This window comes from Cicer arietinum, chromosome 2 (genome assembly GCF_000331145.2).
Source record: "Cicer arietinum cultivar CDC Frontier isolate Library 1 chromosome 2, Cicar.CDCFrontier_v2.0, whole genome shotgun sequence".
NCBI classification, from domain to species: domain Eukaryota; kingdom Viridiplantae; phylum Streptophyta; class Magnoliopsida; order Fabales; family Fabaceae; genus Cicer; species Cicer arietinum.
In genome coordinates, this window is record NC_021161.2 from 12,060,104 (window position 1) to 12,112,932 (window position 52,829).

General features: G+C 30.6%; 4 protein-coding genes, 1 long non-coding RNA gene and 1 pseudogene across 7 annotated transcripts in view; 3 read left to right on the forward strand and 3 right to left on the reverse strand.

The window, feature by feature from the left end:
- The window catches only part of LOC101505498 (alpha/beta hydrolase domain-containing protein VTE7-like), a 4,435-nt gene extending 4,054 nt beyond the window's left edge, over positions 1-381 (reverse strand). Inside the window, exon 1 of one of the 2 annotated variants that reach the window (XM_073364906.1) lies at positions 20-381. In XM_073364906.1, the coding sequence (XP_073221007.1) occupies positions 20-277 (258 nt within the window). In that variant the 5' untranslated portion in view covers positions 278-381. The remainder of the gene's footprint in view (positions 1-19) is intronic. The other variant, XM_004490114.4, reaches the window with a different exon arrangement.
- A 4,168-nt stretch (positions 382-4,549) lies between these two features.
- On the reverse strand, positions 4,550-9,150 carry LOC140919349 (uncharacterized). The gene is made up of 5 exons (XM_073365354.1): positions 8,204-9,150; positions 7,524-7,980; positions 6,451-7,406; positions 5,636-5,972; positions 4,550-4,786 (listed from the first exon to the last, which is right to left on the reverse strand). The coding sequence occupies exons 1-5, from the start codon at positions 9,148-9,150 to the stop codon at positions 4,550-4,552; spliced, it is 2,934 nt and encodes a 977-aa protein (XP_073221455.1).
- Positions 9,151-21,446: 12,296 nt separating this feature from the next.
- Positions 21,447-23,056, reverse strand: LOC101505834 (anthranilate synthase alpha subunit 1, chloroplastic-like; annotated as a pseudogene).
- Positions 23,057-23,659: 603 nt separating this feature from the next.
- LOC140919245 (uncharacterized) lies at positions 23,660-24,712 on the forward strand. Of its 2 annotated transcripts, XM_073364902.1 has the most exons (3): positions 23,660-24,141; positions 24,339-24,401; positions 24,502-24,712. In XM_073364902.1, exons 1-2 carry the CDS (start codon positions 23,740-23,742, stop codon positions 24,378-24,380), a joined length of 444 nt encoding a protein of 147 aa, XP_073221003.1. In that variant the 5' UTR covers positions 23,660-23,739; the 3' UTR covers positions 24,381-24,401; positions 24,502-24,712. The 2 variants fall into 2 exon arrangements, with proteins under 2 accessions (XP_073221003.1, XP_073221004.1); XM_073364903.1 differs by lacking the exon at positions 24,339-24,401.
- A 3,896-nt stretch (positions 24,713-28,608) lies between these two features.
- Positions 28,609-30,009, forward strand: LOC101506689 (uncharacterized). Its single transcript, XM_004490117.4, has 2 exons — positions 28,609-29,462; positions 29,778-30,009. The coding sequence occupies exons 1-2, from the start codon at positions 28,671-28,673 to the stop codon at positions 29,817-29,819; spliced, it is 834 nt and encodes a 277-aa protein (XP_004490174.2). The 5' UTR covers positions 28,609-28,670; the 3' UTR covers positions 29,820-30,009.
- Positions 30,010-39,889: 9,880 nt separating this feature from the next.
- On the forward strand, positions 39,890-40,738 carry LOC140919260 (uncharacterized). The gene is made up of 2 exons (XR_012161855.1): positions 39,890-40,091; positions 40,439-40,738. It is a non-coding gene; the product is annotated as an uncharacterized lncRNA (long non-coding RNA).
- The last annotated feature ends 12,091 nt before the right edge of the window (positions 40,739-52,829 follow it).

Below are 52,829 nucleotides of genomic sequence, written 5' to 3' on the forward strand. Positions count from 1 at the left end.
GAGTGTAATAGTTTATTACAGGAACAGGTAATCTTTGAATCCGCATTGCGAATTTTCGAGCAAAGGGGTCTTTGACGGTGTGGATTTCGTTGGGAAGAAAAGGAGGGAAGCGATCAGAAGCAACAACGGTGAAAGGTTTGTTGAGTTTGAAGGTGGTGCATCTAAATCTAAGGGGGAATGTGGGAGAAGAACTAAAGGGTTGAGAAAAAAACATTGTTGTTGTTGTTAAGAATGAAGAAGTTAGAGGAAGGAAAAGTGGAAGGTGTTGTATTAGCATAGAACAGTGAGCAGAAGAAACACGTCATGTGTGTCAGTCATGCAAGGCACAGCCTACCACATACTCTTCTCCCCCTTCTTCCTTAAATTTATTTGGTTTTGTTGGGTAAATTTTTGGGATTCGGTTCATCAACAAGTCTCTTTAGAAAATTAGATCATAAATATTATAATTTTGATCATCAAATAAATGATATAAATGATTGATATTATGTATATATATTATTAATTATATATAATTATAATATTAATTATTTATTTATTTTATAAATTTTTATTTTAATTAATATTTGAAATTATATATACATATATTATTAATTATAAGTAATTATAATATTAATTATTAATTTATTTATTTTATAAATTTTTATTTTTGAGAAGATAATTTTTTTGAACTACATAGTTACTACTTACTATTTTCTCTAATCACTGTTATAAATAAAAAAATGACATCAAATAATTTTAATTCATTTCATATCAATATAAAAAAATATGTTAAAAATGTATCATAAGGAGTGTTTTTTAGGATTTCTCATACTAGGAATCGTACACAACGAACAAAATGCTAGTAATCACTAATCATATCCCTAACTATAATAAAACATGTAATATTGGTAGTTTAGTTTTTTTGACATTGAAATGGATAATTTATTAAACTTAAATTACTTTTTGCATAAAAGTTAGAAAAATGTTATTAATTGATTTTTTAATATCTGTAAAAGTAATTAATTTTTTATAATAGTGAATGACTGGAGTACATCCATATCTATAATTACTAGAATTTAACTTAATACATATACACCAAATATTAAAAGAATTTACACATTTAGACAATCATATTTATGGGAATGGTTCTCTCCAAATGAGAGAGATAGACTGAAAAAATATTAAGATGGAGAAACTAAGATAGAATGAGAAAGAATTGGTGAAAGAGATAGAAAATAGAGAGATGTGAGGGAAGTTTGGTGGACCCGTTCTTACGACGAAACTAATGTCTTTCACTAGTCAATTGTCAAGAATAATACGAGATTCACAATCTTTAACATCATACACCTTTAAAAAAAATAAGTATTTGACAACGTTCATTCATATCAACTATTAGTAGTCTTTAACATAATCAATTTCACCACGTGTTAATAAGTCATTTATAAGACTGAGAGTATTGAATTTAGTGACAGCCATAATAAATTATTTGTTCAAAATATAGTACAAACAAAACAATTCATTTCCCTCCATAAATACTGCACCAATATGAAGGGAAAAAAAACATCATATCATAACGAACAAACCAACGTCACATTTAGACGATGAAATCGTAAATAAAACACGAAAAAAAAATATGTGTACCAAATTACTTATTTAAATAAACAAAGATAATAAAATAATTTAAAATTGTAATTTCAAATTAAAAAAATGGCTCTAAATTATCTATTTATTAGCCGAAGAGGAAAAATAACCAGGCTTTATTTTTAGAAGGCGGTGGCCTATTCTTTTCTCCAACACCGATTTATGGGTGTATACTTTTAAGGAGAAGGACCACAATTTGTTTCACAACTTAGAAAACAATATAGGGAGAGACAGAGTTTTGTATGGAGAAGTCCCACGTCAAAATCTCCAATAATATTTTTATTTAAAATAATTTATAGATTAAAGAGTACCTACAATTCCTTAATTTATTTTAATTTTAAGTGATAATTTAATTTTTTATGTTTTAAAATATCAACAATGTTATCCTCCTTTTTTTTACAAAACTTCAAAAAATTCATCATAATTTTCAAACAAAATCCATAAAATTATCATCTTCACTATAATACAAATTTCATCAAATGCATAACTCAAATATTCAAATAAACTCATATTTTCATCCCCAACAACATCAAATTCATCAAATAAAGAATGAAAATAAGTTTATTTAAAGATTTTAGTTATGAATTTGATGAAATTTGTATTATATTGAAGATGATAATTAATTTTATGGGTTTTATTTGAAAATTTTGATGAATTTTTGTAAAAAAAAAAGGATAACATTCACTACTAGAAAAACAGGATTTGGCATCGGCTCAAAGTTGACTCTAATAGGCCAAAAGCCGACGCTAATGGTGATTTAAAGTCGGTGTCGGACCTAGACTAAAACGGTCGAAGCTAATGACTAGCGTCCATCCGACGCTATATTAGCGTCGGCCAGACCTATGCTACACCGACACTATCTATAAAATTGAAACATCCGACGCTAAAAAGTCAGTTGCCACGTCAACTGGGGAAAAAATAGTTGCGTCGGAGGGCCAACGCTAACGTCAACAAAATATTTAGCGTCGACTGACCGACGCTAAAGTTAGAATAAAAGTCAACTCTATTTATAATGTAGCGTCGGAGTGGCCGACGCTAATTTCAAATTTATTTAGTTTTTAATTTTTTAGCCCCTGCTTAATTTTTTTTTTATAATATAGTTGATAACTAAGAAACATTAAAAGTCATTGCATTGACAACATAACAAATGCACCAGAGTATTAAATAACTTAACAAAGTATCATGTGTTCTGAAACTACAAAATAACAAGATAGTATTGAATAACAACTTTAACAAAGTTACTTAATACATAATTGTCAACCAATTACTACAAAAAGTAAGCATAACTATGACATTAAGGTTTGTCCAGCGACAGGTCGTCCAAATTATGATCGTAATGAGGATGGGAAGGAGGATAACTCGCAGTAGATGATCCACCAACTGATTGACGGTGCAAAACGTCAATTTTATCTCCAAAAAAATGCTTTAATGCATCAAAATCATTCTCTAACTTCTTTGAACGCTCCCTAGCCTCTTCGGCGACATTGGTAGCCACTTGAGCTTGGGCCACTGCATCCTGAGCAATTTGTTCAGCTCTAATTCTAGTTGCCCTCTCCGCTTCTAAAGACATTCCAGTCATAGAATTAGATGGGTTCAAGGAATGTTGTGTAAGCGATACACACCCCTGTCGGACGTTAATAGACAAGTCTCCCGTACCATAAACTCGACCACGAGTGCGACCCCCTGCAGATTCAGTCGATATCTTAAGTATTGTCCCTCCATCTACCTCTTTAGAACTTTATTCACTTGTTTCGCCAAGTTGTGTTTGTACTTCTTCCATTTTTTTTAAATGTTCCCGGATAAATGGAATAAATTAATAACGTAACATATGATCAAATTTCTAAAATAAAATAAACAAACAAATCAAGATATAGATAACATACTAACTTAATCAATATGTGTATAATAAAGGGATTGCTCTTCTAGGACTCTTGGTATAAATGAGATCATATTATTTTTTGGTTGATTTGTAATATAAATAATTTGAATAAAGAATTTACATAAAGAAAGAACATACATAGGTAGATTTTGCGCGACTATCAACCCAAACACCATTTTTCCTCTTGTGGGTTGTCAAAAATAACTCATCTGGAAGTAAATCTATTTGAAGGTTATTGCTCTACAAATAAAATCAAGATTATTGGATCACAACTCAAAATTAGATATCATAACATTAAATTGTATTAATTTTAGGTAAATTTAAATTTAATACATACAAGCTCAATCGCAATATCAATATGAGCTTTGCGGCCTGAGGTGTGGACAACCCCGCCTCTTGCTGAAGCTCGATTGGTCTTATTTTGGTTGGAGATGTTCTTGAATGATGTACCTTCCCAATATGCTTGAACACCAGTCCAAGCGTCCTCACCTATCCAACTGGGTAGAGTCCCTTTTTTCCTCACCTTTGTAAGCATATCTGATAGTCTTTTTAGCGGCCTTTTGTTCAAACAGACGTTTCACAATATCATTATGACAAGGATCCCACAACACCTTCTCATGGGAATAACAAATAGTATATATGTACTAACTACTATCAACAAAACAGATAACACAATTCTTCCTATATATGCTAGAAAAATGAATTGAACATATAATTATATTCAAAGGCTTACCACAAACTTTTCAAATCAATCTTGTCTAATTATGCCAGTGGTTGCACTCCAACCATAGATAGGCTCACGAAATTGTTTTTGTATGGCATACCTAATGGCATCTGCAACTGCGTTGCTAGGAGTGAGTCTGCATTAATGTATTGAAGAAATAAAGTATTAAGTAAATAATATGTGTCTATACTTATGCTTCTAGTATTAAGAAAATAAACAATTGTTGTAACTTACCCTTTACCATAAGGTCGTATAATGACTTTTCCATTATCATCTCTCACAGGCACGATAGGAGGAACGTTCCCTTGACCCACCTCCATATCCTCTTAGTTGTGGTCCCCAATTTCCACCCTATCCTCATGATCATCGGAAGTTTGTTCCACATTCTTCTCTACCAAAGTCTCATGTGGGGAATGTTGTGAAGAGGCACCCATGGTATGAATACTTAAACATGGAGTCGGCATAGAGAGAAATACCTCAGGGGTTGAGGCATGGATGGGAGATGGTGTCGGGTGGGATGGTGGTGTTATAGTATCAGCAGGTGCTACAATCTTAGCTGGAGGCTAAGACGGGGCTGGAGACGAACCATGAAGTGGCCTAGTAGTAGACAAGTTGCGACGTATGACATCCCGCTGCTCATTAAGTCTACCCGGTCGCAACATCTTTGATTTACCCCTAGTAGGATAAGCATTTTCTTTATCACCGTCACCTTTGTTAGTCATTTGTTGTCATAAAGTAAAAAAGAGTAAATAAAAAATGTCACTTAAGTACCAAATAAACAGTGCAATACAAAATACATAATACAATTTATCAAAATACAAGTTGCTTAAGTAGACAATTTATCAAAGTACATAATACAAAATACATAATACAATTTATCAAAATACAAAATACACAAAGTAAACAATTTATCCGAATCATCAACTTGCTTAAGTACAAAATGAACAGTGCAATATAAAATACATAAAATAAACTCTAATATTGTGCAATACAAAATACTATTGTAATATGTTCGATCACTATCCTTTCTCCCTTCACTACAATCTTCAATCAAAAATCTCTTCGAACACATCTACTTGTGAGTTGTCACGTAAACAAGATATTAATTCTATTTCTGCAATTAGTAGAACATGTGACATCCCATCAGACTGATAAGGCATTTCATTCTCTATGTTGTCAATCTCCACGCGACCCCTTGGTTTTGTGCTAATTACCACACACCATCCACGCTTATCTCTACACATTTATGGATAGGGGACATAATACATTTGTCTTGTTTTTTGCACCAGGATGAAAGGATCATAAAGACGATAACGTTTATCCATCTTAATATCAACAATTTGATATTGTGGATGAATCTTTGTACCCCTATTTTTTGTTGGGTCAAACCATTCACAATAAAATAATGCAACCTTGTTCTTCAGACCAAAGTAATCTAGTTCTATGATATAGTTGATCGTTCCATAGTAATCATATTCTGCTCCTTCAGTAAGACCTCTTACATGCACCCCACTATTGATTGTCTTTTTATTAATGTTGTAGGCCTTAGTGTGAAATGTGTAACCATTAACAAAGTAAATGTTCCAAGATATTGCCATTGATGAAGGATCACGAGATAGTGCTATTATGTCTTTGTTGGTCACTTCATTTGCCTCGTTATTTACATATGTTTTCAACCATATGGGAAACTCTGCATGTATATGTCTAGATGCGTCTTCTTCATTGATTGAGTGATTCTCCAAGAATATGCTGTCAACAATCACATAGTTCATAAGTAAATACGTATTATGATTTGCATCAATATAATTTTCCACGCATTATGATGAACACTTACTCAAGATATGGTTTGATTTCATCACAATTAATCAAGACGTGTACTTGAGTCGATTTCCATTCGTTATCTGTTAGATAATGTGTTCCAGACTTTCCACTAGGTCAACCTCGTTTAAGCAAGATGGATAGTGAATGTTGGAGATCATCACATTCTAAATGACGATTATTACTTAAATTTGTGGTTGACAACAAATTGAATGACTTGAAATAATGAGAACAAAAATAAGTTGTATCGCGTTGTATATAGTCGGCGCATATGGAGCCTTCAACCCTAGCTTTGTTTGTCATTGCTCGCTTTGAGACTCTCATACATCTGCACATTTAATCACTAAATGTCTATTAAGTAAGTTATAATAAACATGTAATCTGTTAAAAAATCAACCACAAAAGTTACCTTTCAAATGGATACATCCACCGGTAATGTACTGGACCACCTAACATTGCTTCATTGGAAAGATGGATTAGAAGATGCTCCATTGAGTCGAAGAAACCTGGTGGAAAAATCCTTTCTAACTTGCATATGATAATTGAAATGTTATCATTCAACTTAACTAAGTCGCCCAACCTCAATGTATTGCAACAAAGATCCTTGAAGAATCGACTTAGCTCAGTTAATGGTTTCCAAACAAATTCTGGCAAGGAATGAAATGCAATTAAGAGTAAACATTCCATGAAAACATGACAGTCATGGCTCTTCATCCCATGTATCGTACCCTTCTCAACATCGGCATACCTAGCAAGGTTTGAAGCGTAGCCATAAGACATTCTCAATTCCTTAAGCCATTTACAAACCATCTTGGCATCTGATGATGTCAAAGTGTAATTTGCCTTTGGTTTACCCATCTTTCCGTTAGGTAAGGCTTGCATCTCCAAGTCCCCGCGAAAGCATAATAAAGACAAGTCTTTTCTCTCCTTTTCATTATCCTTTGTTTTACCTTTAATATTCATAACAGTGTTAAATATATTATCGAAGACATTTTTCTCTATGTGCATCACATCGAGGTTGTGCCTTAACAAGTTATCCTTCCAATATGGAAGATCCCAAAAAATACTTCGTTTTTTCCAATTATGACCTACTCCATACCCGTTCAATTTCTTTTTCCAACCAATTTCAGTCACTTTTGGAAAATTATTCACCACCTCCGATACCTCTTGCCCTGTGTAAATGTAAGGTTGACCGTCTTTCTCATCCCTATTTTTTGTAAAATTTCTTTTACTTCTTCTGAAAGAGTGATTAGCTGGCAAGAATCGACGATGACAATCAAAGCAAGAATTCTTACTGCCATATTTCAAAGTGAAAGCTTTTGTGTCTTCCATACAATGAGGACATGCCAACTTACCTTGTGTTCCCTATCCAGATAACATACCATATGCGGGAAAATCATTAATTGTCCATATCAAGCATGTTTTCATGATGAAGTTTTGTTTTGTGGATATATCATAGGTCAAAATGTCGTTGGACCATACTTGTTGCAAATAATCAATCAATGGTTGCAAGTAGACATCTATATTTTGTTTGGGATTAGAAGGTCCAGGTATGAGACAAGTCAAAAATAAGTATGGTTTGGTTATGCACCTTTCAGGGGGAAGATTGTATGGAGTGAGTATAATTGGCCAACAGGAGTATAGAGAAGCAGACACTTGAATATAAGGAATAAATCCATCTGAACATAGACCCAACCTTACATTTCTGGGGTCACTAGCAAAGTCAGGATATACATCGTCAAAATATTTCCATGCTTTTCCATCAGACGGATGGTGAAGGACGTTTGAACTCTTTTTATTCTCGTGATGCCATCTCATTTCAGCTGCAGACTCTGTTGATGCATATAGTCTTTGTAATCTAGGAATGATAGGGAAATAAAACATTCTTTTTGCTGGAACATCTTTGTATTTTCCCGTACCAATCCTACGTGGAATGAACCTAAGATAACATACCATATGCGGGAAAATCATTAATTGTCCATATCAAGCATGTTTTCATGATGAAGTTTTGTTTTGTGGATATATCATAGGTCAAAATGTCGTTGGACCATACTTGTTGCAAATAATCAATCAATGGTTGCAAGTAGACATCTATATTTTGTTTGGGATTAGAAGGTCCAGGTATGAGACAAGTCAAAAATAAGTATGGTTTGGTTATGCACCTTTCAGGGGGAAGATTGTATGGAGTGAGTATAATTGGCCAACAGGAGTATAGAGAAGCAGACACTTGAATATAAGGAATAAATCCATCTGAACATAGACCCAACCTTACATTTCTGGGGTCACTAGCAAAGTCAGGATATACATCGTCAAAATATTTCCATGCTTTTCCATCAGACGGATGGTGAAGGACGTTTGAACTCTTTTTATTCTCGTGATGCCATCTCATTTCAGCTGCAGACTCTATTGATGCAAACAATTTTTGTAATCTAGGAATGATAGGGAAATAAAACATTCTTTTTGCTGGAACATCTTTGTATTTTCCCATACCAGTCCTACGTGGAATGAACCTAGGAGAATGACAAATTTTGCACTCAGATAACTTGTTATCATCCTTGTAATATATCATACATCCTTTCTTACAACAGTCAATCTTCTCAACCTTCAACCCTAACTTTGAAACCAATTGTGTTGCTTGGTAATAGTTATCGGGCAAGCATGTTAGCACTGGACATACACTTTTAAGCATTTTTGTAACAAAATCTATACCTGTTTGTGGAACATGCCAATCAGACCTAATTGCCAGAAGTTGAACACATATTGATAACATTGATTGGGTAGCCTCCTCATAGATGGGCTTGTTGGTGGATATCAACTTGTCATAAAACCGTTTTGCATCTTCGTTAGGCAACTGATCCTCAGCAAATGTCTCATTTCCCATGTTAGTGTTCACATCAAGGACCTCTCGATAAGGCCTAAAAGCATTAACCACCATTTCATCTATTGCATTAAATTGGTCTTCATGATGTAGAATCCTACTACTAGTCGAACCACCCCTTGTTTCAACCATTGGCTTCACTTCTCCGTGTTTAGTCCAAATCCAATAATCTGATTGAAATCCATCCCGGTACAAGTGAAGTCTAACAGTAGTTGCTGCAGATATCTTCATACACTTGCAATTAATACACGAACACCTTATCCCTCCCTCAGATATACAAATCGGTTGTTTCAAAGCCCTCTTCACAAAATCTTTAACACCACTAACATACTACTCTTTCAATTCGCGTCTATTTTCATGTACCCTATTGTACATCCAAGTACGATCCATTTACTATAAGACCAAAACTTAACTTGTCAATCACTAAATACGTTTGAAAAGTTATAGAGATAAATAAACTCATGAACCTAACAATTTTATGCATATATATGAGTCATATAGAATAAATTCCAACAGAACAGAGATTAATATTCAAACAGTAACAAAATTTCCAATTTATATCATGGCACTGCATAAAAATGCAACTAACTAATTAGTTAGATAATTAGATTGAAAACAAAGTATAATCAAATTAAACCAGGAGCAATTTAAACAAAGTATAGGGAGGTTTTCCAAACTTGCATTGAACATCAGATTTTAGTATAGGAGCAATTTAAACAAAGTATAGGGAATCAGCCTTAGATTGCACTTGAATATCATATTTTAGTATAGGAGCAATTTAAACAAAGTATAGGGAGGTTTTCCAAACTTGCATTGAACATCAGATTTTAGTTTAGTTAGATTGCACTTTTACAGAGTTCGGCGAGATTTTCCAAATTCAGCATGTACACCAACAAACAAACTCAACAACATCCATATTAATAAGAAAGTATAATCAAATTAACAACATCCATACCTTTCAAGTGCTTATAATCCTTCCTCCTCCAAACTACGATTTGTTGTTTATCGAAATTCACTAGGATACAGGAGACCAGGTCCTGCATCAATGCATTTGTCATCAACCTCATTAATTGTCGCATCATCAAATTCAAAAATCAAGATTAGCGTTGGAGGGGACCAAAATTGTGAATAAAAAAATAAGGGGACCAAAATTGCGGATTGAGTAAAATAGGAGATCAAAACTGTATTTAAGCCTAAGTTTAATTATGGTTTTTGGGATTAATAATTAGCTAAGGTATCAATTAATAGCTTTTAACTATGAGTATAATCTTCATAACTCCTAGATACTTGACAACAATAAACTTTTTTATCATAATAAGTAAGGGTGATTATTTGAAAAAAAAATTCAGTTAGCAATTGTTTTCCACTTTATTTTTCGTTTTTATTTTTTGTTTTTGGACATTGTGTTAATCTACATTTTTATTGAGATTGGTTACAAACATGCATTGAATGTAGTATTCAATTATACTAGTTGTGTTGTGTGGAAAAAAAATGAAAAGGGGTATAAGTTGATAGGGTAGAGTTGAAGCACATGATGATAAACTATTGTAATTATATGATAATTTGTGTGTTTGAGTTTGATTGTCACAAATAACTTTTTGAAAGTTAAATTTTTAGTTTATATAACAGAAAATAACTATCTGACTTGTTACTTATATAAACACTCATAAATTATTTTATTTTCTGATAAAAAAAGATAAATTATTGTATAAACATACAACGAGTCTTTCAAAAAGGTCGAGTGAAAAAATTGACTTAACGATAAATAGGAATTTATCTACAACTTTTTGATAGAAACAAGTTTATATTTATTTTTACTTATATGACAATTCTTTTGTCATATTTTAATTTGATATGTTGTGGTTTTTCTTCTACTTAAATAATTTAGTATTTTTCAAAGTAATGTAAATACCGTAACAATGATGCAATTTTATTTTTGGATCTATAAGAATAATAAAATGAATTAAAAACATATTAAACATTATTTGATTATAGACATGTCATTATTTTATCCTTCAATTATAATACAAAATATAATACATTTTTTTATTAATTTTAAATTCCAATTAAAAATAATTTTTTAATATACTAAAAAATACGACTTAGTACTATCATATGCACGAGTTCATGATTGAGTAGAGCTGTCAATTTGATAAATCTACTAATTATTGGCCTCAACCCACATATTGGAGGGGGAAAATTCACCGATAAAAAGTTTTGATTTTTTTCTGAAATTTTTTTAATTTAAGAAAAAAATTAATCTTTTTTAGAATTTCTTACAAAATTTTTTGAGAAAAAATAATTTAAAAATTTTCTAACAAAAAATATTTTTAAATATTTTTTGATATTTTTTCGAGAAAAATAAATCTCAAAATTAACAAAATCACTACAAGAAATTTTACGTTTAGTGACAGTGAAAATCTGTAGGTAAACATATAAAAACTGTAGAGATAGCCAAAATTACCTATACCGACGGGTTTTTTTCGTGGTATATAATTACTCAATACCTACGGATGTTAGCCGTGGCTATAGGGTATAGTGATAGAATTTTTTCCGTTGCAGTAAACATTTGATTTTACCTACGGATATTTCACTGTAGGTATTTTAGCCATAATTTTTAAAAATTATACCTATGGTTTTGATTCTGTTGCTATACATTTAAGTGACAATTTTTTTTTCTGTTGGTATAGGTTTTAAGAGTAACTAATTTATTATAAATATTAATTTTTTGTTATCAACAAAAATTATATAATAATTTAAAATTTTATTTTATAAAATTAACCAAATATAAATATACAATGAATATATATATATATATATATATATATATTTAAAAGTCAAAATAAAATAAAAGGTGTTCATCGTATATATTAAAAATTAGCATAAAAATCTTACAACGATAAAACAATAGTTAAACAATGTTCACTATAATGCACTCTAGTGAATTTTTACTTAGTAGTGGAACAATGTTCACCATATTTTACCACAGTCTTTTATTTTGTTAGTATAAACTACTATAGGTATATGTCTATTTTCTTGTAGTAAATATTGAGGGTCTATAAACTTCTTCCTTTAAGCTCCATCAAATAATAAATCAAGACTTTAAAAAAATTATTTTAATAAAAATTCTAAGATTAAGGACTTAATAAAAAAATTTAAAATTTTGACTTTTTTTGACAGCTTTACATGAATAAATACTAACTTATTAAAAAAATGTTTAACTGAATTGTGTATTAAAATATGAATTGTATCATGAATGATTTTGCATGGACCTTTATTTAGACTTAGACTTCACCTAACTTTCAATTGTGTAGGCTCCATCAAATTAGTTTTCATGTCTAACTTTTGCAGGAATTCATTATGGTGTGACTCATTATACAAAAATAGTTACCAAGAATATTAAATGGTGTGATTCATTGTACAAAAATAGATACCAAGAATATTAAAATGTGAATTGAAACGTACCACGTATGTCTCTTGTTGGTTCCGTACTAAATGCATATATATATATATATATATAGATATATTATATCATATTATGTCTGAATGAAATATTTAATAAATTAATTAAATATGATAAATTAATTTAAAATTTTATTATAATCTCTTTTTTTAATTGAAATTTTTATTATAAATACGAGTTATTAAAAATTAGTAAAATATGATAAAAATAATAATTTATTCAATTAATATTATAAATAAAATATACAATTGAAATATAATAAAATATAAATATAAAAACAATTTATGAAATATAATCTAAAATATAAAAATATAAATTTAATCAAATATAAATATAAAAACAATTAATATAATTTGATATTAAATTTAAAAATGAAATATTAATAATTAATTTTAAAAAATGTTTATGATTTTATCACAATGATAGTTTTGTCTTTTATATAATTTAATAAACTAGTATTAAATATTAAAAAAATATAAAAATTAATTACAATTTTAAAACAAATATAATTATTTATAATAGTATTTTTTCCATTTACTTATATCATATCTTTATTTATATTCTAACAAATAAAATAGAATAATTTGATTATTAATGATTTAAAAAAAATTAAATTATTTATTTAATAGTGTCAAAAATATAATTTTAAATGTAAAACTATCTCATTATTTATTTAATATTTTAGTACCTTTTGTTAATTTATAATATTTAAAATATAATAAATTAACTTAAAAAATTAATATATAATTATTTACAATATTATCATATTAATTATAAAATATTAATATCATATTAATTATAATTAATATATCAAATACAATATATAATAATATTTATTATATCCCTATTTTGTTGTATCTTTATTAAATTTAATATTATATTATCTCTATTCAATAATCCAAATAAAACTAGTGTCTTTGACTATAATAGTAACACTCCTACCACAACCCCAACCGCCATATATGTTACACTAAATTACGATTTTAAGTACACTCTTGAGTTTTCAATTGGACTACACCAATGTGTGTAGGGACGTGAGTTCGATAACCATGAACACAGTTTAATTACTTTTTGAACCATCATATTCCGACTGTCCATAAAAAGAAAGGAGATAAATGCATTGCGTTTTCACTTTGGGGAGATCAATCAAGATCTGTCAGAAGAAAGGGTGGGATATTGACTTATCAAGTCATCGAAAGTAATGCAATCATCAATTCCAAAAAGAAGAACTTCATGGGTACTAAATATACACAAACAAACAAAAATGTATTGGTAGGTTAAATGTATGTCTGGATGAATAGGGAATGTGGTTGGTAGAAGTTTTAATTGAAAGTATATATTTATTAAATTATAAATAGATATATGAGAGAAAAATATATTAAAATATATTGAAATAAAAAAATATTAAATAATAATATAATTGTTTTAATACATCAAATAAAATATAAAATATTATAATTAATAAATAACAATTACTTAGTATAATTAACTATATTAATTAATTATTATATTAAATTTATATAATTAATTAATATGTCTAATATCTTTTTGTAAATTGAAATGTGTCTATTAGAGTTTTAGTTTAAAAATTACAAACAAACAAAAATATAAAAAATACATTGACAATAAAAAATATCGACTAATTTTTTTTTAACAATCCATATTTTTTTATGGATATATAAAATGTTAATTAAGTCTAAAAAGAAATGAATTTTGCTTAACCATTTTTTTTTTATGGCAATAGTTAGAATGTCAATTAGACGAATTATCATAAAAAGAGTAATTATATGACCAAATTTTGATTGTTCTTAAAAGCGGACAAATATTTGATCTTGATCAAACAACTCAATCAACAAACTTGTGTTTTTTTTTTTTTTTTGTTAACCAATTAGATGCAACTTTGATTAGGAGATTTTGTCAAAGAAGAATTTCTCGAATTGGAATTAATGTCTTTAGATTTTATTTTTATTTTTATATCAACTCCTTTCAATAGATCTTGACGAATTTTTTTAGGGTGAAGAGGAAAAGGAGGTTGTGGTGGGGGAAAATTGATTATGTCTACCGTTTGAAGAAAGATTGAAATAAGAGATTATGTTTTGGGAATAAAGGAAGTTTTGGAAGAAGGTTATGTCACAAAAAAGAAGAATTTGGGAAGAATGATTTCTTTTGATAAAATTTTTGTTGACCAACACGTTGCCCTTAATAGCAATTATCTTATGGATTTTTTCTATCATCATTATCATGATGTTGAAATAATTTTAACTTGAAATTTAAAAGGAAGTTTTGGAAGAAGGTTATGTCACAAAAAAGAAGAAGTTGGGAAGAATGATTTCTTTTGATCTTATTTTTGTTGGCCAACACGTTGCCCTTAATAGCGATTATCTTATGGATTTTTTCTATCATCATTATCACGATGTTGAAATAATTCTAACTTGAAATTTAAAAGAAAAAGAGAAGAAGATGAATAAATTGTTCAACCCATAGCCGATCTCAGCTATTTGTTGAAACCCCTTTACAACTATTCTAGCTTTCCTCCATTCAATGGAACCATCTGGCTTGTATTTTGTCTTGAAAAATCATTTTGAATCAACTATGTTTTCTTGATCTTGGTAGGGCGCTAGTATCCATGTTTTGTTGGACACGAGGGCTTGAAACTCATGTTGCATTGCTTCTTTCCATAAGGGTCTTGTGTGAGCTTCCTTGGCATTTATAGTTTCCATTGTGTCTTTGTAGGTCTCAATGAGTCCAATGTAAGGTAGCTTTGGTTTGTAAATGCTTGACTTGCTCCCTGTGTGTATTGCATTACCAGTATTTGTGTTCAGACTTGTTTCACCCACACTTTGTTGATGAGCTATGTCTGGTGTATCTTCCTGAGTGGTGTCATATTTCGATGAACCATTATCATTTTGTTCTGTGACATTGTTAACATCTTGAGTGTCTTCTACGTTTATCTCATCTGGATTTTCTTCTTCAGTGATTGGTATGCTTGCATCATTGATGGAGTTACCTGCATTATACAAAGGAAAATAAGTAGATGGATTGTTAATTGTTGTTTTTAGAGGACTTTTTGTATTGAGAAACCCATCATGGAATGGAAAATGGTCTTCATTGAAGATAACATGTCTTGATATGAAAATCCTTCCATGAGAGTTGAGACATTTGTATCCTTTGTGGGAGTTGCTATATCCCAAGAGAACACATTTGATTGTGTGAAATTGTAGCTTGTTTTTGTTATAATGTTTGAGACAAGGGTAGCACGCACAACCAAATGGTTTTAGAAGCTTATAGTCAAGTTCTTTATGAAGCAAAAGTGAATAGGGACTCTTATTTTGAGTAACTTGAGACGACAATCTGTTTATGAGATATACTGCAGTAGAGAAGACTTCTTACCAATAATGTAAGGGCATTTGAGCTTGTGCAAGTAAGGTTAATCCATACTCAACTATATGCATATGTTTCCTCTCAGCTCTTCCATTTTGTCGAGAAGTATATGAACATGACATTCTAAATTGTATGCTAGCTTCTATTGTAAGTTTTTGCACAGGTTTACATTCACCACCACCATCACACTAAATTAGTTGATTTTTTTGTTGAATTGATTTTCGATCAAGTTTTTGAATTGAGTGAAGGCTTGCACAGTCTCAGACTTTTGTTTCAAATGATAAATCTAGGTGAACCTACTAAAATTATCAACAAAGTGCACATAATATTTAAAACTAGAAGATGACATTATTGTTGCAGGGTCTCATACATCTGTGTGGATCAATTGAAGTGGTTCCTTAGCATGAGAAGAAAAAGACTTAAAGGGTAAAAAATGCATTTTGCCATACTGGAAGCCTCACAAAAATTAAAATTATCACTAGGTGGTACTTTGACATTACAACTCTCCTTGACAAACACATAAGCATTGGGGTTTCTTTTAGTTCCTGGTGCATGTACAATCCATCTTTAAGTAGCTCTTTTAGTATTACCTTCCCCATTAGCTTTTCCTTCACCAAAACAACAATTGTCATCAAACTCAACAAGTATGTTATTGTCAGCAACCAGTTTAGAAACACTTAAAATATTTTTCGTAATATTAGGTACATATAGGGTATCATGTAAATTGAGTGACTTAAGTTTTGAAGAACATGTGGCCACAATTTCCAATTTCTCACCATTATCAACCACTAGTGAATTCTTACAATGATGTTCATTCAAGTGTTGAAACTTGTCAGTTTGATGTGTCACATGATTGCTTGCACCGTTATCAAAATACCAATGAGTCATAGTCTTGGATTGAGTTCTAAGAAGCTAGGAAGGCATTGTGAGATCCTTGCTTGTCATTGTCTACTGAATAATTGGATCTTGAGTAGGTTTTGTTGAACCTGTGAACACAGTCTATTGCAGTGTGATTACTCTTGTCACAGACTCGACATCATGTCTTGTATGACCTAACCTCTTCCTCTACCTCATCTCCAACCTCTGAAGGTGGAACCTCTCCAATTATTATTTGAATTGAACATGTTGCCTCAGTGGTCAGACTTGTTTGCAACATTTGTTGTTGCTTTGAGAGTCAAGTTGGTGAGGTTATTCAGTTGCTCAATTCTACTTTCAAAGGTGAGCTTGTAAATCCACCTGTAGTTTGGTTAGTTTTACAACTACGGGATTATATTCCGAATCCAAACCATTTAGGGTTTGAATGATCAAATCGAAAGTTGAAATTGGACTGCCTGCAAGTTTGAGTTTGTCATAAAGTTCTTCTCTTTGATTAGATAGTCTTCCATTGTCATTTTTCCTTCCCTGATGTTGTGAAACTTAGACTTGAGATAGATGATTTGAGGCATTGAGTGCGCTCTAGAAACTTTGAGTCTCATCCCAAAGTTGTTTGGAGGTCTCACAATGCAACTATTGTGTTGCAGTTTCAATAGCCATCGAGTTGAGCATCCACCCAAGGAGGCGCTAATCATTGGTTTGCCATTCTTCAAAAACAGGATTGTTGTTCTTGCTTGAGCCTGGAGAGGTAATAAACTCTTTAGGACACTCTTTTGTTCCCAAACATATATCCATCGCGTTTGTAGCCTCTGAATACAGAGAGATTTCCATAGGAGATAATTGTTTATGTCCAAGCTTGATAGATATAGATGATGGTAGGTCATTCTTGTTGTTTGAGTTGGCATCGGATGCCATATTTTGAAGTATTGGATCGATACCTTTTCAGCTTAAAAAGCTATGATACCAAGATAAAAAAGCTTATATTTTTATTTCTTATTATTTTTCTTACTCAAGAACTACATACATATATTAGGACATGATCCTACAATCATGATAATAATAACTAATATACACTAATATTAGTAATGACACATGAATGCTATAATAATAATAATAGGTAAATATTAATAATACTAATAATAATAATAGGTAAATGTTAATAATGATATATAAATGCTATTTATATGTCTTTAACTGAACAATACATCTCAAATAAAATTCAAATACAATGTGGATAGATAATTCAACATTTTATACCCATTTTTTGATATATTTGAATTAAATAAATTAGAAAATAAAGGGATAAACATTATGAGGAGAGAGATGAATACAAGTAGGTAACTAAATCGACCACCAATTATGAGAATGTTAAACGAATATGTTAGAAAATTTATTTAATTATATTGGTATTATAATTCTCACTATACTATAATTTTTTATAAGAGACTAAGAAAACATACTTAAATTTATTATGCTAATTTTATCTTAATTGTTCTTGATCTCTTTTGAATTTTTCTCTACTATCTGCCTTTTGTTTTCTTGAACTCTTGATGGTAAGAGTAATAAATCTTTTTTTAGAGACTAAAAAATTGAAAATTTATTATTGGCCTAAAAATAAAATTTGAAAGTCTTTATAAAATTTTACTATTTTATTATTAGTCTCTATAAAATTTTACTATTTTATTTTTAGTTCTTATACAAAGAGTCGTCAAATTTTAGTCCCAATTTTTTTTTCATTTTTATTTTTGTTTTTGATTTTAAATCAACTCTTGAACTTTTGAAATTTTAAATTATTTTTTGCAGTCATGTTTAGAATATTATAAAACGTTTTTACAAAAATTATTAATTTTTTAACAAAAGAAAAATTAAATATGAATTTTTAAGTGCAAAAAAACATAAAAGTTCATATTTAATTCATCATTTGTTTACAAATTTTGCATTTTTGTAATGAAATTGTTAAACATGTCCTTAGTAATACTGCAAAAAAAAAATCATTCAAAAATCCAATATATATACAAGTTGATTTAAAATCATGGATAAAAAATGAAAACGAAAACTTTTAAAAACTAAAAATTAATGATTTTTTTTTTATAACAAAATAGTAAAATTTGATATTAAAAATTTATTTAACTCTTATTTTATTATAGACCTACCAACTTTCACTTATTTTATTTGACTGCATATCCATTTTAGTTTTATTAAAAAGAAAATCATGAAATCTTATTTAATTTTCAAATAAAACAAAATCAAGAAGAAAAATTGAACAACTTAGTATCAATCTAAACCACCACCAAAATAATCAAGTTATTGGATTTCAATAATTAACATTTTTAGTTAAGGACAAGTCATTTGGAAGAATTCCATTCAATTTTTAACTAGAACAATTCTTAATTAATCTTAACTTATTTTTTTAGTAGAATTTCAAGTTACTAGAACTAAATTCCTTTTAAACTTGGAGGATTAAAAAAACTACCATAAAAAAGCTTATTTTTAAAATGACAAATAACTCCTTGAATATATTAAAAAAAAATCCTTAAGTATTATTTCAACTAACAAATACTAATATTTTTAAGTTGAAAATCATGTCTGAAGTTTAAACTAAAAATCTTATAATTATGTAAATTAATTATAGTGATATAAAAACAGAAAGAAAATTTAATCTCTACAACATAAAAAAAATCCCATCAAAACTATAATATCTAAAGTCGATTCATTAATTTGTACAAGTTTAGAGAGTACTATTACTAAATATCAACCCATGTTATCCGTAGAATCCATTTTGTCCACGGATCATAGCGGCGTAAGATGGTGGTAAATCAAGAGTTTAAGACCCTAAAAAAAGTTGTTTATTAATTTATTTTATGTATATTTAACTTAAAAAATAAAAATATTGAAGTACAACGATTAAAAGGCTTTATAATTAAAGATAAACAAATACACCAACCAACTGACATTGTGAAAATATTTTACTCCTAAAAAAATAAATAGTTATTAGTATTGAAAAGACATTTTTCTTATTGAAGTTTTATTTTAAGATTTGTTTTAAACCTACGTAACTCTTGAATCAGTGGTTATAAATTAGGTCACTTTGAGTCGAATTTGATCAAAATTGAAACTCCATTGTTTAGTTTAACACTTGATTGAGTCTGATAATAAAATCGTTTATTATAGTATTAGGTTGACTGAAATCACTTATTTTTTAGTTGGATTGGGTTGGACACTGAGTTACTCATTTTTTTTAATGTAACTATTAATTATATACTATTATATTCTTTCTAAAAAAACAACACAATCTTAATTTTCTTTAAAAATATAGTATAATCTAGGCTAAATAGCATTTGCGATCCCTTAACTTAATTTTAGTTAATGTTTTATTTCTTTATCTTTTTTTTTTCTTCTCGGTTTGGTCATTTATTTTAATTTTAAGTGACATTTTGATCTTTTATGTTTTAAAATGTCAACAATGTTATCATTTTCTTACAAAAATTCAAAAAAATCATCAAAATTTTCAAACAAAATCCATAAAATAATTATCATCTTCAATATGATGCAAATTTCATCAAATTTATAACTTAAATCTTTAAATAAACTCATATTTTTATTCTTTATTTGATGAATTTGATGTTGTTGGAGATGAAAATATGAGTTTATTTGAATATTTGAGTTATGCATTTGATTAAATTTGCATTAAATTGAAGACGATAATTAATTTTATGGGTTTTGTTTAAAAATTTTGATGAATTTTTTGATTTTTTTTTATAAAAAATGATAAAATTATTGACATTTTAAAACATAAAAGATCAAATTATCACTTAAAATTAAAATAAATGACCAAATCGAAAAAAAGAAGATAAATAACTAAAACGTTAACTGGAATTAAGTTAATGGACTACATGTGCTATTTAGCATATAATCTATTTTTCACTATTTATTTAGCATCTAATATATGTAAATATACAATTAGTGAAATATTAAAATCATAAAATTTATCATAAAATACTTGCATTGCAAGTATCAATATAATGAAAGCTACAAAGTTTATAAAATAGCATAAAATATTTACAAACATCAAAATAATTAAAATGTAACATCTTAAAATAACCAAATATTTTTTAGAAACTTAATTACTTGGATAAAATGGGTTGAATCTAACTTTACTCAATACCCCATTTTTTTTTGTTTTGAATAGTTTACTATTTTATGAAATCAAAATTATCCATTTACGTCAAAACTATTTTTTGGGACCGAGTTAATTGGATTAACCCGACCATGCAAAAACTTAGTTGTACACACTACAAAAAAATTGACCTATCGTGACACACAAAATGTTTCACTAAAAGTTAAAAACCGTAGGTAAAAGTTACTAATACTTTGAGTGACACCCAAATCTAGTGTCAACTTTAAGGGGGCGTCCTGCTACACTTTGAAAACTGTCACTACAAGGATTGTCACTAAATGTTTCTGATTTCTACCTACAATATTGACTGTCACTAAAAACTAAATAAATATAAATAAATAATTAGTCTATTTCTACGGTATTGTCTGTCACTAAATCCTAGAAAAATATAAATAAAGATTTGATCTATTCCTACAGTGTTGTCTGTCACTAAAACGTATTATTTTTTTATTAAATTAAACTTATTTTATCTCCCTACTAATTGTAATTCTAAATTATTAATACCAGTAAATTAAATTTAAAATTTTAATTTTTTTTATTTATTAATTAATGCCATTGAAACATAAAATAAAATATAATTTAATTTTACTAATTCTATTAAATAGTTACTATTTAATAGAATCATCACAAATTTATAATAATTAATTGAGAAATACATGAAGAATATGTACTATTTATAGTTGAGAGACATGGAGGACCCAAACCATTGATACTAAATAGTTACTACTATCTAAGTTTGTTGTGATTGCATTTTATTTCCCATTCAGAATAATATAGGCATTCAACAATTTTCATGGCAGTGTTGAAACAAAATTTTGTTTTGACCTGATAATAGTTCTTATCCTATTTATCAACAAATGCTGACTCTGCCAAGTCGATGGATCGAGCAAGAGCAGCAGCTTTGTTTTGACACTCTTGGTGCTCATCCGCAGTGTCGTTGTCAACAACTATACCAGCACCAGCTTGAAGGTACGCAATCCACTCGCGCCGTTGGTTTAGGTCTTTGTATGAGTACATTGTATCGTACCTCGTTTCGGTTGGAAATACTATTGTCCTCATAGCTAGAGCAATGTCCATGTCGCTTGAGAAAGAAATGTATCCAAATCCTCTGCTATAAGGCCCTCACATTGCCACCTCCAATTCGTCAGATTAATTGCATGGCCCTCACCTGCATTTACCAGTTATTGCATAAGAATGAAGCTAAAGATTGAAATTGACAGTAAAATATATATATTTAAGGACAAAAAGGAGCAAAGAAAATTATGAACCTTTGGTGCTCCGCTGACAGTTCCAACAGGCAACGCAGCGCGAAGGGCGTCCCAACAGGTCAAATGGTCTTGTAGCTCTCCCGTAACCTTTAAATATTACATGGAATTAAATATTATCTAGTATGCTGAATTTATTTGATAAATATTTTCTTATCTAAAAAGAAAAGATTATCACCATTGAGCTTATGTGCATGACATGGGAATATCTTTCAACATTCCTAAGCTTCTCAACTTTAACAGAACCACTTTTTGAGACCTACAAACATAATTTTTGTTAAGAGTGCAATATTTCTTTAAATATACAAAATAGTAGTGTAAACTATTGCATAAGAACATAATGTAACTGGGTTAAAGTGAAAGTATATGACAAACCTTTCCAACGTCATTGTGTCCCAAATCAACCAACATTACATGCTCTGCACATTGCTTTTCATCTTTCAGGAGCTGCGCTCATAACTTTTCATATCTTCTTCTAGAGTCTTTCCCCTTTTACATGTCCCAGCCAATGGACGGTTCACAATCTTCTTCTGTTCACGATAACTATTCACTTCTAATATTTTTTCCATTAAGATTTGTGATAAACATTCAAGTGACCAAGTAAGAAGTATCAATTAATTTAAAAATCTAATCTAAATATGTACGAAAACATACATTCTTAATACGCGCAAGAATCTCTGGACTAGAAGCAACCAGAATACATCTCATAGCCTGTTTACAAAAAACATGATCATCATCAAAACATGAAAGAGATGAACATTGACTTTACCAAATGAAGTATTTTTATATGTTATATAGAAATAAACCTACAAATAAGTCATATGGACTTGGATTCACAACTCTCAATGCTCTATTGACTTCAAATGGATCAGCGAATGTTCTTCATTCAAATCTCTGACTTAATACAATCTGGAAAATATCTCCTGCTTTAATATGTTCTTTTGCCTGAAGGACTGCCTCCTTGTATGCATCAGATGTCGTTTTACGTTATTAGCTTGAATGTTGTAAATTTACTCATAGATTCATCCTTTTTGTTTTTAATAAATTTGAAGTTTGAATTTGTATTGCATCGATGTGTTCTACGAAGTGAATCAATAAATATTATTTCTAGTTAAAATAATATTTGTAAACCAAAATTAAAAAAAAAATTGTAAAAAAATTATTGGTTTTAGAATTTTTAGAAACAAATTTAAATTGTGCAATATTGCTTTACAAAACTTAATTGGATCACCATCATTTCTTGTATCTTTGAAATTAAGAAAACTTCTTTTCTCATCTTAAGTCTTATAAAAAAACCTTCAAATTTTCTTAATTCAGAGATATATTATAAATGTTCGAATTAACCGATACAAATATATATTTTGATGCGGTAGAAGAAGAAATACCATAAAAATAAACCCATTTCCTCTCCACGAGCCTTACTTATGTTATTTGGATTTTCTACTTTTGCTATGGGCTTGGCTTTCTCTGCTATTGCAACATTATTAAGCAGTTATTCAGGTATTAGAAACCGTTAGTCAGTTATATAGAAGTGCGTAACTAACTAACGAACAATAAATCCGTTAGTAATTTATGAAACTCCACTTACACTATCTTTCAATATAGCATCAGAATATTCTCCTCTAACTTTCCCTCCAACAAATTAACCATTATTAACCGCCATGGACCCACCGGAAGAACAACCTCCAGCACCAACCCTTCCTCCGCCGCAACTATCAACATTCCACTCTCCACCACCACTGCCACACTCTCCTCCGCCGCAACAACCATCATCATCAAAAGCATCTTCATCAATGCAAAGAGTTTCGGCACCGCCCAACCGTCCACCAGAGCCGCCACGACGAAGAGCACCTTATAACCTTCCTTTTAATCGACTTCAACCACCACCCGTTCCTCCTCCTCTTCCGCCTCTTCAGTTGCAGCAACCACCACAACCACCACCATCGCCGGAACCTTCAGCGCAAGGAGATGATGAAGAAGTTTTACATACAAATGATTGTTGTTGTTCCACCACATGTATACTCATATCCATAGCCTGCTTTGGTTTCTTCATTGCATTCCTAGTGCGTTCTTCTTCTTTTCTCTTTAATTTTTTCATCAATAGCACCTAATAATTTCATATATCTGTCGATGTATTATGTATATATCTCCAAGCTATATACTTTATTGGAATTCTATGGGTAAATTTAGAAATAACTTTTACTTGATTTATATAACACTCAAACATACAGTATGAAACGATTATGCATTGTTGTTTCAGGTGTACTTTTTGATTCGTTGTTTACATATAAAGCGTTATTAATTTTCTCTGGGGATGCTAAGTGTGTGTTTCAACTTTCCCCTCTTGTTTCACAGTTATTAATTTCAAAGTTTCTCTGTAACTCCTTACAGACTTTGGTGATTTTGTATGTTTCTTTTTACAGGTATCTTGAAATGTTTTTGGTTTTGGATGGATGGCTAGACGAGTCACTGTTGCAGCATTACCACCACGTGCATATGCAGGGAACAATTGCTTTCTAAACATTATTTTAGTTTTCTAGTTTGTTAGAATAGAAGGACTCTGTTGAACGACAATAGTTGATCCTTTTGACATAACGTGGAGGATAGTCATATATATATTATATTGTTCATAAATCACTCGTCGTTATATTTTACTTTTAATCTCTATTTTATAGGTATATATTATTAAAATATATTTGTATATGAATGTGGATTTTTTTGTTAATATCCTATATTTTAAAATTTATATATTAAAACCACATTTTTTAGACTTTCAGAAGCTTGGATTTTCGGAATATGACTGCATTAATTTCGTGTTTTAAAGTTTTTCGAAGGTCATATATCCATCTTGTGTGGGTTTAATTTTTTTTTAAATAATTGAAAATATAATAAAATAATATATTAAATATAATACAAATTAAATTATATTAATAAAATTCATCAAAACACCTTAAATAATTCATCTAACTCTTTGAACAATTTGAAATTGTTCTGATTTATCTTTATTTTGATCATGTTTCTCGTGGCCACTCCTAATTATTGGTATATGCAACTCAAACCATTGATATTCATATATTTGTGCAAGTGAAAATATCATACATTTATATAAGTGAAAATATCTCTACATTCGGTGATTAGGGTAGGTTGATGGAAATTGGCAGGTTACTCTATTAATAAAAAAAAACTAAATTATATTAATAAAATTCAATAAAGTATTAAATGTAAAAAAACTTAATGTCAATATTAAATTATATTATTAAAACACACTAAATGCCAACAATTAACAATTTGTTTTACTTTTAATCTGTTTTGATGTATTGTTTTAGAGTTAATTTATTTTAAAACCAGTCGCATTAGGAAGCAATCTTTCTAAGGATTCAAAAAATGAAACTAATTGATACTCGTATTTTGGGGATGACTTCTTGAAGGTAAAAAAGAAGAACATATTTTGGTGTATAAATTTTAAAATAGGATATTTTGATTTTTTTTAAAAAGAATATAATAAAGATCATATGAATGTATCTAATTTGTCTTTTAAAAAAAATAATAAAGTATAGTAGAATTAACCTTAAGTACTAATGACTCATTTTATACATATTGTATTATGAGTAAAAGTCTTGTAATTGCAATCACCAAATTCAATATTTTCTTAAATTTACAAATGACTTGTTATTTGTTAGTTGTATTGGTCATTTAAAGACTGCAATTAATATTCTTTTTTATAGATAGATAAATTTAAAGATCGTGGATCTTTCAGTATTCTTCATTATTGAACAAATATATAAAAAAATAGTTTGATTATTAGAATTAAGATTTTAGTTTGTTACGATCCTATTAGCTTTTGAATCTTCTACGTGTATTATTTGCTTGTATTTTACTGTCTTAGTTACTGGTGATGATCACAAAATATTGGGGGCCTGTAAGCCCTCTGCGCCTCCTCCCTTAAGTCCCATGAAATAATGGGCCGGAAATTTAAAAAAATTATTTTAATAGAGGGCCTAATATTAGGGGTTTAATAAGATTTTTTTTATAGGGAACCTTAGAATTTGAAGTTTTTTTACAATTCTAGCAATAATCCATAAAGCATGGATGTGCCTTCTTTGTCCAAAAAAAATTCAAAGTACTAATGACTCATTTTATTGATATTGTATTATGAGTAAAGGTCTTGTAATTGCAATCACCAAATTCAATATTTTCTAAAATTTACAAATGATTTGTTATTTGTTAGTTGTATTGGTCATTTAAAGACCGTTTATAGTCAATTAATTTTTTTTTTGTAGATAGATAAATTTAAAGATTGTAGATCTTTCACTATTCTTCATTATTGAACAAATATATAAAAAAATAATTTGATTATTAGAATGAAGATTTTAGTTTGTTACGATTCTATTAACTTTTGAATCTTCTACGTGTATTATTTACTTGTATTTTACTTTTTAGTTATTGGTGATGATTACAAAATGATGATGAAAAATGCTTGAAACAAAATAACTCGTACATCAAGTGCATAGAAATGTCCATTACACATGGTAGAAGAAACAAATTAGGGGCTAACACAATGCATTCACATTAAAGACCCCAAATTTCATTGACACCACAAGATCTTCAATTGATGTGTCTTTTTTAAAAACAAAATCAAGTGTCTTTAAGAAGTATGTCTTTTTTATAGTAAAGAAGCATGTCTTTTGTTGACAGATTATTTCAAGAACGAAAAAAAAATAAAATTATTCTTCTCTCCTTTTGTAACACCTCTTTCAAAGAGTCACGTTTTGCAATTCACATTTTTTTTTAAAGAAGTAAACTTTTAAAACTTGTTTGAACATACACAATTTAGGAATTATTTTATAATTAAGCAAACATTTATTAATAGAAGGAAGGGAGTATTACCACCTATTACATGAAGGTGACAATATTCACCATTGAGGGAGCTGAACAAATTATTTGTCTACTCCACAAAAGTGTACCCGAAGTTTCCACCCAAATTGCTTATCAAATTTCCTATATTTTTGTCCGCAAACTCCCCCTTAAATACAAGTACACAACTACTTATTCTTGTATGAGTCACAAGACTAAATGAATAGTATTTAGACACTTATTTCAAAGATCAACATAAAATAAAATAAAATTCCATAAATATACACTTATTGTATGAATTTTTCAGGCCTTAGTTGAAACTATATTACTAGCCAATTTGCTTAGAACTGTTTCATTGGATGTCTTGTTGCCCATTCGGCATGAGTCCAAATTTCGTGTCACCACAAAGAAGCTTCTTAATAAATGATCGATAAACCATAATAATAGGAATTGGCTAATCAATTTAATTAATTTAGAAGAGACATACATCCTCTATATAATGCACGAAGGATACATAAAACTTGACCTTCTTTACATAAATTCAAACATTTCAAACAATTGACAATAGTTCAATTAGGGATTGTCCGTTAGGGCATATGACCTGGGCATATGACCTGGTCGGACAGTTTAATAAAAAGACTATACTAAAATTATTTTTAAAGTCTATTTATCAGAGTTTTAGAAAAGTTTATTAGGTCTGACAGACCGGTCTATATATATTTTATTGTTTATTAATATTATTTTTATTATTATTTATTAATAATATTATTTCTTATTTTAAAGTCTATCAATTAGACAATCACTCATTAGTCATTTCATATTATTTCTGTTTTTTTTTTCTCCTATTCTTTTCAAGTTGAATCATTTATATTATTATATAATTATTATACTATGTAAGATTTCAATATTTACTACTTTAAAATCTTATTTTTTTTTTCTTTTATCTTTGTATTCATTTAGTAAAGTTAGCCTTTATAAAATCTCTTAAATTTTTTTCTTATGAAAACTCCATTGAAGTTGTTCTAATTTTAGGTTTTATAAATAAAAATAAATCTTAAATCAAAATAGTGTATGCGAATTTATAAACAAATAGTAAAAAACATGCATAAAATAAGTGTAGTCCCTTTAGAAGTGTTTCAAAGTTGATAATAATATTAATTATATTACTACTGAATATGTCCGAGTTTATTTGAGAGGATTTGTTTGAAATATGATAATGAGTACGTTTGTTTCAAGAAAAAATCTATTTTTTGAAATCAAAAATCATTTTTTAAAGTTTAAAAGATGTTTGTTTGAGATAAATAAGACTTTTAAATGAACTTTCAAACTAAACTTTTAAATGGGCTTTCAAGCCAAACTTTTAAAAAGGTCGTACTAGGCAAAACAAAAACTTATAATAGGCCGTAAACCATTCTTAGGCGTAAAAAATTAATCTTATACTAAACTCAGACTTTCAAAACTTGACCTAAATTTTATTACAAACTCAGACGTTCAAAACCTGACATAACGTATTCCCGCGTGCTTTCTACAATATTATAAGAATCATCATTCATTTAGTAACATTTTTAAGTCACATTGTTAAGCTCAAACTAAACCAATAAAATTTGAGTACAGCTAAAAGTTATATAATAGGAAGAATTTTATTTTGTTAACGTATCAAATATCATAATATTTTCCTCATACTTTCCTTTAAAGAAACAATTAAATATTTCCTAATCTAGATTTACAACCATCATTCATGGACCCGCAGCACCAAGAACTGACCTCTCGTCCACCAAAACAACCACCAACAGCCTCTCCTCCGCCGCAGCAAGAAGAATCATCGTCAGATTCTCTACTACGCTCATGGTTTCAAGAAAAATTTCCTGGTCAGGAACTTCCATCATATCTTCAACCACATATAGAAACAGTTCCACCGCGGCGTCAGTGGCACGAAATAGTTCCGAAATCGAAACCTCTACCGTGGCATAAGTCGCCAGAACGGTTAATGTTGCAAAAGTTATTTCCTCATCTTGATTCTCTAGGAATGGAGCAGCGGCCTAGGAACATAATTCCTAAACCTCGCCCTCGCCCTCGCCCTCGCCTTGGAGTTCAGCACGAAATACTATCATTAATTCTTGAACCAGACTCCCCACCACGGCCACGGCTGCAGCATACAATAGTTTTTGAACAAGACTCACTACGCCCACAGCCGCGGCCGAAGCAGGAAATTGTTCTTGCACCGGTCTCACATCCACGGCCGCGGCCACAACATGCAGTAATTCTTGAAGAAGACTCACTATCCCGGCAGCCACGGCCGGACCAAGAATTAGTTCTTGCACCGGACAAGACACCAATGTGGCCGCCGGGACGAAGAATATATCTGGATATTCCTCCTCCTCCTCTTCCTAGTGAATCTCCTTCATCATTGCCGATGCAAATTGAGCAGGCCCAACTACCTTCTAACCCGCCATCCAAATGCAGTCCTCAGTGTTGGATCTTTACTTTCATGTTTGTTCTAATTTTCACCGGTGTCGTGCTTTTTGCGCTAGTGAGTTCTACTTCTTTTGCTTTTTAATTATTAATTACTTCTTTTGCTTTTTAATTATTAATGTCATATTTAAAAAAAAAAATCACAATCAATCGCCTAATAATTGGGATCAAAATCAAATCAGTAGTATTCAATTTATTCGTTATGATGAGGAAATTATTTGAAACAGAATTATGTGATTTCTTGATTTATCAGTGGAGTTTAACTAATTAATTAATTAATTAATTAATGTCTTGATCACAATGACGAGAATGAATCTTTATTTATCTATCGTACCGACACAACTATATGAAACGGTGATGATTGTTGTTTCAGGTGTACGTTTTCCGTCATCATTATTTACACATAAAGTCTTGATCAAAGGTATTGAGGTCATTGCTCAGCACTATCGATGGCCAAGGGGTGTGTGTATTTGTGTTTCCTTAAAAATTATAGTGGGTAGAGAGTATTTTTTCCTTCTAGTTGGATAATTTTCTCTGAATTCTTTGTAATTTTCTCTGAATTCTTCCAAGGGGATCCCCAAGTAATAAATAAATTGGCAAAGATATCAATGAGCATCTGAATTGGAACTACCTAACGAATAACTAACTAACTGTAATACCGTTAGTCAGTCAGTTAATTGAAACTCACACATTATAGAAAACAAGGCTTACTCAATATATAGTCGCACACATAATCCAATATCTAATCAATTTAACATTCCATCCAAGATACCATTAACTTGAGAGAGTGTGAAATCACCATGGATTCTGATAAGGACCAAGTAGTGCCCAATTCGCCTCTTCAAGAAGAAGAAGAAGAACTACGTGTACCTGATTGCCCACCGCACCAACCACCAAACAACTCTCCACCGCCACAACAACCACAGCAGCATCCACCACCAATAGTTTCTCCGACGCAGCCACAACAATCACCATTAAACTCTCCGCCACGGTCAGCACTATCACTCCAAGACTCTCCCCCGCAGCCGCAAGAACAACCACCAGGTGACTCTCCTTCGCAACTAGACCCTCCAGTACCCTCCATCACGGTCGCAGTCGGAAACACAATTGCAGTTATCAGAACGACATTAGATCGCGACCCAGACTCTCCAGATAGTCCTTCACCACCTGCACCAGACAGTCCGTCACCGTGACAAATGCAAATACCACCATACTGCAGCCGTGATTTTATCATTTCATTTCATATTTCATTTCATATTTCATTTCATATTTCATTGTATTACATGAAAATAGTAATTTTTTTTGTTGACAAAAGAAAATAGTAACATGTCATGTTCATTTCAATGAAAAATTATCATTAGACATCTATACACTCCTTTCACATTTTGTGAAAAATAGGAATAGAGAATGATGCGACGTGATATGATAGGAATAGAAGAAAAAATGTGTTGAATGGGTGTAAGAAAATAATAGGTGTCCATCTATGGTGTTTCGATATCTCCATAACTTTTAGGATTGAATTAGAGTAACAACCAATTTATTCACGGGAAATTAATGGAGTATAAAGAGTATGCGACTTGCATAAATTTGGAAAATACATAAATATTAGAGAAGGAATATTTTCTATTGTAGTCATTTAAAATTATAATATATATAAGATAGAAAAAAAAAAAAATCATACATAGATGCTAGTAATAAAATTATCATTTAGTAAACAAATAGTAATAAAATGATCCTCTATTATACAGATTAATTCATGCTCCGTTATGGCTTCATGAATGGGAAGCGGTCACGTAATAAAATTATCCTCTGTTATGGCTTCATAACAGATTAATTCATGCTCTGTCATGGCTTCATGAATTAGAAGCGATCGCAAGATTTTTGAGTATTTTAATGGCAAATATATATAATAGATAAAAAGTTAAAGGACTATAAGGAGTACCCAGAAACTACATAAATAGAAAGACAGGAAAAGAAAAAAATCAAGCCCAAGGAACAACCAAAATCAGTGATAGGTTCATGCATAGTAACACAGACCAGACAACCAACTACCCAACACCGACCCAATACTGATAGGTCCACAAGGCTCTATTGCTTCATGCATAGAAAAGGTTCCACTCCCCACTAATAGAGAGCGTAAAACACATGATTTTTGAGCTTGATTGTAAAATTGTGTTGATGCGAATAATAGTTCTAAGATTGATGTAACTGAGTTTGGCACCATCATAGCTTTATAAGCACATTTTGTCCAGTCACCCGAAGTTTAAAGTGGATTTTTGCTTGAAAGCAAGCAAACATGGTAGCTCATCACTTAGTGAGAGGTTCCATTTCTTATGATAGTCCCAATTTTTACTATGGTTCTCGTGTAATGATTGATCAATTATTGTTTAATGATATGAACTTGAACTGCTTGAAAATTAAATCGAATTGGTTTTCAAATCGAAAAAACTGAACTGATTTTCAGTTCAAAAAACCAAACTGAATTGGTTCTATAAATTGGTGAACCAGTTTATTGCTCTAAACCGAACCGAACAAATTTTAACTTAGTTTTACTTGTTCGAATTGAACTCAATTGTTATAATATAGATGATACTGAATCAAAATGCTTTTATATCAAATTGAACCAAACTAATTTATACCTGTTGAGTTTTTTTTTTGGTTCCTATAGATTAAATTTTACATAATTACCCTAATTGTTTTTTAAAAAACACGTTCGATTCTAGTTTTTTCAAACAGAAAATCGATTCTTTTCAATTTTTTGGAACTGAAAATCGGTTTTATTTTTATTTTTTAAAATCAATTCGATTAATAAAAGAAGATGAGTTTGGGTGGGTCGCAAGTCAATGCGACCCTTAGTGACCTTGAGCCAACAAGTAGGGCTACAAACGTTGAGTTTAGTCCCTTCCAACTTTTCACACACCCCTAGTCTAGCTGTAAGATGGGTTTTTGTGTGGAGAAAAACCATATTAGATTTGGGGAATTCTTTGCCCAATACGAATCTATACTAGTAGTTGGTCCAGGTCTTCACTAGAATGATCCAGTGGTTGACCTTGTAATTACGAGTGACCGAAACTTCTGCGTCATGAAGTACAATCACATTCACCTCATAATGTGTCCACTCTTTAATCATCATCAGTCTCAACAGAGTCATCTTCTCTAGCGAGTACGTCACCTCCACCCCAGTAGACAACTACGATGGTCTTCGTCAGGTACAACAATATATCTTCCTCGATCTCATCATCGACTTCTTTATCTCCTCCTCCTCATTTTTTAGTGTTAACAAGGAAGGCTATTTGTTCCAAAAGTGTAATTCATATGTCAAGGAGTAAGTTGTCTTTGCCATCAGATAAATACACCGAAAAAGAAATTGTGGGGGAGGGACGACAAATTGTTTTTGGTAGTCCTAGAAAGGCTAGTATTGTGGATGCTAATCATTCTATTAACATTACTATATTATTATTAAGTGGTCATGTGTCACAATAGATGATAGGATGATTCACAACTCTTGGTATATGCTCTTTCAAAAAATGCTCTTAGTATTGCTAGAACTTCATTTCACTTTCTTTAACCTTTCTAAATGTACATATTCTACCACACCATTTATCTTTGACTCTCAAATATCCACACCCTAAACTGGAAGATGGAGTAGATGAAACAAAGGAGATGAAATATTGAGAGAATTTTTTGGTTGATTATTGTACATAACAATGCTTTGAAAAGATATTTCAAGCCTAGCTCCTATTAATTTTGCCCAAGATTTTGTTAATTTGTTAGCTTATGTAACACCTACATGCACAATATTCTAGGAATTGTGCGTCAGCATTTCATTTAACTGACACATTCCCACTTAATAGACCTAATTTGATTAATTGATTGATAAGTTAGAGACTATTCTATAATGTTGATAAACCAAGAAATTGAGTTTCTTTTTGACGAGTAAAAGATTGAGTTGATACAAGTATCTAATTTGAGGGGACCAAATTTGATATTTACTCATTTGTGAAAATAAATAAACTCAAGAGTTGAGTGTGTCTTGAATATCAAAAGTATATCTTTATTCAATAAGTAGACGAAGATGCCGAGGAACATGAAAATCAACAAGAACTTAAAAATCCTTAGAATGCTAAGTTATTGTCCAAAGTTCACATACAAGGGCTCTAAATGATTACAAACTTCATGATTTTTACAAAAAAATCAAAGTTAAAATGGTGAGCAAATACATGGAGACACTGGCCTTATTTATACTAATCGTAGAGGCCAATTTATAGTTGAAATAGTTATAGCAATTCATTGCATGAATGGAAACACAATCTAGTAAAAATTGAGGTTGTTAAACTTAGTGGCTTGGTTGGCTTAAAGTCAATGGTAGGTTGAAAAAAACTCATAGTGGTTTTTATATCTAATTCATCATTCATATATGGTGAAAAATTGGCAACATTGAAGGTTGTTGAGACACCATAAGTTCCAAATAGTTCTACCTTTTAAGCAGTATCATTGATTTTCTGCATTATTTTGAAGGGAGCATTAACTTGTAGGGAAAACTTGGCATTTGATTGATTTGGAAATCCTTCTTTCAGCGGACATATCCATTCCAAATTTGAAGATTTGTTGTCTTTTGTGCCTATTACGATTAATCTTGTATCTTGAGTTTTGTTTCTTAATTCTCTATTGAACCTGTTCATGCAACTTCTTGAATTCTTTAATTCCACATTCTACATTTGCACTAAACAAATGCCTATTCAACTAAGAGGTTAAGTTTAGAGGACAATGTGATCAAGTGTCGTATACCATTTAAAAATGACACTTTTATGTAGCTTGATTAGTTTAATTATTATAAGCAAATTAAGCTGGTGCAAGGATAACATCCCACTGTTATAGATTTTTACCGACAAAATTTTGAAATATGTTTTCCAAAATCTTTATGACTCAGTTCGAAGTAATCTAAAGCAAAAGTCAATGCTAACATGTTTCCAAGGTGTTTCGGCTTTTTGTCTTGGCCAAACGGAAAATTCTGACATCTTTTAATATATCTGTTGACATTTATTTCAAGTCTGATTTGATGGTATCCACTACTAATATCAATCGTTGAAATGAAGCGGCAACATGCAACTAGAAATCTACACTTGATTGTTATGTAATTCATAATTAGCTTAGTATAAAATCGTTTAGTTAATTAGTTAGTGTGGCAGTTATGGGACAATTAATTAGTTGCAAAAATGTCATGCATAGGAAGCAAGCTAAAGAGCAGTCATAGTAATGTATTACAAAATCTATGAAATGGTAGATTTGGATTCTCATCATTTTTCTTCTCAAACTTTTTCCTCCCTTTCTCAAAGTTTGTAAACCAAGTAAAGAACCTCCCTTATTCCAACAAGTGGTATAATAAAGCCTGGTCGATTGCTTCCGTATCAAGATGTCAAATTCAGACACAAACGTTAATGGTCATTTTCCTGCAAATCGTCCAATCTTCAAAGGAAAAAATTATGAACGATGGTGTGCGTATATGAAAGTGATATTTAGATTTCAAGATGTGCTTGAAATTGTTGATGAAGGAGTTCCTGAAATTTTAAAAAATGCGGTTGATGCACAAAAAACCATTATTAAAGAATAGAAGAATAAAAGTTGCAAGGATATCTGTTCTTGATTCACCAATGTGTTAATCCAAATATCTTAGACGAAATTGTGGATGAAGAAACAACCAAAGGACCATGGGATGTATTGAAGAATTGCTATGGTGGTGGTGACAAGTTAAAAAAGGTGAAGTTGCAAGCTCTACGTAGCCAATATGAGTTGCTATACATGACAAGTCTAGAAACAGTTGTTGAATTCTTTAAAAGGATGATAACCTTGACAAATCAGATGGAATCTTATGGTGAAAAAATTACTAATTTGATGCAGATAGATAAAGTGCTAAGAACATTAACTTCTAATTTTGATCATATTGTGGTAGCAATAGAAGAGTCTAAAGATCTGGAAAAGATGTAGTTGGAGGAATTATAAAGATCCTTAGAAGCTCATGAGTTGAGAATTAAAGAAAGTGAGATTTGAAAGGCTCAAGAAAAGGTGACAAAACAAGCACTATTGGCACAAGCTCCCAAGAAATGTGGAAATGAAGGCTGGAAAAGTAAGTAAGGGAAAGGAAAATGGAAGAACAAATAAAATCACTATGGAAACGAGAAACGTGGGAATTCTTAGCATGACAAGGAAGGGAATAACAAGAAAGGTTAAAGTAGTGGTAATAGTGGTAAGAAGATATTCAACAAGAAATGTGAAGATTTTGAGGTTTTTAAAGAATTTAACTCATTTGCTGAGAAACAAGCTAGTAGGTGATTAAAATGTTGAGAACGGATGGTGGAGGTGAATGCACATCCTTATAATTCAATTTTTTTTTATAAGAATAAAGGTATAGATCATGAGATAATGACACTGTATACTCTTCAATACAATGGTACTACTAAAAAGAGAAATAGGACCCTACTCAACATGGTGAGAAACATGTTAAAATAGAAGAAGTTGCCAAATAATATGTGGGCTGAAGCTGTGTCAACAGTTGTATGCATTCTCAATAGGAGTCCAACAAAGAGACTTGGTGAAATGACTCCCGAGGAAGCATGCTCAAGAAGAAAGCCCAATGTGAATCACATGAGAATTTTTGGTTGTTTGTGCTATAGACATGTCCCTAAAAGAAATAGAAGAAAGCTAGACACAAGAGCTCAACCCATGATTATGATTGGATATCACATAACTAGTGCATACATATTATTGGATCCAATTCAGAAGAAGGTTATTATTAGTAATGATGTGGTGTTTGATGAGAATAAGAGCTGGGAATGGAAAGCTGATGAAACAAGTAGTAGGAATAAAAATGTGACAGTTGACTTAGAAAATCAGAATAATAGTGATGTTGAGAAAAAATGCAGAAGCCAATGAAGAAGGTGATAATGAGGAAGTAACTGAGCATCCAAGAAAGTCAACAAGAGAAAGACAACCATATAGTGTTTGATAGGCTCACTGAGGTACCTCTACAACCATGTAGAAGCCACCATGTACAAACAATTGATAGGCTCACTGAGGTACCTCAACAACACCAGACTTGATCTTGCATATAGTGTTGAAATGATTAGTAGGTTTATGGAGGAGCCAAGGAAGCCAGACATGACAACAACCAAAAGAATACTAAGATACATCAAAGGGGCTATGAGCTACAAAATTGTGTTTTCAAGAAATCAAAACAGTTCAGAAGTACAAGTATTAGGTTTTATTGATTCTGATTGGAGTGGAGACGCTGAAGATAGGAAAAAAATACTTCAAGGTATATTTTCATGATTGGAAGTGCAACAATTTCTTTGTGCTCAAGGAAACAAAATATTGTGGCATTATCAAGTTGTGAGGTCGAATATATAGCAATTGTACACAGAACTAGTCAAACACAATGGCTGGAAATGATGAAAAAGCTGAGCATACAAGAGAAGTAAGTGATGAAGTTGAAAGTGGACAACAAATATGCAATCAATCTAGCAAAATATCCAATTGGTCATGGGTGAAACAAACATACAGAGATCAAGTATCATTTCTTGAGAGATCAAGTCAATAAAAGAAAGCTTGAGTTAAGTTACTGCAAATCAAAGGAGAATGTGGCTCACATTCTGACCAAAACACTTAGGACATGCAAATTTGAGGACTTAAGAAACAAATTAGGAGTTTGTAACTTAGATATTCAAATTAAGAGGGTGTGTTGTTATATAATTCATAATTAACTAAGTATATAAATCATTTAGTTAGTGAGTGCGGCAATTATGAGATAGTTAGTTAGTTGCACAAATGTCATGTATAAGAAGTAAGCTAAAGAAAAGTCATAGTAATGTAATACAAAATCAATAAAAAGGCAGATTTTGATTCTTATCATTCTTCTTCTCGATCTTTTTTCTCCCTTCTCAAAGTTTGTAAACCAAGTAAAGAACCTCCAATTCAACACTTCATCAATTTTATGGGTTGTTTTGGTTACTATTTTCAATTAATTCCACTTATACACTTTCTCAATTTTCCATTTTACTATTTATTATACACTTTATCTTCCTCTTTCTTCAAATTTTCCTTTATTAAATTACTATTCACACTCTCTCAACAATCAGAAAAAATTTATTGTTGATAAGTTAGTTCAAAGATGATACTCAAATATTTGTGTATTTTTAAACATCCATCCATCGCATAGTTAAAAAATAAATATGAATTTTATTTTTATCTCTTGAATATATTTTACATACAAGAGCGAGGAAAATTATAATATCAATTATTCCCTTTGTATCTTTTGATTATTAGTGTGTAATTCAAATATTATCTCAAAAAATGTAAAAAAAAAAATTGTCACTAATCAATTAGTTCAAAAATGATTTTTCATTAATTAATTAGTTAAAATAGAATGTGTATTTGGACTAAACATTATGTTTTATAATTATTATGGATATCTATATATTAAGAATCTATAAAACTTAACCTCCAACATAAATACATTACTTACCTCAATTATTTTTAATATTTAATCAATTTTAGAGTTTTTAATACTTTTCTATTAATTCCGTTTATACTCTCTTTCACTTTTGACTTTTATAATTTCCAATACACTTTGTCTTTCACATATTTTAAAAATTTACCTTTTTTAATTTACTATTCATAGTCTCTCAACAACTCATTAAATCTATATTATTAAATCACCACAAATGTTTATGTGTATTTTCAATCATTAATCACTTAGTTAAAATATGAATGTATATTTTATTATTTGTGTATCTCTTTGAATGTATTTTACATACAAGAATGAAAACATTTATAATATTAATTAATCTCTCTGTAACTTTTGATTGTCAATATGTATCTTTTGAATATTTTCACCAACAACATATTATCTTCTATTCTCGGTCTTCAAACACTTAATTTTCTTCCAAATTTTAAGCTCTACTTGTGCTTTGAACTCATTAAATATTGGAATCAAACTTCTTCTTAATTGAGTACAGCCATAATCTTCTAGAATAATCAACAACGAATGAGAAAAAATATAAAAAAACGACATGGAAAGATAAAGTTTAACATCTAAATAATAAGTGTTATCTAACACATTTAGATAACACGCTTTTTGAATAAAGTGTTGTCTAAAAATGTCATTAGACAATCCTTTATTTTAAAAGCGTTGTTGAAAGGTGCTTTTAGATAATGTTTTTTATTATAAATTAGTGTTGTCTAAAAGGTTTATACTTTCACTTAATTAAAAAGTGTTGCTTAAACATACAACAACTCTGAAATAAACTATGTTTTTAAGTGCTGGTAGAGGTCAAAAATAATGTTGTCTTTTCTCTGTTTTGGCATAATGACTACCGCACTTTTTAATAACAAATTTTGATGTGGAAGATCAATCTATACTGCAACCACAAAACATACTAATTTTTTTTTCTATAAATCTAAAACCATAACAATTTGCTACAATGGGACACTAAGCATGAACTAATGACTCTGATTCCAACATAACAAAAATAATCACACAATTAAAAAATAATATGAGAAAAGAGGAACGTAACACAATAATTATATTGAAAATTCTCAACAAAGTAAAGGTAAAACTAGGGGTGGACAAAGTTCAGTTTGAACTAGAACCGTTTGAAAATTGAACCGAACTGGTTTTCAGTTTGAAAAAACCAAACTGAACTAGTTTTCAGTTCAAAAAACCGAACCGAACTGTTTTATAAATTGGTGCACCAATTTATTATTTGAACCAAATCGAACCGTTTTAACTTAATTTTTTTATTTATATAGGCTAAATTTTACATAACTACCCTAAATTATTTCTATAAAAAAATCCAGTTCAAGTTTTTTGAAATAAAAACTGGTTTGGTTCAGTTTTTTTGAACTGAAAGCCAGTTCGGTTTTTTCAAATTGAAAATCGGTTCGGTTCTAATTTTAAAAAATCAGTTCGAAAACAGTTTGATTCTCAATTTTTATAAAGCAGTTTAGTTCAAAAACAGTTCAGTTCAGTTAAGTTCTACAATTTGATTTAGTTTTTGATTTTTTGAACACTCAATAGCTAAAATCTCACATGGTTAATGATATGCTTGCATTAATGGCATGCACCGTGGCTAAGAAAACGTCACTATTTTATTGAAAATAAGCATAAAAAATCTACTTTTGCAGATTTGCTACACAAAAGTTAACTAATAAATTTGACTTCGACATATTCACAATACATATAACAGGCCGTAAAATAATAAATTAAACACACAATTAAAACAAAATTCATAAAAAATAATTAACAAACCAAATGTGAAAATTAACAAACGTTTTCATGAACACTAACTAACTAAAAGTTAGTTTTGAAATGAGAGATTGCTTGACTAATTAATGACTAAATATAAGACCGTTATTCAGTTAGTAATTTATAAAACTCTCTCTCTCTATATATATACACACACGTTTATTTACTTAAGTTACAGTTTGGTTCAATATCTTCGTTCAAAATAATTAAAATCACTGTTGAAAAATAAAAATCGCCATGGAACTAATCAACGGAGAGCCAGAACCGCCACGGCCACCGCCACCGCAACAACCAGTACAACCACTGGGTATTGAACAACCTCCACCGCAGCAAGAAACATACAGCCGCTTAGTTTTAATGATCATACTCCCATTTTTCATTGTCTTGGTAGGAATAGTTCCTTTTCTTTGCTCTTTATTTCTCATATTTATTAAATTTTTTCTTTAATTATCTTCTTGTATAAATAAATATAAAGAATTGGGAGATGTAATAACGTTTATCATAATAAATAGGATAGGCAAAAATGAATTTATAAATATGAATTTATTTTGTCTCGCTTTTTCATATCAGAATCTTGATCTATGCATGTAAATAGTTACGATGGATTTAAATTGTAGTTAGTCGCAAAACTTGTATATTTGGGAAAAATTTAGTCAACACAGCTTAAATTGATCATACATGTCCGTTCTTATATTATACAATATGAAAAATGTGACGATTAATTATTGTTTCAGGTGTATGGTATTATCTATGGTATAGTGGATTGTATGCGACAGCATCGACACTGAATTAAACAAGTTGTGGCAGCAAACCCATTATCACCAGAAATTCATTGAGGCCATTAATGTTTCTAAACAATTTTACCGTTTCTAGTTTGCACTATATGTAGCGTTATTACTACATGTGACTCATTCTTGGTAGCGTTTTTACTATCACTATTTAGCGATGTTATATGCACATAGTATAATATTGATTAGTTAGTTTGTTAAGATAACGATGTAATTTTGCTCATAAATAAACTTGGTTGATTGATACGTTCTCTAACTAGACTATATAATTATATATTTTGAGTTTTTATACAAATTAAGTAGAGCTGAGATAATAATAGTATATCTCCTCTGTGCCATAATAGTATATCTGACTCGACCCTTCTCAAACTTGCATTAGTTACTACCTTTTTCAAATCCATCATCAGGTTTGATTAGTGTCTTCCGTCATCTCTAATCTTCTCACGTACTTTTATATACAATCTATCCCTCTCATCCATAATAATTAATTCTTATACTACCACCCCTTACTCCCCATCATAGGTGTATGGTATTTCAATAACATTTTGTTATCCAATTTCTCCATTTTATGTTACTGTTTGATATGGAAGTTCCAAATAAGACCGTTACATGTCTCTATTATTAAAGAAAATTGTTTTTTCTTAGCTTAAAATAATCAATTGAGCAACGGATAAAAACCATTTGATATAATCAAGTCAAATTGGATTAAGGCATCACATTCGTTTCACATACCCAATTAATACATAATTAATTTTTTGTTAAGGAGACATCATTACACAATTAAATAACTACCTCAATGTTACATATCAGAGCTGACACCGAAGAGTACTCATGCCCTGTTCCTGAGACCATGACCCTCTGCTTGACAGCTTCCAATCTATCCCCCTAACTGTGCCGATTTCCATTCTATCCCTTTTCTCCATTATAATTAATTCTTATACCGCTTTGAACTTAATTCACGACACCATGACCCTCTTCCTTGAAAAATTAATCAGTTCCTAAAGACTTCCGAAAAGACCGCACCATTGCAACGCCAAATACAAGAAAACGTAGGGTCAACATATCAAAATCATATAAAGGTACAAAAACAAGTCAAATATACGATGTACATACAACATTTTTTAGTTGTGACAATAATAAAAAAGTGTTGTGTAAATCAAAAAACCTGTGGCCTAAAGGTTAGACAACGATTTACAAAGTGTGGTTTAAGTGGTCGTGATCTATTCTTTAACACAATGATTTTTTTACTCTTGTCCACGAATCCTAAAAAATCGTTGATGAAAACACTCAAATAGACCACGGTTTTTTTGAATGTTTCACACAATAGTTTTATGAATTGGTTTTGCCAACATTTGGAAAATATTGCATATGCAGTTAGGCCACAGTTTTGTGTACCTACGGTGATGAAAATATTTTAAATCATACTATCTATGTGTTGTGTATAATTTTAGACAACAAACATTCAAATGTTCATACTTTTTTAGTCTACATTTTTCTGTGTTGACTATACCTTTAGGCCACGATCATACAAATCTTGTAAGACTTTTTGTGCCACACCCTCATCATTTAGACAAATATTGATAATTAACCGTTATTTCTTATAGCCCATAATTGAACATTAAATAATCGTTATTGAACAAAACAAAAAGAGTTAAACATAATCAAGTCTTAATTAAAGTGTATGTTACCAATAAAAACAATTGTCTTATCAAAATATTGTAACACAAATAGTACTAGACATAAAAAAATAAAATACAAGATTAGATCAATTGTTACTGTATTTGTAAAAACCACAATTTTTTTATTCCTAAAATGCAACAACCAACTTTGCATTGCCAAAAAACAACTAAGTCTTCCATACATTCCACTAGCTTCATGTATCTTGGTGATGATCTTCTTCCATAACAATGAATTCTACCAGACTTTTATTTACTAAACAATGATTGAAAGACTTGGTCAGTAAGAGGATAATAAACATAACATTTTTTAATCAGTAAACTAATACCATTAAATATACTAATGGTAGTAAATCTAGAAATATCCATAAGAGGACAATAACCATAAAGGAAGGACGGTTATATTAAAAAAAATCACAATTAATTAGCCAAATAAAAATAAATTATATCAATAACTAGAATATTTTATCAAAATTAGTCTTCATCTTTCAAATCATAATCATCTTTGTCTTCAAATTCCTTCATAACATGTGCAGGCTTCTCAACTATTGTTGTTGGAATATCTTCCCTAACCCAATTGAGGTCGTTATCATTATAATTTGATGCATTAAGATTTTGAATATCATAAAATGGATCATCCAAATATTCTTCTTGAGTTGTAGCATTTGATTGGTCACCCATGTTAAACAGATCTCTAGGAACGATTTTTATAACATAATATTTATTTTCATCGAAAGGAAATCATATATACGAAGCATATATAAATCATATAAACATAATTAATATATAATCATGGTAAGGAAATATATTCAGTCATACATTTACATCCAGTTCAAAATGTTGTGAAAAACAAGAGATAATTAGCGATAATTATCTCAATAATGCGGAATATTTTTCCCCCACCTGTGCAGATAAATGGCCAAACAGAAAATACAATTCCAAGAGCAATAATAATTGGCAGAAAATAGTTATGAACAAGATGCTTTTTAAAAATATATTTTTCAGTCAATTCTTTATTTTTGAATCCAATCTGAACAGTTCTTTTAGATTGATTGTGTTTGTATTTTGTTCAAATTGAGTTTGTAAATTATTCTGATTGATTATGTTGTACTTTGTTAGGTTACATTTTGTAAATTGTTCAAATTTATTCTGTTTGTATTTTGTTCAGATTCATATTGATACTATTTGTATTTTGTTCAGATTCATATTGATACTATTTATATTTTGTTGTAGAAAAATCTTGATCAAATCTTGACCATATCTTCTTTTCAACTTGATCAAATATTTTCTTCAATTATACACTACAAGAAAACCTTTCATTTGTGGCGGCCAAAGCCCCCAAAAATGAGGAAAAACAACTACAACAGACACATTTGTGGCAGCCTAAGGCAGTCACAAATAAACTAGTCACAAAATTTTGTGGCGACCAAAACGGTCACGAATGTTGTTTTTTGTTAGCATTTTTGAGGGTTTAAGCCATCAAAAATTTGTGTCTGAAAAGTGCACCACAAATTTGTGAGGCCTTAGGCCGCCACAAAGGAAAAAGTTGATTAAACCCACCGTTTGTGAGAGCTTAGACAACTGCAAATTGTACCATTTGTGAGGACTTAGACCGACACAAAGAATGAAACTGAAAAAAAAAAAAAAACATAGTGTGTGAGGTCTTAGGCCGCCACAAATGGGTAAGTTTATGAAAAAAAATAATTTTATAAAATTCGAAATTAATATTTAAAAAATATATTATAAAAAAAAATTTAATATAATTTAAAAATTGAAAATATAAATATAAATAAAATATTATATATAAAAATATAATTTTAATATTAATTAAAATATTACTACCAAACAAAATAAAATATTCCAAAATTAATAAATTATATCATACAAACCAAAAATAAAACACATCATAATTAAACACAAATAGAAAATATTATTCGAATACATCAATCATCACAATAATTCATCTCATCATTAGTCCACTCTGTCCATCATTATTTAAAAGTCCCTCAATAGTATTATTAATTGGTGTTGTAGACAACATGGTTTGAAATTGTATTTCATCTTCAAGTGCACCACCATTAATCGACGGAGGCATAACTACAATAAAAAAAGTAACACAATAATATAAAAAATAACTACATTTCAATTTGAGTATAAATTTTATAATTTAAATATTTTACTATTCTTTTAATAAACCTTGCTAACATTAAAGTTTTTTTAAAAAAATATTATAACCAATTTTAAAATAATATATTCTACATTCTAAAATAAAATATTAACCTTCTAAAAATAATTTATAACTATATAATTTCTTATAATTATAATAATTACATGAATCACAAACCTTTATTTAAAATGCATTACATACTAACTTGATGCAGATTAGTGACTGAATTGAAGTTTACGAACAAATAACAACTCTTCGCAATCACTACAATAACACCACAGTCAAAATAAAAATTAAATAATATTAATTAAATAAATAACTTCAAATAAAAAATAACATTATAAAACAAAACATAAGATAAACACTTACCGAAACTCAATAGAGAAGGTAGAAGAAAAGTTAGAGAAAAATATAAGTTGGAGGAAAAATATTTGTAGAGAGAAAATTTAGAGAGATGGTAGAGAGAAAAGTCGTGAGAAGGTAGAAATAAAAAATGAGAGGAAGAGTCATATATGTAGAGAGAAAATAGGGTATTTGTGGCGGCCATAAAATACCAATTCCTAGGCGATTAGGAAGGGATGCCTTAGTGATGGCCAATACCTTCACAAAGTTGCAACTGTCATACTTTGTGGTGGTCTAAGCCTCACTATGCTCCAACGTTCTGATTTTGTGAGGGTATAGGCTGCCACAAAATCCTGCTGATATTTTCAATCAATCATGTCTGTTGTAAGAGTATTGGCTGCCACAAGTTCATATTAGGGATGACATTAGACCTAGATCCAATGGGTACCTGCAAAAAAATCCACAATGGGTTGGGTAAAAATCCGCATAATGGATATGGGCACGGGGACGGGTAATTACCCATAAAATTAAGCAGATATGGGTGCGGGTGCGGGTACGGGTGCTATAGTACCCACCCCGCCCCACACCTGCACTTATATAAATATATTATTTACTTATTTATTATATTATTATTTAGTTTAATTAATTGTTTTCTTTTATGTTTTAACATCTATTAATATTATTGGACCACTACAATATTTATAATTGAAAGATAAATATTTGGAAACTTTTTTAGAATTTGATTATGATGAATATGTAAATAATTGTGACCTTATAATTAAAAGTTATGTCTTATTAATCGTTACTTTATAATTATACTTGCAACTTCCTATCTATTGTTTTTACAGATCTCAAATAATATTGTCGTAGGCCTTGCAACTTCATAAATTATTATTATGAATATTAAAATGTGTATTGTAACGAGTATTCATTTGAAATGTTTTGAGTTAGAAAATATTTTGATTTATAATACTTTATGATTGGAGTTAAAATATTAGAATAATTTTTATATTTAATCACAATAATATCGTCTATTTATTTTAGTTAAAGCGTGGGTAATGGGTATGGGTACGAGCACTTAGGTACCCATAGAGTAAGGGTACGGGTATTAAAATTGATACCCAAGAGGGTACGGGCCCGAGTATGTGTATTTTTTTAAACCGCAGGTAAGGGAACGAGTACTATAGTACCCTACCCAAACTCTACCCAGTGCCATCTCTAGTTCAAATAACTTTTCCCTCTAACAATTTTATTACCGTTTTTAGCCGCAAGAAATGTTACAATCAGCAACAACAACAAAAAATGATTTGTGAGGGTATTTGGTTAGACAAATGGCAAGAGTGTTATCGCAATAGATGTGAATGTTGGATTCTAGGATTTGGTAGTCTTCAAGTTGATTCTTCATCCAAAGTAATTGAGAACTGCAGTCAGCTGCTGAAATATACTTAGCATCTGCTGCTGACATGTCAATAATGCTTTATCTCTTACTTGACCAAGATATTAAGTTGTCACCTAGAAAGGTGCAGTTGCCACTAGTGCTCTTTCTCTCAAGTTTATCTCTAGCATAGCCATAATCACAATATCAACTCAGTTTGTACTTAAGAGATTTCTTGAAATTTTACTTGACCATATTTTATATACCCATATACCCCCTTTTGAAAACAATCTACCAAAATGCCCCTTTTTTTTTCAAATTTTTTTCCCCTTATAAGTCGCCATTTGGAATGGCGACTTCCTTAAGGAAGGCCAACTCCCAAATGGTTTTTTTTTTTTTTTTTTTAAATTTTGTATTCTAGCTAGTGTTTAATTAATTAATATTGCATATCTTGTAGTAATATTATTATCTTATGCTTATGTTTGTTACATTTTAATTTTGGATCTGATAAGAATGAGAGCATAGCTTTAGCCTTTTTAGTGGGGGAGAAAAATATGAAGAGGCTAGTGTTAATGCTCTCTTTTCTTTTGCAGTAATGAATTCAATTGAGTTTCTGTTCTCAAAAAACAGATCAATTCAGAGTGTATGAATTTAATTGTCAAATTTTAATTATTTTATTTTATTGATCTTCTTCTTGTTGTTGTGGGACTGAATCTCTCTCTGATCGATGTGATTCAATTACACAGCTAGCAAATAAGTACATAGTACGCTAATTTTACAGTTATACACAGAAAAAGCTTTCTGTTCAACAAACACTGCAACGCCATTGATTCAGTGTCTGAGTATGCAATTTTGTGCTGAATTTCTAACATTCAAAACAATTAATGAGATTCTAAAATATCTCATACACAACATTTCTAGATTTTAATTAACTTAGAAAATTGGTAGTAGTCTGCAATTTCCATCTTTGACATTAATTTTTCTTTAAATTTTTTAATATTCTATATTCTATATATACACATGCATAGTTATGTATTAATTATTATGATTAAGAAATAGTATGCCAGATCACTGACATTGCATTTACTGCGCTCACTGTCTACTAATGCTTGGTTATACTTTTATACACGTCTCTTTAAATCTTATATGCAGTTTATGTCTTTCTAAACAAAAAATAATCATAATTTTTTAAATGTTTGACTTTTTATCATCTTTAAAGTTTGATTTTTTTTTTAACAGAATTTGGTAGAGGTGTTCACTGATTCAAAAATCAATCATCCAAACTATTCTAATATGTATTTTGATTTAATTCATTTAAGTTTCAATTTAATTTAAATTAACTCACTTAAATTTAATGATTTTTGATTCAGATATTAAATTATATATTTTAAACTCGTGAATTCAACTACGTGACATATATATTTTTTATTTTATTATATATATATATATATTTATAATTTAGTTGTTAAATTTTATTTGAGAATTTTTGTTGATAATTTAATTGATTTAAGTGTTTTGTTGTGTTTGTAAATGTGTACTTTTTCTTTAACGTCCATTTCAGTTCTAATATGGGTACTATTTGGACGACCTTTTTTAATTCTCCGCATTTGAGGATTGTGATACAATGTTTCACCTTCATATGTGGGCCAATATCCTTCATTAGGTATAGATGGAAACTCTTCTTTGTAGATGTTAAATACATTAATAACCTTGTACACATCAGATATAAGAACTAAATAGTTTTAACGAGCATAAGAACATGCAGCTATGGCATGTGAACTAGGAATATGTATAGCTTGAAATTTTCCACAATCACACCATTTTCTTTGAAGGTTGACTTCGAAATGACCAATTGGTCGCACCTCTCTTGGGTTTACTGTTTCATGCACCATGAAAGAATAATAATTTCGGTCGAATTGCATGACTTGGTGAGTATTAGATTTACCAACTTCACATTTAATCTTGTCCATGCAATCGTCTGTGTATACTCGACCAGAAGCTAATGATGCCTGATGTTGTTGTCCCCTTTCTGCATATAAAACTCCCAATCTATAGTATGTTGATTGTACCAAAGCAGTGATTGGGAGATTGCGTGTACCCTTGAGCACTGCGTTGATGGACTCGGAAACGTTTGTTGTCATGTGTCCCCATCGTCGACCTTGAGAATAAGCCATAGTCCATTGTTCTGGGGGGATATTATCGATCCATCTTAAAGCCTCTGGATTTTCCATCTTGATTTCATTGCGGTAATACTTGAATGATGGCTCATTTAATGCATATCCTGTAAGAAATGATGTAAAAATTATCAAATATGATTAAGTGATAAATGGAAAATATACTAAGAAGAATTAGATCATTACCCATACAAACGAGTTTTCTTTGAAGTCCCTTGTCCTTGAACTCTCTCATGAAATTTTGTGCAATGTGTCAGATGCAGTACACATGTGTTGACAGAGGATCATGCCAACCATTATTTGGATTATTATAGGCACTCTTAATGGATTCGTGTCTATCTGAAATCAAACAAATGTCGACTTGATTCGTGTCTCCAAGCACCCCCTGTCTCACCTTCCACAAGTGCATAAGCAATGGGAATTGTATTTTTGTTTCCATCTTGTGCAACAACAAGCAAAAGAGTCCCCTTGTACCTTCCGTACAACCAAGTTCCATCCACTGAGACAAATGGTTTACAAAATTTAAACCCAGATATGCACGGAGGGAAAGCCCAAAATAATCGTTTGAAAATTTTTGACCCCTGCAATAGAGTATTATCAGGATATGCAACTGATACTTCCATTTCCACAATAGTTCCTGGAAGAAATTTTTGCATAGTCAACAACCACCTTGGACGGTCATTGTAAGACTTTTCCCAGTTCCCATAAATTGTTTCGATAGCTTTGTTCTTTGCCATCCATGCCTTTCTATAGGTGATTGTATAGTTGTATCGTTCCCGAATATGTGCAATGATCACCTTCACTTTAATTGATGGGTCAGCTTTCAAAAGATACTTTATGCTTTCGCATATGATGTTAGAGTCGAGCTTGGTATGATCCTGTGACATAGAAGAATTTGCGCAATTGTGGGGCCCTTTCAAACGACCAATCACCCATTGGTTACTTTTTTGACTTAATGAAGCCCTGCATTTGAACAAGCATCGTGGATTGACACATTTAATTACATACCTGTATTGATCAGATTTCACAACACAGTAATTGAGGGAGTGTTTTATGTGATAATGCTTAATTGCAAGTTGACAATCTGGTTTGCTATTAAACTTCATTCCAATATCAAGAGATGTATCTAATGGAGGTGGTTCATTAGATGACATATCAAATTCGGAGGATTGGTAAGTATAATCCAAATTTAGATTACACATATGGAATGGTGGATCGTATAATGGCTCTAGATCGTCACCATTGTCGTTGTCACCATTCATCGTCCTCGTCTTCATCAAAGTATGTTTCTTCTTCACTCTTTTCACTTATTTCTTGTTGATCAAAATCGGCCATATCACCTAGTGGAATATATGGTTCACGTTGAGATGGTTCAGGTTCAGATGTTTCGGCCTGGTCAAAGTATGGTTCGGGTTGGTATGGGTCGGGCTGGTAAGATTCATTATTTTGAAAAAAATAAGTGTTTTGTGTTTCAATGGTATTCAGAAGGTGAGGTGTGGTTGAGGATGATGGTTGACCAATATCGTATAATGGATTACCATCCTCAAATGTGACATATAACTCGATAGATCCGAGTTGCGGCCACTGTTTATGAACATCAAACATGAGTTCAACATCTTCGTCGTCTTCAACATTTAACAACTCATAATGAACTAGGCCTTGTCCAAATGAGATAGGGTGTCGAAAAATTATATTAGACACCTTTTGATTTTCTAACCTCAACTTTGCTTCAATTTTTTCTTCAAGTAGGTATAAGTGTTTTGTGTTTCAAAATGGTATTCAGGGTGAGGTGTGGTTGAGGATGATGGTTGACCAATATCGTATAATGGATTACCATCCTCAAATGTGACATATAACTCGATAGATCCGAGTTGCAGCCACTGTTTATGAACATCAAACATAAGTTCAACATCTTCGTCGTCTTCAACATTTAACAACTCATAATGAACTAGACCTTGTCCAAATGAGATAGGGTGTCGAAAAATTATATTAGACACCTTTTGATTTTCTAACCTCAACTTTGCTTCAATTTTTTTCTTCAAGTAGGTAAGGTTGCATCCAAAATTAACTCGAATAGCTTTTTTTTCGTCCCTTTTGAAATGTTTACCAATATCTTGTCTTTCACATATTTCACCATTGTAATAAATAAGAAAAACTATATTTTTTGGTGCCATTGATATGAAAATTAGATATTGAGATTGAGATGAAATGCAATGGAAATAATATATCATATTTATAGACAACCAATTGTAATACATGCAATGCTGTAAAATACTTCCAACACTTGTCCAATCCCATTCAATCCCCTTGTGATAATTCAAAGCTTCTCCATTGCCATTCTGATAGCCCAGACGTGCATGCGTGCGCACCTACAAATCGCCTTTCCCAAAGGCGACTTCATTAACACCCCTTTGATAAGTCGCCATCCCAAATGGCGATTTCGTGACACCTACTGAAGCAAGTCGCCATTCACAAAGGCGACATTGGAAAACCTTTGAGAAATCGCCTTTCCAAAAGGCGATTTAGAGGAGAATCATAATATATTCTCACGTTGGGGACTTGCTTGTGTTCAGCCTAGTTGTGTTCAGCCTAGTCTTCTCCGTCTAATCTAATCCTTGCCATTGTGTATTTTCAAAGTACTTGTTGTGTATTGTCAAATCTAATCCTTGCATGCATAATATTTTATTGGTCATTCAAATTATTGTTTTGATTATAAATAGGCTAAGTCTATGATCATATTTCTTCACTCTTCCACTCTTAACAACTTCAATTTTCTTTATATTTTTACTCTTTCACTATTAATATTTCTTCCTTGGTCTTTATATTTCATCTAAATGGCATTGTTATGGAATGATGATAACCACAGATCAGCGCTACACCACATTCAAAATTTTGTAAGTAATACAATACTTTATTTTATATATTTTATACTCAATTTTATTCTAAAATGTAGTTTTATTAGAATATCTTCTAAAATATTTTTTATATATATTTTATACTAAGTTTCATTCTAAAATATTTTTATACTATGGTATGATTCATCTCATTATAATATCTTCAAATAAATTTTTATTCTTTGCTTCTTACAGGACTCATCTCAAAATTTAATATCACTTAGCCATAAACACATTGCACCAGATTCTTTAATAATTCCATTGTTGAATGAAGCCGGGTTTGGTAACGTATCACAAATAGGAAGTTATAAAATAGATAATTCACTTGTTACAGCTTTAGTTGAAAGATGGAGACCCGAAACCCACATATTTCATATTCCAACAGGTGAATGTACCATAACATTAGAAGATATTGCATTGCTTCTTGGCTTACGTGTTGGGGGTAAAGCTGTAACAGGATCAACTATGGTGTCATGGACAGATGATTTTTTAGATTTGTTAGGAGTCACGCCACCTAAATCACAAAGAAAAGGGAATTTTATAAAATTAAAATGGCTGAGAGAAACATTTTCAATGTTAACTCCAGAATCATCTAATGAAGAATTAATTATACATTGTAGAGCATACATTTTACAATTGATTGGTGGCATATTAATGCCTGACAAATCCCACAACATAGTACATATTATGTGGTTGCACTTGTTGAGAGATTTGCGAGAGACAGGAGAATATAGTTGGGGTTCAGCGTGCTTGACAACACTTTATAGAGAATTGTGTCGTGCATCTGAACCCGGTGTTATGTCGTTCGGCGGATGTTCACATCTACTTCAAACGTGGGCACGGTACCATATGCCGTTTCTTGCACCAATAAGTAATCTTGAGCCTCGTTTTCCATTCGCAAAAAGGTAAATATAAAAAAAAAGTTAAATATTATATTTATAAAACTATCAATTGATTCACTAACATATTCAAATTTATTTTCGTAGATATAGTGGAAAGGGTATGAAATTTGGGGATACACCTCGTTATCATACCGATGGATATCGATCAAAAATTGATCATATGACCGTTAACGATGTAATATATTAAAATATTACATTATTTCTATTATTTTATTTTTCTTATGCATATATTACTAACAAACTTATTATATATCAGTTTATCTGGAGGCCATATCTACATCTAACATACAATCATCCAGAAGACAATTGGCTATGGAATGCATCTACATATTTAATTTGTTTCTACATAATAGAAATGCATCAAACTGATAGAGTGAAACTACAATTTGGACTACCTCAAGAAATTCTACATCCTCCGAGGAACATGAAAAAGTATCATAAGGTAGATTTGCATAAACAAGTTGACTATAGTTGGGCATTATTCTACGAAAATGAGAACAAAGAGTGGAATGAACGAGAGAATCATATTCTTCATGGTAAACCTCTAAATGTTGAATTTAAACCAAGTTACGAATACATGGTTTGGTCTTGCAAAAATTCTAAACGATTTATTTCTGTTGAAAACCAATTGGTTGATCCTCGTGCCAATCCACCTCAACCTCTACCACAACCTCCACCACAATCTAGCCAACATTTTTTTCACCCTCAACCTCCACCGCAATCTAGTCAATTATTTTTTCACCCCCAACCTCCACCACAATCTAGCCAACATTTTTTCCAAGAATCAATGCCCAACACAACACAACA

Coding starts and splice junctions, on each gene's coding strand:
- LOC140919245 (XM_073364902.1), top strand. CDS start 23,740: ATGGACCCACCGGAAGAACAACCTCCAGCACCAACCCTTCCTCCGCCG. Junction 24,142..24,338: donor GTTTCTTCATTGCATTCCTA/GTGCGTTCTTCT, acceptor TTGTTGTTTCAG/GTGTACTTTTTGATTCGTTG.
- LOC140919349 (XM_073365354.1), bottom strand. CDS start 9,150: ATGAAGATATCTGCAGCAACTACTGTTAGACTTCACTTGTACCGGGAT. Junction 7,981..8,203: donor TACAATCTTCCCCCTGAAAG/GTGCATAACCAA, acceptor ATGTTATCTTAG/GTTCATTCCACGTAGGATTG. Junction 4,787..5,635: donor ACTTTGGTCTGAAGAACAAG/GTTGCATTATTT, acceptor GCCCCGTCTTAG/CCTCCAGCTAAGATTGTAGC.
- LOC101506689 (XM_004490117.4), top strand. CDS start 28,671: ATGGACCCGCAGCACCAAGAACTGACCTCTCGTCCACCAAAACAACCA. Junction 29,463..29,777: donor GTGTCGTGCTTTTTGCGCTA/GTGAGTTCTACT, acceptor TTGTTGTTTCAG/GTGTACGTTTTCCGTCATCA.